General features: G+C 49.2%; 2 protein-coding genes across 2 annotated transcripts; one reads left to right on the top strand and one right to left on the bottom strand.

The window, feature by feature from the left end:
- Window positions 1–43,347: 43,347 nt before the first annotated feature.
- Window positions 43,348–51,913, top strand: PROK2 (prokineticin 2; the record flags this gene model as incomplete). The annotated part of the gene is made up of 3 exons (XM_082487979.1): window positions 43,348–43,452; window positions 47,425–47,550; window positions 50,963–51,913. 3 exons carry the CDS (start codon window positions 43,348–43,350, stop codon window positions 51,086–51,088), a joined length of 357 nt encoding a protein of 118 aa, XP_082344105.1. The 3' UTR covers window positions 51,089–51,913.
- Window positions 51,914–62,914: 11,001 nt separating this feature from the next.
- Window positions 62,915–65,091, bottom strand: GPR27 (G protein-coupled receptor 27; the record flags this gene model as incomplete). The annotated part of the gene is made up of 1 exon (XM_082487787.1): window positions 62,915–65,091. One exon carries the CDS (start codon window positions 65,089–65,091, stop codon window positions 63,949–63,951), a length of 1,143 nt encoding a protein of 380 aa, XP_082343913.1. The 3' UTR covers window positions 62,915–63,948.
- Between the last annotated feature and the right edge of the window lie 5,965 nt (window positions 65,092–71,056).

The following is a 71,056-nucleotide window of genomic DNA, read 5'->3' as shown; positions in this document are numbered from 1 at the left end:
GGGAGAACCGTTTTTTCCACTTGAAAATTTGAATCCATACGTGTTCTGGATTGTGCCCTCAGGGAAACAACATCTAAACTGTAGATCACTGCATATTAGTCTATGACTTCTATAAATATGAATTTAAATCGTCTATTATCTCAAAGCACTGTTAATGTTATTATTCCCACTTGTTAGATGCATGCTCCATACTGAATATGCTCCGAATTCATTAGCTTCCATTTTATGTTGCATAAATTTGTAGTCTGCCCTTTCTAAAGAGAAGATGAAACCTGACTGTAAAATTTACTGAACAATTGTTCCAACGTAGCTTAATTAGTAACTTGCAAGGATTTTGCAAGCCTCTGAGATGGCTTGAAATGCTTGAGTCATTTTATTATAGGATTTGGGGTTATTATTCCAGATTAATAATACATATGAGCATTTATTAAACTCTAGGCAGCATTTATAAACAACAAAAATGGTTTATCATATCTGTAACAGCCCCAAGGAAGAGAAACTTGTGACTCAGACTCTTCTCTCTTTTCCTTCATGCTGAGTCGCGGGTGAAGTTCTGGGGGAGGCTGAGCTCCCTGGGAGGAGGACAGGCTTTATTTCACGGACTGCTCTGTCGCTCCTGAGTTTTCTTCTGAGGACAAATAGATGGCAACCTTTAACTTGGGGTGCTCCGCTTGGGATGTGGAGAAGGGCGCTGCTGTTTGGAAGGCAGCTGCTTTGTACCTTCAAAAATGTAATTTCCCATAAAAGCATTCAAGATGGGAACCAAACTTTCAGGCACCAAGAAACAGCCTTTGCTAAAGGAAACGGTAAGTGTAGTTCGATGTGTTTAGGAGGGATGATGATCTGAGTAGGCTGATTCTTGATTGCTCTGCTATGCCCCAATAGTCCGTAATTTGGTACAGATCTCTGATCCCTCCAGTACTTGCTGAGTTGCACACAGCAGCTGACGTACAAATGAACAAATGTGGGGTTTTATGTCAGTGCACTAAGACTCAAGGGAGCCTGGTTTATAGACCACTGCTGGAAACACCTTATTAACAGGGAGTAGTTCATATGCTGCTAGAAAGAAGCAGAACAAGACTCCCTATAGGGAGATTTAAAACTTTCTTGACTGAGTCTTCTTAGCTTCATGAGATCAAACTTTCTCCAGATATAAGTGAGAGGAACGGCACCAAAAATATAGTGATGCACTCATTTATACCTACAGAGAATCCCAACCAGGCACTGAGATGCACCCCTGCCTGCTGGAGAGAGGCAGAAGGGAGCAAGTAACAGGAGTTACATAAAGAAGGAGACCTCTAGCCTGAAAGCGGAGCTTTAGGAAGCAAATTTTAAACCGGTGCAACATGGCAGTATGCAGGACCATTGGAGAGGTCCAGCATCAGCAAACCTGTGCAAGTGTGATTAATCTACGGGCTGTTCAGGCACCTTCGTCAAAAGTGCAACATGGGGGGGAAGGGCAGGCTTTTCCATACAGACATCACAAGGCGTGCAGTAGTGACGAATGCAAATGTATTGGGAGAGCCAAATCCATCTCTGTGTGTAAAGGCTGCGTATAACTCATCAAATTAGAGTTTGTGAGACACATCAACCTAGTGCTGGCTCTCTCCATGGGACTTAAATTTCCTTTAAACAGCTTTCACGTGGTGTGCAAACTGGAAACAGGCGCGTTAGTGATGCTCACAGCGGGGCCTGCAGTGGAGCAGCAGCAGCGAGGATGACTCAGAATAACAAACCTTGTCATCCCGGGTGAGCGCGAGTGAGCGGCACGCCAGCAGAAGGGAGGGCTGAGGGAACACCTCTCGCGGACCGATGAGGTTGGGGCTGGCGGAGGGTCCCGTGTGCCCCACAGCCCGGCTGGGAGCTGCGGGCAGGCTGGGGCACGGGGAAGGGGATCTGCTGGACATTTTCATTGCCTTTTTCTCCTGCAAGTGAGAGAAGAAGGAGCTGTTTGGAGGAAAGGCTTTTATTCTTTGCTAATTCATCCTCTGAGGCTTGCGCAGGGCATCCAAGAGTCCCTGTCTGAGGGCTCCTCTGGGTCTGGGGGTGGGAGGGGTTGGTGGGAGAGCAGGGCATAGCACCACTGCACAGGCTTCGGCTTGTTTCATTTGTGCTCTCCACAGCCCTTCCAGCCCTGTCTCTCCCCTGCTTCTTGCTCTGTCTCCCATCCAGCCCATCAGAAATGCCCTGGAGGGTTTTCACCAAATGATGCAGGGGGTTCGGACCTGCTGAGCTGGCCAAAGCCGCCTCCTGAGGTTTAAGAGAAGCCAATGCAGAAATTTAGCTGTATCTAGCATGCAGTGAAGGTGGACTGGGGAACAACCACCTTGAACTTTGTCTATCCGATTAGCATTGGTATCGTGAAGGAAACGTAGGTCCCACTGAAGATGGTGCCGGGCTTCTTTTTTTAGCTCAGCTAGGTCAATATCTCCTTTTTTATGTCTGTATTTGTATTCATTATTCAGTTTCTGGGTATTGCTTTTATCCTCTTGTTGTGTTCAGCTACAAGATCAGTGGCTTTGCCTGTGTTGGTTGCCTTTCAATTCTGTTGTTAAAATAAATAAGTCAGGAGATCACAGACCCAACCCAAATGCGATCTCCTCAGGTGGGTTGGTGCTTGGGAAGTTTCCTCCATCTTTCAGGGTTGGCTTTGAGGCTCACTGAAACCTTTGGCATAACCCGATGATTTCAATGTCTGCCTAAATATGTGCAATCAAGTGAAATAATTGTAGCATCCAAGGCATAAAACTCCTGATCACCCACATGCTCCTCTCTGGCATGTCTCTTGTCCAGCCATGACAAGCCCAGTAAGCAAATCTGGTTTAGTTCGAAGGCGAGTCTACGTTGCATGAAGGACGTACCTGTGCTTCTGCCCATTCAGCATCACCCAAGACAAAAATCCTCCTGCAGCCATCCAAATCAATCTAATTGTAAGCAACATAAAATGGTGCTTTAAATAAATCTCATTTGCATACTGAGAAAAACTTCTCAGCTTAGTGAATATGGAAATTACCAGCGGAAAATTATTTATTGCCTCAGTATCAAAATATCAGAGGTTGGCTGGTGCCTTTGGGAAAATCAATTGTGATACAGCAATATTTCTCACTTCCCCATATATAATGTGATCTGCCAAATTTAATCCAGTTTTGCATTTGATGGTCCCCAGTAGGATGAAAAGGTGAAGCTAATGTCATATAAACAATGCCAAGCATCATCCCCCATGAAATTTTATGTGACAGTTGAAAGGTGCCGAATTATCCCCAAATAGTCTGGGGACTTCACAGTTCATGCAACCTGGCAGTTTACAACAATGCAAATATTTTGCTGCTCACTTTGCCTCTGTTCTCTCTTTTTAATCATAAATTCACTGGCAGTATTTTCAACCTAGCAGGTGAGAGAATGGAGGGTTTTCATGCTGTGCCATGCACTATCCTCAGTAACGAAATGCTGTAGAGTGAGAACGTGGAGGCAGATGCAAGTATTTGCCAAGGCCAAGTCCTTCCCTCTTCACTCACTGTTGATCAACCAAAAGTCTCATCTGCTGTCATTACAGGGTAATTTTCCGTAAATGTGGCCAAAATGAGAGATTTGTCGAAGGACGTATCATGAGCCAAATTACAGGGTTTTTTACCATGCAAAAAATAGCCTGGATTTGTGCTCTTCCCTGCCTTCCCAGCTCCTGAGACGCTGTCTCTATTACGTGGGCACATCGTCGCAAAGGGAACTCCCTGTTTTTCATGTCGTTATCTGCAAAAGGACCCTGATGTATATGTAGGATGTTAAAAATGTGTACATTTATTGAAAATTGCCTGAGGAAGATGAACTACTGTTGAGACTATTTGAGTACAGCCTACAAAGTGCTGCTAGTTCCCAGTCCAAGGAAAGGGCTAGATGTGTCATTCTGTTTCCTCCAGCTTCTCTTGGGCAGTATTGCTAACTGCCACTCACCTCTGACATCTGGGATCTGCCTATTTTATTGTGAAAGAGCCCTTTGTGGTTATATCTGTGCTGGGGTTGCCCAGTTTATTTCAGTGAAGGGCAATGGTGTCAGCAGGATGCAATGGAGAGATCATAGAATTGTTCTGGTTGAAAGAGACCTTTAAGATCACCGAGTCCAACCATTAACCCAGCACTGCCAAGTCCATCACTAAACCATGTCCCTCAGCACCACATCTACACGTCTTTTAAATACCTCCAGGGATGGCGACTCAACCACTTCCCTGGGCAGCCTGTTCCAGTGCTTGATAACCCTGTCAGTGAAGAATTTTTTCCTAATATCCAATCTAAACCTCCCCTGGCGCAACCTGAGGATGCTCATTATAGAATGGTTGTGACTGCTGGACTTTTTTTATTCCTTAGCCCGACCTGCATCAGAGATCAGTGTCGTCAATTGGTCCAAATCTGTTGGGTGCTGCATCTCTGCAGCACTGAGTGCATATTTTAGTAGACTGAAGAGCTTCCAATTTGCCTATAATGAGGCCAATTATCAACTAAACACTATGTTGGTCTTCACCACACGTGTCATGGGACCTAGAAGGACTAGGACTCTGCACAACATGCACAAAGATCTCATTAAAGTTAGAGTAATTCGGAGTAGGCACTACATGAACATGGGACAAAACTTTTTTTTTAGCTGATAATCAATGCTTATAAATATTCCCTTAATGTGTTTTTGTAAGGAAGGGTGGAAGATTTTCTTAACATCTCAGTTACCTTCTGATGGGCTCGATGGGAAGGCAGCTTTTCATTGAGCTGCTTTGCAGTCAAAGTAAGAGTAAGGGGTGCATTGCTTTGGGTGCAAAATGAGTGTAAAGGTAAATCTCTGTTACAGACATGAGTAATGTCTGTAATGAGTAATGAGGTTAAAGCAACTAGCCATAAAGAGGGGGGTGAAACTGGTGAGCTTCTAAACCTGTGATGTGCTGGATGCCAGTTCTTCACTGCAAGATTACTGGCATTTAACTCGGGAGATGCCAACGAACTGATGGAAGAGTTTCCTGTGAGTTCGTTGTCCTGGAAAATATTGTCAGTTTATCTTGAAAGCAGTCCCGGACTTTTAGTCCTTTTGCAAACTGTTCATTGACAATGTTTCTACATTTGTGGTTCCTTTGCTTATTTCATAATTAAGAAGTATCTCTTCTAGGCTTTCACAGCTTGCAAAGGGATGGAGGGACACCAGGGAGCACCCTGTGGTGCTCCTCATAGACCCACCCACAGCACCGTGGCCAGGCTCTGTGAGGACTGGCAACAGGAGTTGGGGGCTACAAAAGCAGGAGTCCTCTGTGCTCCAACTGCAGCACAAGACTCGTTTGCTTGCAGGGGCTAGTGAAGGTTGCTTGGAATTGAGGTGGCTAGCAGAAATAGGTACGTGCCCAGCCCAGGATCAGCCTGCCCCTAGGGCCCCCGGGGCTGAAGGTGCAGGTCTAGGAACTAGGAGTGTGAAATGTTTCAATTTCCACAAAACCAAATATGCGTTTGTTATTTAAAATCATTCTCCATAGCTCTGTTTGTTGTTCTGCTGTTGTTCTCAGGAGATAACTCTCATCTTGGACTTAAAGATCTGGTGAGAGAGAGTGATTGCTAATTATAAACTCAACACCCACCCTTTTCTCTCATGGTGGCAGCTGGCCTTGAGCTTTGGTAGCACCAAAAGACCCCTCCAGCAGGGCTTTTGGAAGACGTTTGGTTCGGCTTTTCTCCTCCTGAGGAGGCAGTGGCCTGTCCGCTGCCCGATGCTATGCTCAGTCCCCATATCCCGTAGCCCACATCACAGTGCCACCACACGAAGGGACGTGGCTGAAACCACGGAGCCTGTTGGGCCCAGAGGGTTCATCTTGTTGGGATTTATGCAGCTGTGAACATGGGCAGAGCCAGGCCTCTGGCTATGTGACCATTAAACAATTTTCATTCATCGGTTTTGGTTGGCTCCAGAGCCCTGTTAAGTAGTTTTTTCCATTAGCTTTAATGGGCGCGAGGTTTAGCTTGGTGTTTGAAGTGGGGCTGCAGGGAGGGAGACGGAGGTCCCAGCTGCAGCCGTCACCTCTTGCCGCTGCTGCCCTGCGTCTGCTCAGCCACGCGGGGTGGCTGTTGGTGACCGTCCCCTGGCACCTCAGGCGTTCGGAATGTGGCCTCTGCCGCTGAAACCAGCCAGCTGCAAACAGCCTTCTTGCAGGGGACAGAAACCAGTCACGTCCTCTCCTCGTGCAGGACTGGGAGATCCTGGAGGCACTTGGAGATCTGCTCCTTGCCCTCGGGGAGGTGGCCAAGGGGACCGCCGGGCTGCAGCCTCCTCCCAGCAGGGCTCAGACTAGTATTTTCTCCCATTTTAGTCAGGAAAATCGGACAGAAAATCCTGAAGGCAAAGTTAGCATTAGCCAGTTGTGAGACATCTTCAGCTAACCAAGCCAAATATCTGTTCAAATACCGACATCTTGTATTTTCAATGTGAAATGGGAATAGCTGCGTTATATAAAATATAAGAAGAGAAAGGCATATTATTGTTTTAATGCAACCTTTCCAAACAAATTTGTATTCACACTGTATGTTAACAGAGGGATGCGGGAAGCAGACAGAAATTTATCTTCTCCAGAGAGTGATACATCAGCGCCTGGTTCGCAGGAACATTTTTCAGACATCTCAAGAGCACCATGCGCAAAAATATACATACCATGAATTTCCTGAGCAGACAAGGGCTAGCTGGAATGACGACAATGGTAGGAAGAGCGCAGACCAATAGCAGAAACCTGGCAGGAGAAATCAAGATTATTCTGCTGGAAATGCAGTGAGAAGAGCTAGGAAAAAGTTTGTCTGCTCATTAGGCAAATGATCTGTATTTCCTTTGCCGCCTGTCCCCAATGTGCCTTTCGTGCAAAGTTCAGCTTCCAGGATGCTCAGCGCTCCTGAGGAACCCGCTCCCAGGGAAGCATCTCACTCCCCCCCAGCTTTGAAGAGCCTGGCCTCTGCCTCTGAGGGAAATTTGAGCCAGTGGAAACTTTTGGAGGAAAGTATAGCTGTCAAAAAGAGGCCAGCTGAGGTCTTTTAAAGAGCATTTTCCAAGAAAACACAGCTTCTTTGCAGGACTCGCACTCCTCCAGCCTAATTTTGCCTGACAAGACAGCGGTGGCAGCAGGGTTGTTGGACCACTGGAGCAGTGACTGTTTTCTTTCCCTTCCTGTAGACATTAACAACTGCTCTCTCCCTTTTAAACAAATCCGCACAATGGAAGACAAGTTGTCAAGAAGCATTAAATCACTCTTTCTGTAAAGCATCCAAAGTGCAGACTCAGCTTTTGCACCTGAGAGGGCAAAATCTTCTGCAAGATGGCTTGTGCCATCACCCAGGGTTGCGGGGACACTGTGCCATGGTGGGAGAAGATGGCCTCGCCCTTGGGCACCAGGGCATGGGTGGCCTCAGCACACCTCCGCTGGGATCCCGTGATGTGTTTTGGGGTGTGGTCTCCCAGTGTTTAGTGCAGGTTTCTTCTTTTCCCAGTGATATTGCTGACGCCAGGACTCAGGATGCTCAAGGCACTTGCTGAGTTGCCCCAATGCTGCTTCCAGCAAGTTGTATTGAAGCAAAACCAGTTGATATTTCAGCTTTAGAGGTTACTGAGACCTGCTGGGGCAGGCAGTTGATGCAGGGAGTGCAGTTGTGTCACATCTGGAAAGATCAATGCACTTGAAGGAGAAATGTTATACAAATCTGATGACTTTTAACTTGGACTTTGCTTGTCCAGGAGACTGGGCAGACTGAAGGGGCCTAAGTCTGGAAAGGATGGGTTAGAACCGTTATCCTAGTGAAATATTTACCCCTTTGTGGCATTTTTACTCAGTGGGTGTCAAATGGATTACAAAAGCTTTTGGTGTCACTGTCACATTACAGGTGAACCTAATGAAACCTTTCTCATGGCATTTTTGGGACCAGAGGGTCTGTGCAGGGAAGCCTGCCCCATCACGGTGAGGGCAGCGAGTGGGGTTCCAGCACAGTCCCTGGGTCACAGCCTGAGTCTGTCACCCTTTGCAGCCTCCTGACACACAGGCCCCAGACCAGTGCTTTCCTTTTCTACTCTAGTTTGTTCACTGACCCTTCTGCCAACACGAAGCCATAACTATAAGCATCAGTCTTATTACATTGTGCACATGCTTTACTGGGACGTTTGGTTTTTATTCTTGCAGTGCAATTTTCCTGCTTTTTCCCTTTCTAATAAGAGCCGTGATGGATAGATAAGCATTTTAAATAAACCAGCCAAGTTTGGTTGGCTTTCTCGTAACAAGCCAGAAGGGACCAAGCTTGGTGGCAGGATGTGTGGAGCAGCAAGTGGGAGCTTCTCTGTGAGTGGTTTAGATGTGACAAGAGCCATCAGTGGACAGCATGAACTGGTAGCAAGGTAGGGTGGGAGAAGAGGAGACGCAGTTTATTGAGTCACGTCCCCCAAGGTCACAACAGTCAGCAAAACCATCTGAGTCTCCCAGATTGTTTCTCAGGAGGGTGTTTGAGGGATGGGCAAAATCCCCAGACCCAAGTAGGTGATGCAGAGGAACCTCTTTGTGCCTGAAGAGCTAGGGTGTCTCCACGTGGGGTTAACTTGGGGTGGAAGAGAGCCAGTGAAGCCATTCCCAAAGCCACATTGCGCACATTCACTGCTGCTGAAGAGGACTGGAGGGTATGGCAAACATGCCAGCACGCTGGCTAGCTAGAACCTGGCTTTCTCCCCGGAGAGGCTGCGAGCTGCCTCCTTAGCAAGGAGAGCTGGCCCGGTGCCTGCTCTCTGCCATCCTTCCTCCAAGGGCTCCTGGGCTGCTGTGACAAGGTCCTTCTGAAGAAGGATGCCCATGTGCACGACGCCCCCACACCCCACTCTGTCTCTCCCAAATCGGTGCCCGATTGCCACCGCATGCTGTCTGCTTAGTGCTCATCAGAGCAGCCGTGTCTCTGGGCTGTAGGAAAAGATGATTTTGTAGCACAGCGATGAGTCTGTGGAAAGTGTGGCCCGAACCAGACGGTCAAAAACTAAGCACAGGGAGGACAGTTTTCAGTCCCTTTTGGATCCGCGTGGGCAGCCGGGAGCTTGTCTCACCTCTGGATGTGAGCCCCAGGAGGCAGGGGCTTGCCCCGGCGTGGGAGATGCTTCTTTCCCACATGCCACCTCAACGATTTGGGCTGCACTGGCTGCTGCAGCGTGAGCGAAGGCACAGTTTGAGTTGGCTGGAGCACGCCGAGGCTCCTGCGGGCTTATCTGATTGGCAGCGGCTCAACAGGGATCCTGCGATAACAAGGACGCTGTGATTTGCCGCTCCTGCTGCTGGATGTCAGCGTTATTTTTAATGCTTTGAGGACAGAGTTTGATTAGGGAGAGAATTCCAGAAATGGCAGATTGTACTCAATTGGTGATGCAATTAGTAACGTAATTTTAAACTGCCTAATGCCAGAAGTATATTGTGGCTAACAACAGTCTGTGCTGTGAGAACACATTTGGATCCCGGCTCTGGCCCTGGATCGTGTGCTGGCTGCTTGCATGGCTCCACCAGCAGGTAAAAAAGCCCAAATCCTGGTGGACTCTCCGTTTGAAGGAAACCCCGGCTGGCTGTATGGTTGGTGGTGTAATTTCTGCAGCAGTCCAGCAGCGCAGGCTGGCTTCGCGTTACAACACTCCTTGTTTCTTCCTTTTCCTCTTTGAAATCCCAGCTGCAGAGCACGCTGCCATGGTCCTCCTTCCCCGCCTTCCCCTCCTTTAGATCAAAGGCTCCCTGCAACCAGGCAATATTACCGACTGTGGGTCTGTGTCGTATGGGGTTTTTAAGCCTTGAAACCTGTGCACTTTCCCGTTTCTCCGTGGTACATCGCAGAGATGGCACCAGCTGGCTGGTCTCCACCATTAGTATAATAAGCAGTGGCAAAGGTGTGATTACCTTTCTAGAAGCGCTTGAGGCAGAAGAGGAGGGAGCAAGGAGCCCAATAACCTGATGGTGCACCCTAATCCTGTGATTTGGGCATTTTTCAGCGCAGTGATTTTATGGCAGGAGATTTATGCTTTTACGGGCGCCCATGGAAATGAGTGGGTCTGGCCATGTGCCTCCTGTTAAGCCATTAAGGTGTTGGTTCAAAATTCTGGCATGAAGAATACTCCTATTTTATGTATCTCTAAGAAAGGAAATATTTTTGAGGAGAGATTATGAGAGCAAAGATGGCACTTTCTTGCATAATTATTAAATCATCATTATCTCGTAAGCGCAAGCTTCTAAATAGCTTAATTGGCGTCTTTTTAAAGCAAATGTTTGTTATAACTTACTCCAGAGTTTCCAGCACGTGGCTTTAGATTTTTGTAGCTTCATATTCTTCCGCCAGTCAGCTGAATAATTAAATAGCTAAGCTGGAGATTTTATTATCCAGAAAATCTGCAATTGAGCATTTGTTGCACAGAAAATGGACACATTTCTTTTCCGGATCCATTTGGACACAGTAGGGATCTGAATCTCTAGGGATTTCATTTATAGAAGTTTTCCGAGTGTTAAGTGATATTAAATTAAGTGAAATGAAACACTTTTGAGTCTAAATAGTTCACATCTCTGTATAAACGGCTGCTTCTGTTATTGAAGTATATGAGTTGCAGGCTTACCCCTACATTTCAGCACGGGAGTGAGGATTTAGCCCTGGGACACCTATTAAAGTTGATGAGTGTCAGTGTGCCCATGTACTTCTTTTCCATCTGTGCAAGGTAAAATGCAGGCAAACAGCCTTTTCATTTCTTCACCTTCACAAAACGCCTCGCAGCTTGTTTTCTTCTGGCCTGTCTGGAGCTCTGTGCTGTTTGCACTACAGAATAATTTTTCTTTCAGAAATTATTTGTATTACGGGGCCTGGCACCCTATCTTCAGTAATCCAGGGAGGGACACACTGCAATGGGAGCTGATCTCGCAGAGTGGGTTTGACACAACCCCATCGCCTTTGGCTTCAGAGGTGGACGTGCACTCATGGCAGGGCAGGGAATAAGTGCTGCCCACGTCTGGGATGGGATGAAGGACTTCTGCTCAAGCTTTGGGTTTTATTTTAAAAGCTGCCTTAAGTGAAGCTTATTAAAGGCTGAAATATGGAAATGAACAACTAGACTTTCAGGAGCAATAGGTACACAGCTGTTTCCCCTGAGCTTATGCCTGTATCCAGGAGGAGGTTTACAAAAACTAGCACTTGCTGGTTTCCATGTTAGAGAAGCCTTTAATATTTGGCCCTCAAAGCCTGAACCCCGGCATTAACAGGGGTTTACAGAGGCTGCAGTGAAGTAAATCTCGTTACTTCACAAAGCTGATTAAGTTTGTCTTGGTTTCAAATGGCGTGGTGTGTGGTACTCTATTCAGGCTTGATGCATAGCCGATCAAATTCACTAAAAGGCTTCTGTGGATGTCAGCAGGCTTTGGGTCAGGCGTTCAATGTGAAAACAGTGCCTTTTTAGCCCGCTGTCGTCATTCAGAATGTGTTTGTTGCAAAAACCCAACAGATTTCCAGGATGTATAACTGTCTCTTGCCATTCTGTTAGCTATAAAGCTTAGGGAGTTACCCACACGGCGTTAGGGTGTAACAGATGGGGAACAGTGTACTGAGAACAGTATACCCACAATGTAAGCATTGCTTCAACACACAACGACTGAACATAAAGATATCTGTCTTGATTTGTTTAAACCGTTGTCATTTAAATCACTCTTCATTGACCACAGAGGAGTCGTTTGAGAAGGGCGCTCATTCTTGAGCCCGAGCTGAGCTTTGCTCCATGTTGGCTTATGAAGCAAGCTTCCTTTGCAAGCCTTGCTGGGATGGCTTTTCAACAAACACCGACGAAATCGTGCCAACCAGAGCCCTGGGGGTTTCTTCAGTGGTTGGAGTTTTTGAAGCCACTCATGACGCAGGTTGGTGCTGGTTGCTCTTGGCTGGGAGAGAAAGGCCTGTTGACACTTGACCCTCTCTGGTTTGAGGCAGGTATGCTTGCTGATGGAAGAGGGCATTGCTCAGGACCTGCTGGAGCATTCATCACATGTCCTACCTGCTCTTGGCCTTCCCTGCCTCCAGGGAGGCTGCAGTGGTGGCCTTCCTCAGCCATGTCTGCAGTCTGAGCCGACGCTCTGGGGATCTTGCTCCTTCCCAGAAATGGTCTTCATGACTCAGCCCCTCTTTTGCATTCTCCTTTCACTCACCAAAAGTCACATAACTGCGACATACTCTTCTCAAAACCTTTTTTTCACCCCCATACATAGGAGAGTTGGGGTAAAACCAAGCAGTCTTAAAGTTTCCATAAACCAATTGCTCTGGTCTGCAGTGAGGAGAGGAGACACTGACAGAGCCATGCTGGTGCAAACTTCCGTGAAGTGTTTTTCTGGAGCACTTTTTGAACTTAAGTCCTTGTCCTAGGAGGATCTCCAGTCCCTGGTATATCTTCTCCTCTGAATAATGAACCTCTCCTCCCCTTGTGTACACAGGTTTCTTCAGCTGACCCAGCTGTTAGGCATGGTCTATCTGCTATAAAAGCATACCTCTTTTTCTCTGCTCAGATGTCCGAGTCCCTGGAAATCTCTCATGTATACACCCTTTAAAGTTTGGTGGCTTCCAAACCTCCTCGTTCACCCTGATTTCTGTGTTCTGTGGTTTGGGCACTCCCATCCTGCTTCAAAAGACACATAGGAGAAAATTTGATGCTTCTTAGACAGAAACCACTGGTCTGTGGTTTCCTCCTTTGAATGAGAGCCACCAAGATTTAATAATCATCTGTTATCACTGTTTTGAGAGATAACACGGCACAGCCCCATGAGCAAACACTTACCCTGGACACACTGCCAGTGATGGTGCTGAAAAAAGTCCTCAAAAATTAACTATTTGTATTGAAATACTATTTACTCATCTCAGATGAAAATCAGGAGGGAGAAATCATGGGGTGCTTCTCTGCAAGTGAGATGGGGACAGGGTTTTGATGATCTTAAAGGTCTTTTCCAACCTAAATGGTTCTATGTTCTATGTCTGAGAGCCCAAAGGAAGTCTGGGGTAGCACAGGACCTCAAACTTGGAGTTGACCTCGGTGCCGTGTCTCCCGCCACACTGTCTGCCTGCTTACAGCCTGGCTACCTTACAGAGAGTGCTGGCAACAGCACTTATTTCATCCCAGCACATTTAAGTGACTGAGAAGTCTCCAAAGACAGTTAAACTATTTAATGTGTCTCGCAGGACCTATCGGCGGGTTTTTGCAGTCTTTCCTTGGGAAGCTGTGGCTGCTCAGGGACCGTGGGAAGCAGGTGGGTGCCCGACCAGGGGTTTTGGCAGCCCGGGCTCCTGCCCCGGGAACACCGGCTCCGCTCCCCACTGTGCCACCACCAGCCGCCGCTCTGCTGGTCAGGAGCGAGAGGTGAGTCTGGCTTCATCCCCGTGCTTTTGCCACAGCACCTACTGATGCCCTGTGTTTTGCTTGAAATGATCATAATTTGCATAGAGAATGCTGGCTGCGTGGATATTTTTAGGGTGATAAAATTATAGAGATGAACTGGGACAATGAATTGAATCAGGCGAGTGGCTTTCGGCTCCTGTTCCCTTGCAAACAGCCCCTGCTTTATTTATAGCTGCATGTATGTGCGTGTATTGCTACGTGTTCACCTTTTTCCGAAAATCAGATCAAATCTTCCTGGCACAGATGATTCCCAGTCCATGTTTCCTTATTCATCAAAGGACCATTGCATCATGTTTCATGTCTAAGTCATACCTAGAAACGCATGAAGCGGAGCTTTTTTGAGCTGAATTAAGATCAAATGAGTGGGAGGTGCAGCTACGAGTCTTTGATGTAGACAAACCAGGAAAGCTCTCTCCATGGCGAGGAGCAAGGAGCCACTCTCTCCTTCCCAGCACAACTCAACTCCCTATTCTCATAAATTGCTTAAATAACTAATAGCGTAAAAAGGTGCTCCCATGAGTGCTCATCGGCTTTCTGATCACTTCAGAGCTGCCCGTTCAACTTGCAAAGACATCTTTGTGCTCTGCCTCTGTAATGCTGCTAAAGGAGTCGTAATCATAATTAGTAACATTACAACCAGTCATGTTTTACGACCACTGCTGAGGCTGGCCGGGGAGAAAATTGTGTTTGGATTTTGGCCCACTTGTTTCCATCAGGCTCCGGAAGCACTTTTAACTTGTTTAAATACCCGTGAGCCTTCGTCTAAAGTAATTGTTTCTATTAGTCATGAGGATGTATTGCAGTCAGTGATTGATCTTCAGAGCAAGTTGTACGGCTGGGGAAAAGGGCTGAGCTGTAAATACCCAAAACGCAGTGGTCCTGAAAGGCTGCGCAGGGCAGAGGTTTTGCCGGTGACTCAGGAGTGCCCGTAACGTTTCTGTGTGTTTTACACCGAATCAGGAAAAGAAAAGGGAAGAGAAGCCCACGGTGGCAGGGGTGGGGGGGAGCAGCACAGGTTCGCTTTGCTTTGCAGGATTTCAGGTCAGGGCTGGTCTGCGAGGGAGGTGGGACACAGCGCTGTAAGTTTTGTCAATCACTAATCTCTTTGCCATTGCTACGTAATGCAGACATATTAAAACAAAACAAAACAAAAACACCAAATTCCACCCCAACTCACGCTGTCCTCGTGCCGGCTGAGGAGCTGCTTATAACGTGAGTGTCAGGTTGAAAACCTCCGATGGGCAGATGGAGCAGATAAGCAGAGTCCCTCTTTGGACTCCTTCAGAAGCAAAACAAACAAACAAACAAACCAATGTGCTCTGACCTGCAAAAAGTGGGTGGGTTTGCTGTTTATCTCCTTCCTGGAAAAGGTGTCCTTGCCTGTTTGCAGTCCTTGCTGCCAGGGCTGCATGCTTTCCTCCCCAGCTTTGCTGCCCCTCTTTGCCTCTCTTCTTTTTGCTTCTCTTATAAAGCAACCGGGGCCGGGTAAATGCTAGAAGAAAGGCAAAGCAGCCTTATTTATATGGTTTTTCTCTGTCTCAGTTGCCCAGAGCACTGTGCAATTATAGAACTCAGACACTTAAAATAACATCTGGGTAAAGAAACAAAATAAAGTGTAACTTACTGTTCACAATCAGTTCCCCCCTCAAAGAAAAAAAGATCAGCAGTTAACGGCTTGTCTAAAGAAATCCATCTCTTTAATGGCTTTGAGACTTCAAAAAGGCCAGGCTAGGCAAATGTCCTGAGATGACCACTTCTCCTAGCAATGCTCCAGTTCTGATGTAACTCAAATTTATTATTTTAATTATTTTTTTTTAATCTTGTAATTAAGAGATCTCTATGGTATGTCCTTTTGGTCCAGCGCAACTTTCCCCAAAGAACTGGCACGATCTCTTGCAGGCTGGCTACCACAGCTAGGTTTGGAGAGGAAAAATTCAGGGGAGATTTTGAAGAAGAAAGCGGCAGATCTTTTGCACAATGCTAAAGGCCATTGCCCAGAGTCCGTCCTTTGCCTGCCTGCAAACAACTTCCCTGAGGGCGAGGGGACAACAGCAAGAGAATAAACGTTATGGAGACAGAAAACTTATTTTCTGATCTGACCTATGTGTTTGTCTTTCTGACAAATGCCTGTTTGGTCGAATGGTCCAAAGAAATAGGGGAGATGGAGGTTGGTGGTGGGCACAAAGAGTCTGGACTCTCCCAGCGGCAATTTCTGCTGGAAATCCATGTGCTAGACTCGGTAAATGTTGCCTAAAGGGAACAGTCGAATTTCTGTTCTATCCTCGCCATGCTGCAAGGTGGGGAAAGCATCCCGACCACCCGATGGGGCCGGTGCTGCCCAGAGTCCCTGCGGTTTTGCCTCTCGTGTGTGGGATGTCTGCTCAGGGCGGAGCGGGGAGGCTGCAGTCGGGGAGCGCTGATAGCGCCCGGTTAGCGGGGGAAGCACCAGGCTGTAAGAAAATAGCCCTGGAGAGCAACTGCTAAAGGGTGAGAACCAAGAGTCGAGATGGAGACTGGAAATGGCTCTTTGTGCTCCAGCTGGTGGGCCAGGGGGAACCAGGAAAGAGTTTTAGGCTGAAAATCAGATTAAAAGAGCTGGAAGAGCTTTAGGGAAGATAGCAATGACTGTAAAGAGTGCAGGTCAGTGTTTCTTGTCCAGGAAACTAAAATGAGTACCTTAACTGGAAAGGTGCTCTGCAGGCAACTCACTGTACGGAAAAGATCTCAGCTCCACAGATGTCAAGATCTGGTGGGCAACTTACAGTCTTGAGATTCAATTTCAGGAGTTCAAGATGCGTCAGCTGGTGGAAAGTCAGTGGGGTTTGTGTCTTAAATTTTTAGGATAGAACAAAGCCCATTTAGCTATCTTATCCTGTCATATCTTTTTCCTATTATGAGCATTTTGCAGTAGTTTTATCCACCTGGATAGAAGATATAAAAGAATATTCACTAGATTTAAAAAATGGGCCCCATTTAATTTCCCTTAAAGTGACAAATAATTGTCGTGCCTTACTCAGGTCAGCAGTACAGCAAGCTGAGAAATACCATATTTTCATGTTCTTACTTTGATAAAACAGCTTTTGTACTCTTTAATGGGGAGGATGGATTGCCAAAGCAAGTGTGAAGCTAAATTTGACATAAACCCACGTTGTTTGTCTTTGGGCAGAGAATAAGCCCAAATAACAAAGTTGAAATCTCAGTTTTATCCAACACGGTGTTTCTGATAGTTCTGGTCCAGGATGCTGCAACACTAGTTGAAGCCCACCACAAAACGCGGATCCAGTCCTTTCCTGTAAGGTTTGGGTTCACCTTTATTTCTAAGCTCTGCCTGCTCCAGTCCTACCATAGGCGATAACGATTCAGTCACAGCTGCCTAGCAAAGTGCTCTCTGTACCTTTTTATCAGCAGAAGTTTCCTTGATCACCATGTTCCTGCTATTTTTCAGGCTCTGATATTAACAGCATGAGTTGCCTGTAAAGTAATGTGAGACAGGGCAACAGCACAGCATCTCTCATCTCTTCTGAGCAGCCCTTTCAGGCTCCTCTACTTTGTTTCTCGGAAGATCTGGGTGCAGTGCCACTTCAAATGCCAAATTAAAAAATAAGTCAGTTTTTCCAACTTCAGATGCTGCAACAATTCAGCGCAAACAAATGCAATGAAAATAATTAAAGTTCAAATCGAAACTCGCTATCATTAAAGATCTGCCATCATATCCACGCAGACCCATAGTAATTACGATGCATGCACAGTAATAGAAGCCTAATGGTTGCAAAATGTTCTTTGGATTAATTGGCTTTGGCAGCTTACACACTCACATGATTTTCTACATTTTTGCCCATCCTGACAATCATTCTGCGCTCTAGGCAATCTTTGCCTGAGCTGTCTGTCTTTATAACCATCACATTATTCTGGCTTTTTGAACATCATAGTGCAGTAGTTTGCCTCTCAGCACCCAGTATGGTTTAATCATGTCGTTATTTGTGCACTGTTGTGCAGAGGATAGCTCTTTCTTCCCTTTAGAGAGAAAGCAGTTTGCCCAGGGAGGGCAACGGTGCTCCTGGAGACAGGAAAAGCGAGTGGTGGGGCCTGTGGACAGTGACTCTGGTCTTGCTTCGTGGGGGGACCAACACTCGGGGATCACCACAGAAATAACAGGAGATCTCAGCGTGGGTTAGGGAATGAACGCCGAACCATGGGTATTTCCACGCAAATAATATTCAGTGCAAACAAACCCAGAGCAAGGGCTAAGAGCGCGGACTCCAAACCCACTTCGGTTTGACAGACTCGTTCCAGACTTTGCAGAAACGTGGTTGCAGCTAGGAAGCATCGTTGCTGTTAATTCCCCAGAAAGCCCGTGCGCTCAGCTGGGCAGCTCCGGGTCAGCAAGACCGGGACCCAGAGACAGCACATAGCCCGTGGAAGGGGCACCATGCCACATCCAGTCCAGTCCATGTGGCAGTAGAGGATTTTACAGCATTATAACTCTGACTCGGCGAGTGCTAAAGCTCTGACGTTGAATTAGATGACACTTAAGCATGTACTTAAGTGCCTCGCTGCATCAGGATCTAAATTGCTCGGAATAAGGAAAGATGACTTGCAACAGACAGGCCGTAGTATGGCAGATTAAGCCTGCCTTCAAAACTTAGTTATCTAAGTAAATTGGCGCCAGTGTCGGCACGAAAGTAAGCCTTTAGTAGGCTGAAGTGTTTTGAATGACTGGTGGAAGCGTTGTTGTTTGGAGCTCTTGCCTGCGAGTTTTGCAAATGCTGCGATATGGTCCTACGAGTAAGATGCTGTCGCTTCAGCGAAGAGCAACGGCGTTGCTGGTATCTTACAAAGCATCTTGAGAGAAACGAGGAAAATGTCCCCAAACCCGTGTCCGTGCAAGTGAATGCCAGCTCGGCTCCTGCAGGTGATGCAGTTTTATTTACGTTGCGATTAAGCTCTGCGGTCCGTGGGGTCAGGCGGGGAGCAGCGGGGGCCGAGCACCACGGGAAGCTGCAGGGAAATCCTTCGCCCTGCACGGTCTGCATGCAGAACAAGGCACGCACGCGCTGGTGGAGCCAGCTGAACTTTGAAATCTGGGCTTGTTTGAAGCTGAAACTTGAAAGCAAACCTCCAGGGAGGAAGCAATGAGAACCTTTTTTTTTTTTTTTTTCCTTTCTGGAAAACCCTGCAAACTAAGAGCACCGTCTGCTCACAGCTTCAGATAAAGTCTAGTAGGTGGGTGAGTCTCAGAAAAGTCTCTTGACTAAGCATCAGTTCACATATTTGGGTCCACTCCTGCACCCTAATACAGGGGTATGACCGGAGCTGCACCATCCCTTTCTAGCTTCAGACTCAAACCAAAGCAAGGGCTGGGTGAGAGGACCCTGCAGAGGGTGCTGTTCCTGGGGTGGGGAGAGGAACATGCCTGCGGTGGGGCTGGTAGGACTGGAGGTGCAATGGGGCCAGGTGTCCAGCACACTGTCCTCCAAGTACCAAACCACCTCACCCAGCCCCCCTTTCAGCATTGCTAACGTTTGTAGAAACTTCTTAAACTTTCCTGGTCCAGAATTTTGGCTGGAATACCTCAGAATATCCTGCCCTGTGCCTTTTGGGCTTCTTCCAGCTTTCCCGTCGTCACTAGCACAGCACAGACAGCTTTGGGAAGGTGATGCTGTAGCCCCTGTCAGCGTGCAGACGCGGTGTGTGTATGCTGTAGCGCTAAGGCATCTCCATCTGTAACAGCTCACGGCTGGAACGAGCCACAGAGGGCACTGACACTCTGTCTTTTGAGTGTCAAAGCCCAGCCATGGGCTGATGCTCTCCGATTCAAGCTTTGCACGGCCAGGGGAGCACGGGGGGCTTTAGCCTGCGCTCGCTGTGCTCGTTCGTGCAAAGCCCATCAGCAGGGCTCTGTGTACGGACCAGAGAGCATGTCCAGGCTGTGCCGTGGTGGGGACCGTAATGGCACAGACCACCATGGACCCCAGCACCATCACCAGCCCGAGCCGCTCCTGTGCTGCGGCCCCGCGCTGGGGATCAGCGGTGAGCACCAGAGATAGGGCAGGATGCGCGTTTCGAAGCAGGGGCTATTTTGGGTTGAGAGCAGCAAAAGCCAACCGGGTCCCGCTACCTGGAAGCCTCCGGGCTGCCATCCAAATTACTAATCAACTTGCCTTGTGAAATTCAGACACATGCTAACAAATGCATTCCTTTTCAAAAACCAGTGCTGAAGCCAAGGTCACATTTCTGACGCACCCAGACAGTACGGCGTGCTGTCTTTTTGTGACAGTCCTTTAAAGAATGATTAAACAAACGTAATAGGCAGGCACGGGTACCAAGGTCCCATCTGTCTGAGGAAGAGTCAGAAGTTAATTTAAGTGACTTCTACAACATGTCGCCTAATTCCAGTGGCAGCACAGCTAATTAAGATGGAGTTGGTCCAAGAGCGAGGTGGTGTGTCAGTGGTACGGCGAAAACGCTGCCACAAAGGCACAATCAAATTGCAGTTACGCTAACGAGCCAGTCAGCACCGGGTATTCAGAGCCCGCGAGGAAGTGCTAAGCAACATAATTAACTAGATATCTTGGTGCCATTGATAACTTCATGAATATTTCATACTCTTTTCCCACCAATCTGTACTGACAACTTGTGACACAGAACTAGCTGGAGTAAAATGCACTTAATATGCAGTTGCTGTAGCTGTAAATTTGTCATCAGACGTTATTTTCTTAAGGATGCTCCTGCAGGAGCCTGACCAGCCACTCCGCAACTCAGCCGAGCTCCACAGGCCAAAGAGCAAAAGGAGCCCTTCTCTAATGAGTGTTTTAATGGTCCTGATAACATCGAGCGAGTCAGCAGCACGGGTCTGTAGCCCTCGTAAGGGAATGCTAAATTAGCAGGTCCCGGAGGACGGCAGCTCCAGCTCGAAGGGGTCGTGCCTGGAGAGCAGATGCACCAGCGGCTGCTTTTGCTCTGACAGGAATTAGCAACTCGGTGTAAAAATTTGCTTGCTTTTGTAGGGGGATCATGGGAGGGAGGTCGTGTGTAGGCGTGCAGGGTTTGGGGGGGGGTGTTCTTTTGTTTTCTTAATATTTAGTTCACTAAAACTCCCCTTGGAGCTCTGTGTGGGGAGGGCGAGGTGTGGCAAGCAGGGCAGCAGGGGCTCAGCTCCAACACCTCTCTCTGAGCACTAAAACTGTGGAAGAGATCGCTGCAGCCTCTTCCAGCCAAACCAGCCATGGAAGATGGAAGTATTTGAGGTCCTTGATCCAGAGGCAGCTGCAGGGACCTTCTTCTTACACCAGCCGGAGTTCAATGACCAAACGAAGCCTGTATCTGGGTGTTTTACCGCAACTCCCAACGAAAGTGAAGCAAAGGCTATTTTACTTGGATAAAACATGTAAGAAGACGCTAAAACAGTGAGGAGGGGGGAGACAGGGTATTGTCTGGGTTGCCGGAGGTACAGCAGGAGCCTGTGCACCCTGCTGGGGCAGAAGTAAAGCAGGCTCAGTTTGGGGGAAGAAAGCTGAAAACTTATGGAAAAACTTGCCGCCGCTCCGTAGAGGAGAGCCAAAGGCTGGCTCCGTGCTTGGGCTGCTCCCCCGGTGCCGGGGCGGGCTGGGAGCCAGCGCGGTTACGGTACCTGCTGGTGACGCAGACGGCCCGGCTGGCCACGGGACAGTGGCTGTGGGTGGCAGGGAGCCCGGTGACACGGCTGCTTATACCTGCGGGTGAGTCAGAGCCCGCGGCCCCCGCCTGCGCCTGTCTCGGGATGCTCCGGCTGTGCTGCCGGCGGTCGTGCGAACCAGCACACCCGCGGCGGCGCAGCCTCGCTGCCCTGGCAGTAACAGGATAGCTTTTCCCTTCCTTTTGTTTGTTTTCATAAGTGGAACATGAGACTGAACTTGGCTTTGAAGAGGCTGCGCCGCATCCCCGGGCTCCCTGCCGGCCACAGCTCCCCGGAGCCGCTGCTGCGGGCGGCATCCCTGGGCGTGCAGGACCGCGCTTGCCCAGAGAAACACCAAAGCCACGGGATCCAAGACCCACACGACCGCAGGCACCCACAGGATGGGGTATTTCGGCACCAGTCTCGCAGAGATGGTTTTTGCGCTGTTTCCCCCAATCCCAGCTCGAAGAACTGGCCGTGCCTGCACCTGGCGGGCTCCAGTTCTGGGAGTCGCACGGAAAAAAAAAACCCACAACTTTTTAGTAGAGAAGAAGGAATTGTACGCTTCAAATTGAAAGCAAGCTATATGTTTACATAAACCTCTTGTTTTCAAGCCAAGCGTGTGATGTAAGGGGAGGGTCTGGGTTAGCGGGAGTGAAAGCAGATCCTTTCCTGTCTGGTCTGAGCTCCTGGGTTCATCCGTCCGGTAAACGCGCCACGGGAGGTCGGCGAGTCCCATGCTCACACCTCTTGCAGCCTCCGATGGAATAAGCGGTAGTGATCTCATCCCCATCTGGGAGGGCACTGTCCCCTCTTTTTTTTTTTCCCTCATGGGATTTACACCCGGTGCAAAGGAGCTGGGAGCAGAAAGGATGAAGTGAGGAGTCCCAGGAGCCCTCGGGGCTCTCTGACCGCAAACCCGGGTGGCTCCATCTAACGCCCCTCATTCGTAGTCTTTGCGCTGCTCTCTTCAATGATTAAGGGGGCTCAAAAGTTAGTTATGTTGTTGTTTCCAGCACGCAAAATGGGTTACTAAGGAAGGCAGAGGAAAAAAAAAAAAAATCACAACTGAAGTGTTCTGCGTCGCTGTTTCCCTGTGTGCCTCCATCAAAACTGCTGCCGCAGAGGAACTGGTGCTCCTGAGGCTCGGCTGCGGAGCTGGCGAAGGGCTGGCAGGAGCAGGCGGCAGGGAGGATGAGGAGGGGATGTTGGAAGGAACACTCTCCTGGGAGGAGCAAGTGAGAAAATCCGCTTTCAGGGAGGGTCTGCCGGGGCCTGATCCTGCCTCGGCTGCCTCCTCTCCCAGGTCCCTTCCAGCCCTGCGGCTCTGCGTTTCTGCACTGTAAACGCCGTTGACGCTGCCGTATGGCCGCGGGCAGCAGTGATTACCCCGCGTGAAACCAGCGCAGCCCTTTGGCCAGTGGGCGCTCCCCTCGGCCGGCCCTGGGCCGCGGCTCCCCGCAGCGACGTCCTGCTCTCCCCCCACAGCCGCCTTCGCTCGGACGGGCTGTCTCCACCAGCAGAGTTAGGAAACTGGAAATTCCCACAGATTGTGCATTCCCAGGGATCTGCAACGTGCTCGGATGATGAGCACAGTGGTTTGGGGTAGGGGGGATGCGGGGCTGGTTTCATGCGAAGGGGAGGGATGCCGCCTGCAGGGGGGGTTCTCAGCCCCCACCTTTGCAGCGTAGCCGGGGTCAAGCGGCCTCACAACGAGCCTCTCGCTCCCGCTGGCGGGTTTGGAGGTTTGGGTGAACCACAAACTTGTATTTTACAGCAAAACTGCCCAGGGTCGTGCCCTGGTGTGGCGGGGACCCAGGGGGGCTCCCCGGGGGCTGCCTCGGCGTGGGGAGGCTGAGCCAGCTCCCAGACGGGCAGAGGACCGCGGGGATGGTGTCCGGCCGAGTGTGACCCACAGAGGCGTTGGGGTGGGAGCGGGGGACGTGGCTGGCAAGGCTGCTTGCATTTTTAAGACAAATTTGAACCGCCTCGACTGGCGTGTGCCTTGCCTGTCTGCACAACGCAATCGATTTAAAATTTGACACGTGTTTAAGTAGCGCTTAATCAGAGGGGCCAAATGTTAATACTATATAATTTATTTCATCTTAGTTAACTTTCAAGCAACGCACTGAGAAAGATTAGTTTTGTGTCCCTCTGGATCGCCTGTGCAACAGGAGCAGCAGCAGCAGCATTGCCACCGATACTGCGAGTATCTTCTTACATTTTATTCAATTGAGTTCATTTTTATCTCTTTAATCATAAAACTATAAAAACAAGATGATATCGCCACTGGTAATTACGTAACAAGCCACTGGGCAAGATAGAGCACATTTAAAGTTGTGGTATAAGCAAAGGATATTTTGGGGGTATTAACGACCTTGAGTATCGAAGCTGAGAGAGTGAAACAAATGTATGGGGTTACAATGCATTTAAAATACAGGAGGGAAACAATAAATCAGCTGAATAGTTGTAGGGAAATTGAAAATTGTGGAGAGAGAGTAACAAAACTACGTGGAGATTGAAGGACTTATGCTGGTTGCTAAGAAAGGTAATGAGAATATGCAATTTGAATAGGTCTAAACTGCCCTTGAAATATCATTATAACTTATTTGAAAAGACGTTTACCATTTGTATGATTTTCCCAAATGTAATACATTTCCTTGCATCTTTGTTCATTCAAAGCATCTGAAATATGTCTGAAATAAACCCATATTGTAGTTGAAAAAAACATAATGTTCCAGGAAATCAAATCAAAAGCATTTTATAATTGGTAGGACTTCCACAGGAAAATGTAGAGACACAGTAGCAGCATCCAGGTTAATTTTCTTTTCTTTTCTTCCTCCTATAAATAAATGACCAAAGGGAATGAAAAACATCAGTCGCTTTACAAAGCAAACCGTCGCAGCAGTGCTCTACGGAACATCAAAATGCTGAGTATTAACTTTGTTAGTGCCACTTATTTCTCTCTTTATGGCAGTTAGCTGTGACCAAACGCCTGGACACGCGTGTTGCTGTATCTGCTGCCGTTGCCCGTGACGGGCGTCAGCATGGTAATTGGGAAGACTGGGGAGGCGGCAGGGAAGCCAAAGAGGCGAAGCGATTTAGGACTCAATCCAAAGGTTATCAAGGTCCTTAGGAAACCATCACACGGGATCCCACGGCCCTCGCAAAGACACAGCCCTGTCACCGTAACCGCGTCTGAGCAAGTGCAACAGGCGTTACTTAATAAACTTGAGCAGAGAAACAGAAGAAACTTTCTTTGAAAGTATGTGCCAATCTCCCAAATACTATTTCCAGCAAAAAGGCCACTTAACAGCTGGTACCACTGCGGACAGAAGAGGAAAACGAAGTCTTCCCCACCTCTCAATGCTACAGCGCAACAAGTGCTGGTAAATGGCCCTGAAATAGGGGCTCGGGCTTTCTCCGCGGCTTGCTTCATTTATAAGTAACGTTTACCTTTTGATATACTTTCAACCAATGTTGTAAGCATGTTCCAGACTGGGGTAGCTGTATTGTGGAAAGTGTTGCAAGTCACCCGCGAGAAAGTGGTAGAGTTTATCTTAAAACGTGGGTGCAAGCAACATTTTATTAATGAAAACTTAGTGTTTTCAATGCAGCCTCCCCAACAAGGTCCCGTACGGACTGGGACTGTACGCAAAGATGTTACCTCTTCCAAAGAAGGCACAAATTGCTGCTTTTTAACAATCATTCCCCTTTGTGTGTGCAAAATCCACACTTTTACCTGACTGTGAAGAGGCAGAAGACCAGAAAAGAAAGTGGAAATAAAGGCAGAGAGACACGTTTGCTACCATCCAAATAAGTGGGGTTTTTTTCTTCCCCTTTCGTAAAGATTCAATGCACAAAAGTCAGGAAAATCAAACTTATGGTTCCCCCAACAGCCGTAACTCTGCTCCTGGCAGAGAAAGAGCAAGACATAAATATAACTTCATACCCAGCAGTACATGCGACATATGTGCAAGGAGGTAAGTTATGGGTGCTATGGGAACCATGATTTTGAATGTCCTGACTTGTGAGTTTAAATTCTCAAGTCCAATATTCTGGGTAGTTTCTTTCTTTCCTTTTCGCACCGTGTAGTTATAAAATGTATTACAGCTCTTGCTCTCCTTCATGCTGGCACAGCAATTTGGATCCTGCAAGTGGCTGAAGCCTCTGTTCTTCATGAGAAGGTGATCACAGTTGTTATTCATAGATTTTTCAAGGCCGCATCCGGCTTTCTTTGCTTCACAAACCTTTACGCTGATCTGTGTCGTTCGCCTCTGAGACGAAAGGTGAGACAGGGAAGCGTGTGTCATTAGTAATCTGCACGGGAGCCTTTGATGGCCCTCAGCACACGCTCCCTGGACACGCGTGTGTGCTGCTCCCGAACTGACCCATGCGTGGGCGCGCGTGCGGAGGTGACGGTCCTCCATCAGCCGGATGCTTACCTGTCAGCGCCTGTTTGCTTTCCATTTTAACGCCTGTACCTTTGGCAGGGCAGAGCTGGGTTAACTTATGTCCCGCCAGTTTGCTTTGTCATCTTCACGCCAATAAATTTGCACATCTCTTTTAAACTCCCACTTTATTCTCCCAGATGAGGCTTTCAGACATTTGGAAGATTTTCGCTAAGTGTCATTAAAAGAGAAAGTCTACTGTGCTTTGCATTTCAATTGGACTTGGTATCCTAAGGAGCATGCACTGAAAACTCTCCATAAATTCCGCACATAGCTACCCTGTTGTCTTCCTAGTGATACTGATCTACCATTAAAATAACGTTCACAGAAATTATCATAAAAAAAACTAGTATAAAATAACAACTGTCTGGCTGTCCTTTAAAATAAATTTGTTAAACTATTAGAAAAACTTGTCAGCCCCGGATACAAAATCTGCCATCTCCCTTCCAGCTGTGGGCATCTCACGCCGAGAAGGGGCAATGGGAGGAGAATGAAATCCCAGGAAGAGGCTGCTCAGCCGCTGCAAGGTAAGTAGGATTTTTCAGACCTGTTTTGGCAGCCCCGTGGTTCATAAGCGGTAATCCTGACCTCACAGTGGGTGTATATATATGAAGGCAGAATACAACCCCAAATGCCTCAATCATCTCCTCCTGCTGTCATCCAGATTCCCAGGAGAGGCTCTCCTGTAGGTAACCAGATATATTCCGGTTGTGGAGGTAAAACCCAAGCTCATACTGCATCTAAGGAGACATAGATGATAGGAGAAGGGGTGATGGCTTTCAGCTGAAAGAGGGTAGGTTTAGATTACGTATCAGGAAGAAATTCTTCACCATGAGGGCAGTGAGCCCCTGGCGCAGGTTGCCCAGAGAAGCTGTGGCTGCCCCATCCCTGGAGGTGTTCAAGGCCAGGTTGGACGGGGCTTGGAGCAACCTGGGCTGGGGGGAGGTGGCCCTGCCCATGGCAGGGGGTGGGACTGGATGATCTTCAAGGTCCCTTCCAACCTAAGCCATTCTATGGTTCTATCTGCTCTGTTCTGTCAGGGCAAAGTTTGTCTTTTTGAGCCTGTTTATGGTTCCAGAACTGCTTCAGCCACCTTTCTACTGCGTATCCACTTTTAGCCAGAGCCAAGTAGAGGTTACAAAACTTTTGGATTAATGAGTGTTTTGAAAAGAATTAAGTTTCTGTTGAAGCTGAAAGCTCCTTAATTACATTAAAATTAATTCCCGAGAAGGCCAGTGTCTCAGATCCACACGTGCAAGTGCTTTGCTGACTAGAGACAGGTTCAGATACGCTCTTAAAGGCTCTGTTGATTTGCAAGCAGGGTTTGTAAAGTTGAGCTTGGGCTATATCACCTCATTAAAAATACATCCTAACGGTGGGGTCATCTTCTATATATCCTGCCCGACTGCAAATCTTCAGTGCTGAAGTCCGCAAACATTTAGCTGTACCAGGCTTACTGAAGGCCTACGTAAGAAGGAATAATGCGATGTAAATAAGCTCCGTCTGACTTTTTTTTTGCAATGCTTTGCACAAATTTAACATGCAAGTCAGGTGTCACGGTAGCTGTTGGAAATATGTAATGCTGACAGTATTTGGTAATAAAATAATAATCGCTGCGTGTATCGCTGATGGAAAGAGATTCACATCCTTTTGAATCCCTAATTGTGTGCCACACTACATTAGAGACAGATAGTTCATTGTCTCCACCTTTCAGAGATGGGAAATTCAGAGCAATATGTAAGACGTTCCAGAAATAAGCCGGTTTAATGAAGCAGCAAATTAGACCCTTCTATCTCTTTATTTAACATGTAGTCCCTTGAATTTATCAGAGTTCATTACAGAGGTGCAAAATAGAAGAGAAGCTGCAAAATTCATTTGTGATTAGAGCTAATGTTTTTGAAAATGGCTTTTCATATTTTTCTAGATAATGGCTATTATTTATTATTAAATTTATGTCACGTTTGCTCTAATGAAATTACATTCTCTCTCTTCCCTTGTTTCTATTGTTTATGGTTTGGGTTTTATGAAAGGAAGAGCCATAAAGATGCTATACATTTCTTGCCAACTACAGCGCCTTTGACACGGCTTCTGATAGCTTACTCCTGTGACTCATGTCAGAAGAATGGTTTTAAAATTCCCTTCCCAATTTAATCCTTCTATAACACTTGACAGATAATGAATCCAAGTAAATGCACTGATGCCTTTTTTCCCCCTAATTTCAATTTCAGACATGGACTGAGTAATGGACTCTCGAGGCTGTAAAGTTAAGGGAGGAAAAAAACATGTAAACAGCAAAATAAAAACATTAAGAGGTCCTGCTTCTTTCCAAGGTCTGCCATCCACCCTGCTCCTGGCAGGCAAATAGGTGCAAACTGAGAGAGGTTTACGTCCACCGCGGCTGCACGTCCCTGACTGCACTGATCAGTGCTGAAATGAGGGAATTGGGGGATGGCGACATGAATTTTGCTGTTATTTGTCAAAAGTTATCCCACGTGGGGGTACAGGAGCCATCGTCGAGCGCCCGGCTGCAGCTGGAGATAGAATGGGGACCTCTTTCAGTGCACAAAAAGTTCCTGGTCCTGAGCCTGCCCTGGATGCTCTCCCCAAAGGAACCGGTTGCAGACGCAGCTCCCACCCCTGCTTGAACCCCTCCAGGCTTCCCAGAGCCCTCCTTCCCAGCTCCCGGAGAGCCAAACCAACAGCCGCCCTCCCTTGCTGTGTCCAAAGGAGCCCTTCCCTTCCCTTCCCTTCCCTTCCCTTCCCTTCCCTTCCCTTCCCTTCCCTTCCCTTCCCTTCCCTTCCCTTCCCTTCCCTTCCCTTCCCTTCCCTTCCCTTCCCTTCCCTTCCCTTCCCTTCCCTTCCCTTCCCTTCCCTTCCCTTCCCTTCCCTTCCCTTCCCTTCCCCTTCCCCCTTCCCCCTTCCCCCTTCCCCCTTCCCCCTTCCCCCTTCCCCCTTCCCCCTTCCCCCTTCCCCCTTCCCCCTTCCCCCTTCCCCCTTCCCCCTTCCCCCTTCCCCCTTCCCCCTTCCCCCTTCCCCCTGTCCTACCCCGTAACAACATTCCCAATTTTGTCAGGTTTGTTGTAGGTACCATCACAGCTTCCTGAAGGTGGGTTTGTGTCTTGGTACAAGTTTGATAAAGCGCTTTAAAAATGCTTAATAATAATCAGAGTTGCTTAATATAATGTATTCCCAGCCCGTTAGTTCACCTACCCATGTAACATCTTTTCTCTGCTTTCTTTCATATTTGTGTATATTATTAAGAGTTAATGGTCCTTATTCTGGAATACCAGACATAGACTCGCCGTTTCTGACGTAGGATGTTAAGTGAGCTGCTTGTGTTATTTTTGAAAAGGATCTCCTGTAATGTTATTTATAATGACTAATGCTATTTTGCTCCGCTGTTTCTCTCCAGCCTCTCTCTTGCTGCAGTGTTTCTTCTCTTTCTTCTTACTGTGAGGAAACCCGAGTATGAATGGGGAAAAGTTCATCCGTAATGTGGCCAGTCCTGTGGTGTCAAGCCGAGAAAGTTTGTGGTTATTATTTCCTCCTATGGGGAGTTTGTGGATGACCATTTCAGCTTTGAGAGAAACAGTTTCTTTGGCAGACCACGCGCAATCTCTGGGCAACCGAGCCCAGAATTTCCCCAAGTTTGTCCTCTTAACCAGCAGTGCCCTGGGTCAGACGGCCGCTCCATCCCCGGGAGATGAGGGATTACAGCATTTATTCCGCAGGCTCTTTCTGGCTGGGTTTCCGATGAACTCAGAGATCGGCGCTTGTGCTTTTTTGCTTCTAATTCTCTTTGCACAAAGGACGCATAGGGCTCCCGTACCCGATATGTGACCGAGTGACCTTGCTTGTAAGTTTGTTAAATGCGCGACTAGGAATCAGCTGTAGCAATCGCCCCGCAGAGCTCAAGCAACACAAGGCAAAACTCATTATTCAATACCTTAGTTCGTGCTTTGGAAACCAAAGCAACAACCTTAGCACTTCCTCCTCTTACAGCCATGCGGTTTCCGTCAGTCTTTTCAACTCATAATGAGATTTAGTGTTGGAGAGAGATGATTGTGCCTGAAAGACCAAGGTGGAAACTTTCTGATCAAAAAAAAAAAAAAAAAGTATGGAAGTTTGTAGAAAAGCTCCATTTCTGTATGGAAGAACAAAGCTAACGCCACCTTTGTGTAAAGGTCTTTGGCGTTGTCCCCCAACTCCTGCTACGTCAGGAATACGTTTGTGGAAAGTCTGCGAGATCTCACTGAGATTGCCAGAGATTCGCTTTACGCCAAAAGAAATGTCGTCCCATGGATGCTTGCAGCAGCCTCGCTTAACTAACGGATTAGGTCGGGCCGGAGACGCTGGGAACAGGCAGCTATTCTCCTTCCCTGCGTCACCGGGTAGAATTGCTGCCGCCAACGGGCCGGCAGAGGGGAAAGGCTTTTTTCAGAGTGATCGGTATTGTATCGCAAAGTGAAAAGAGCAAAACAAACCTCTGTGGCTGTGCACGTCCCGCAGCAGATTAAATCTGAAGGCAGGAGTGTAGTAAAAGTATGTTTTCCGTTAATAAACTGAGCAAAAGTGACAGGGAAGTCAGCGCAACATGGAGCACGCACCTCGCTTTTTGCCATTTTCCTGATGATCTTGTCTTACCCAAGGCATTTCACAGCCGAGTGCAGTTATCTATCATCCCTGGTAAGGACGGAACGTGAAATACACATACGTGAAATGTTAGGCTGCTGGAAAGCTGTAATTACTCACGGACTTTGCGACTATGCAGGAGTATAACAGTAATAAATCTTTGAGTATATTGTATAGCAATCTTAAAAATGCCCTGATTTATTTATTTTTTTTAATATTTAGAGAACTTCAAAATATAAATTAGTTTCTCCCAGCTATGGCCAGATACCATGTCGGGATGGGCTGGTACGTGGCTCGGGGTGCAGAGATGGGCACGCACTGTATCCAGGCGTGCAGCATCCTGCAGCCCAGACCTGGACCTACTCCTGCCTGCACGCAGCATGCAGCCCAGCGCCAAAGGCAGCGGCTGTTCCTGCCGCAGTCCACCTTGCAGAAGGACCAGCACCCTCAAGACCTGATCTCTGCAGCTCACCGGGTCAGAGCATCCTACCTGCTGCATCACTGATCCCCTCCCGACCATTACCAACTGAGAACCACCAGCTGTGGGGATTGGGACCAGAAATACCAGCGTGCAAAATTACAGCATCAGTAGCAGTGGTTCAGTGCTCTCCTTTTAATTTAGCTGCTTTGGCCTTTATTAGAACACCGCAAGGGCTTGAGGCAGGAGCGCACAAATACCTCGGGGCTTGCTCACTCCCGGCGCTGCGCTGCCGAGCAGTGGGGCCGAGGACCGCTGCTCTCCCTCCTCCTGCCACAGCAAGCCGAACTTGCGGTTGGGATTGCCAGTGCCCTCGGCTATCGCATTGGCAGCAGAGTGAGCCCCTGCTGCAGGCTGGAGCCGGCCGGGCTGTGCTGAGCACTAGCGCCTTTGTGTCACCCAAGGGCTAGCCGGCGCAGCCTCGTGGGAACCACCATCAAAGCTCAGCCATGTGCTTCAAAATGATTAATTTCCATACTCACACAGCCCTCATGAATACACCCAGGGCTCTAATCTTAATGAATCACATAAAATGTTATGCCCTTTGGAAAGGCAAATACAATCCGAGTAATTATGAGCCGCTTTCTTTTTTTTCCCCTTGACATCCAGCTCTGCCTATTCAATTTGCTGTCTCTACATGCAAATTTTCTTTAGCACACCTTTGCCTTCGGAGCCGCAGCAGACCGCCAAGCGAGCTCTGACGCTAAGGTCACCCCCGACGCCCGGAGCACCAGCGCATGTCTGGAATTGTAGAAGCAGATGCTGGAGGTACAAAGCGGGGAAGGCAATTACTCCCTCATTTCCCAAATGAGCATATGAGAGGTGGCACTGACCCGAACCCAGCGCTGCCGTGAGAGTAACCCCAAAGGGGAGAAATGCCGCCGGGCAGGGCTGGGGAACAACGCCTCCTTCCCTTGGGGGTCTGGGGGTGCGGGTGGGCAGCAGCCTGACCGGGGGAGCTGGACCAGCTTGGGGGTCCCGTGGTGTTGAGCCAAGAGCTGTGGTGTGGCCTCGGCGTGCAAAGGGCTCGAGCGGCAGCCGAGGCGCTGGGGCGGCCCCTCCGGAACCTCCATGGCGTGGCCCAGCCTTTGAAGCTGCAACGGCTGGGGCTGACGCTGGGGGAAAGAACTGAGGATTTGGTTTGTTCTTTTTCAAAGGCTTTATTCCTCTGACAGCTGAGCTGGAGTCAAACCCGACTGTCCGCTGAATCCAGCCCTTTTATTTTCCCCTCTTTAAGTTTCGAGTTTGCACTTCACATAGAGTAAGGGCAGGCTTAAGCTTGACTGTCAGAATAAAAGCCTTTTCTTTTTATATCGCTTCCTCTCCGCAGTTCAAAACACCTCCAACCCAAGCGATGTCAACTTCAAAGGCTTCCCCGCACTGCAGCCACGGCTTTCGCCTGCTGCAGCCTATTTCGGTGTCTCTTGATGGCCTGCGGATCTGAGGACGGTCTGTGGGGTTTTGGTTGTTTAAATGACGGCTGTTAGGGTGCAGCAAAGCGGGGGGCTGTAGATAACAGCTGGCCCTGCTCACCCTGCACCCAGCACGCTGGGAGCTGCGGTGGGGAAGCCGAGATGAAAAGAGACGATGTTTCATGTGCAGAGGAGGTATATTGCTCTGTCCTGCTACCGAGAGAGTCGTGATGAATTTGTCCTTGCGCAGAGAAACCTCAAGAGCTGCTCCGGCTTATGTTGGATTAGAGGAAGGAGCATAAACAACCGTAGCCGTCCCAAGGCCAAAGGAAAGCCCCAGCTCCCAGGGGACGGGGAGTTAATTCCTGGATGCCACTGGTTGAACCCAAGTTAGGGTTTGGTTGTGGCAAAGCTTTCTCTTCCCGTCCTTGTTCCGGGCAGCTTTTCTGGTAGAGGAAGTTGTTTAAGATTATGATAAAGATGATAATGTATGGAGTGATTTCTTTAAGTTCCTGATTTATTGAAACACACACCTTATTTTGTTTTCCCCGAAGTTTGTGTTTAGCATTAAGCAAACAGGACTATTCATCTGCAGAAAATTATGTGCATGATTGAATATGTTGCTCCATTTAGCCTTATTTTCAACAGAATATCCTGTTTATGCAGTTGGGGAAAAGTAAAATCTGTGTCTGTGAAAATTGCTCCTGTTTTTTTTTTTAAAAATCCATGCAAATCGCTGGCCATGTCACACCGAGCTGTAATCAGGAAGGGCAGAACAAGGAGCAGACATGGGGAAGTTGCAGCTAATAACATTTATTCACGCAGGAGAAGGAAACAGCCGGAAAAGGTCAGCATAGGCTAACGGTTATGCATTTTCTTCAATGGAAGATACACTCCTCTCTAACTTTCCTCCTAGGCAATTATCATAATTACGTGAACAAGCCATTTAGCAGATTTCTGACTGAACAAGCCATCAGCATTGGCTACGAGAGGTAAGTTACTTGACATTACGCCAGTTAAACACAAAGCACTTGCTGCTTAAAATGTCATCTCAGACAAGACAGTGAAATGAGCTGGAACTGTCCCAGCTCTGACTATTAACCTTGGCAGGATGAAGCGTGTAAGGACACCACGATGGCAGATGCAAAAGGGAATTGAAATAGGTAGAAGAGAAAAAGTTTTACGGGGGGATTTAAATACCCAAGTGGTCCGTTGAGAACTGCCTCGTTCCTGCTCTTTACCGCATTCATCGATGCAAAACTACGGGATTGCTGGTTACATCACTCGCTGGAATTTAGGGTAAACTGAAGGAAATATTTCATCATCTGTCATGTAACCGTTCTGCCTTGCCGCAGGAAGTTGAGTAACTGGGTTTAGAAAGAGTTGGATTTAGAAAGAGCTGGAGCAGTACCTGCCTGTTCCGCTCTCGATGCCTCCGACAGGTCTGAAGACAGTTGTTCATGCAACCGTGTGTGGAGGGACCTCGAGCAGATGTCTCAATGCTTCTCAGAAAGAGGACTGTTGAACCTCCAGCAATGCAGCACAACCCTGGCTGGGCAATGACAGTCATAAGGAAGCCCATTTCTGACTTATTCATGGAGCTGCTCCATGGAGTGATTGAGGGAGGAGTTGCTTTAGGAAACGGTGCTGTTCCCCGGAGAGCATGTAATGGACTGAGCTTAGGAAACCACGTTTCACTGGTTTCTCACTGCTGCACGCTGCTGTCCTGGCACTGAAATGTATTGGTCACTAAGGAATTCCTAAATTAGATGTGCCGTGATTGGAATTAATAGCAATGTAAAAGAAACAGCGCTCTGCAAAATATGAATTATAGCTCTCTCTAAGCAAGAACCTGCTGGTTATACAGCCCCGAAGCCCGAGGAAGTTGGCTGCGGGTCATCTTCAGACTCAGCAGTTTTTGGATGAGGCTTTCTTTAAAGAACATGAGCATTTTGGACATTTGGGGTTATTTTTGTATTTTCAAGCTCTATTTTCAAAAATTAGCGGTGTACTGGGAAGGGATTTGCTATATAGTACTTGAAAACGCAGTCTTTAGAGCGAGAGACTGCAGCCCGGTCCCGGGCAAACAGCCAGCCCCTCCCCGGGGGCGAAAGCCCACTTATCCTAACGATCCTACCACATGTCTGAAAACTTGGGTTTGCGAGTCCAGTCGTTCGCCTTGTTTCCAGCAGGGTCTCATCAGCTGGTATTACCCCAGCACAGGGTTAAAATAGATCTCTTGAGCTCAAGTGTATTGTCAAGGCAACGAGAAAAAACGTTATGGTCTTATTCAGCCATTTACCACAACAGTGTTACCCTCGGGCAAAGCTGTTTCTGCGGGACCCCGGTCACAGGAGGGTGGCTCCTTCGGCGACAGGAGATGTTGGCTGTCGGGCCAACGGAAAATGTCATTGCCACGTGTCCCTGGGCTGGCTTTGCTGTTTTGGCACGGTCAGCAGAAGAGGAAAATGCACTGCGTGAACCTGGGCAGAGAAATAGGTGGTGCAGGTCCATGTGCTCAGCATGGGGACGTTGGCTAACGAGGCTGGTCTGTGGTAGGGACAGATGAGCCCAACCCGGGTGTGCACGGCCCAAACCGCTGTGCCATGCCCCAAGGCAACCCAGGAGGCAGAATTAAGACAATATGGGGTGTTTTTGAGGTGGCAGAGCTGCTGCCAGGGTGCGTGGCTGAGCACAGACAACCTCTGCCATTCCTTTCGCCTCTCACACCACAACCACGCTCCTTTCCGCTGCTTCCTCTCCCTGTGCCATCCTCGTCCTCCTCTCCCTCCCTTCCTCCCCATCTGTGGTCTAGCGACTTCTACCCAGATAACAAGCTATTTGGGGGATGAAAAGCATCTTCCCAGCACTCGGCCAACCGCTGAGGCAGACAGCCAACACCAGCCCGCATTGCTGGGGGTTTGGTTTTGTTTGATCTTTACCATAAAAGCAACCAATTTGAATTCCTGGAATAATTAGCTGCCCTTTGCACTAGTGGCTCTTGAAAAGTGAGCTGGCAGAAGAACAGAGCAGGGAGTAGGAGGGCGAGGTGGGTAATTCGTCCTTTGTAGCGGCTCGTCTTTAGGAGGTGATGCAGGAGGTCACGCTCTTCCCTCGAAAGCCAGGAAAGCCAAGGCTTGGTGGGCGAGTTGAGCTGCAGAGGCAGCCGGGGCTTCCCTGCCTGCCTCCTGCCCTGACCCGGCGTTCGCGTGAACCTCTCGGTCAGACTAACCCGGCCAAGGCAGCGGTGAAAGCGTTTGCAAGGCTGCAGCCCAAGGCAGCGCCCTCACCTGCGTGTGCAGGACTTGCCCTAGTCACTGCTGTTTGTTCGGCTGAAAGATAAAACCGAGATGCTGACTTCTTGGTGATGATGGAGACTTTTCCTGAGAAAAACCCAAATAGATCGAAGCTCCACATTAGTGCTTTGTTTTCTGCATCCTAAGAAAAAAACCAAAACCACCGCCACCAAGCCAGGGCTGGGGTTCTTTTTCTTATCTAGTCCAGAGTTGTTCTTTAATGTGGGCACGGGAAGTTAAATGGTTGCCAGTTGTCACCCCAGATCTGGTTGTACCCCAGCTGCAGCTAAAGTAATTCAGGAGAATGCAATCTACTAAGTGCTCTGGGATTCTCAGAAGTCTAAGTCACTAGAGGGACGTTACAATTTTCTAAGCTCATCTTTAAGAGAGCAGTAAGTGAAGTTTCCATGTTGGCTCTGGTGAGGGGAAGCATTTTGCAGCCATCCCCACAGGGATTTTAATGCACGCTTTTTGCTAACATGCCATTTCACTGGAATTTTCACCTTTCTGAGCAACCTTGTGTAAAGACGAAAGGGAGAAAAAGGAATTCAGCGGCAGTCCAGGCCCTGGAGGCACCTCAGCTGTGCTCCGCTGGGAATACCCACCTTTGTGTGGCAGTGAAAGATGAAGCAGCCCAAAGTACAGGGGGCGAGGGAAAAAGTCAGAAATGGGAAAAGTAAGAGAGAAAAAAACCTCAGAGTGGACCTGAAAGCTGAGAAAGATTAGAAAGCGGATGAGACCCTTCTGTGTATGTGTCCTCTGTGTTTTTTGCCTTGGATGACCAACGTCCAGAGCATCAGGGAAGGGCGGAGAGCCATGAAGCTGCTAATCCCCCGTTAGCAGTGGTGAATGCCCCATCAGTGGGATGTACAGAAACGTGGTCCCACCTGCACTGCTGCCTCTACTTCCCTCCCTGCAGATCACACCCCCGCACCCCGCCACACACCTCAGACCTCCCATAAATACCCCAAATAAACAGGAGAAAATCTACAGCCATCACGCCCCTCATGAAGACAGCGGGACAGAATGAAGATGCAGGACAAGGGACCTTAGGGGTGAAATTCCCAGTTGATTCTGGGAATTTGCAACACCCGGGATGTAAAAAGCAAACAACTGACTGGTGCTTCTGGGTGTAATTTTTTCCTGACCTAATACGCTAATAGGGGCAGGAGCACAACCTGCCCTGGATCCTCTTGCTGGCCACCACCACGTTCCAGCGAAGGACTGGAAAAGCAAAGCAACAAAACCAAAACAGCAATTAAGCTGCGTGTTAAGGAGAAAAAAAATAAAAATGTCTGCCTGCTTGCTGCAGGCAATCTGAGGAAGCCATGCGGCACGAGTACAGTACAGTAAATAAAAAGGGAACAAGCGACCTCTTCTTGGTCCCCTTGGAGATAGTGGGCAGCCAGGTATTCGCAGCATTCATAGTGGTCCCGCTGGTTTCCATGAGGAAGGGCACAGAGAAGACTTGTGTGGTGCTCGGGGAGGTGCGGGAGGCAGCGGCACGTACACAGGCAGCGCGGCCCGGGACGTGCGGGCACCGGGGTGGGCGGCAGGCATGGACCCGCTGAGGGTACAGGCAGAACTGGCAGGGGCCAGAGGGACCTGTGAGGGCCCCGGCAGGGAGGAAAGGTGGGCTGGTTTGCTTATTAAGAACAAGCTTACAAAACACGCTCGGCATTGGTCTAGCTGGGACACACGATAAATCTCCTGTCTGCGTCGGGAGCAGAGCTACAACGATGCCCTCCTGAATAACCCGCCTGCAACTCTTCCATTTGGGAGATTTCTGTGGCTATGGAAGTGTTTCCATCTGCTTCCACCATGGCCCAGTAAGTCCCATCTCGATGAAAAACTACTTCACTCGGTAGGTTCAAGCGTTCAGGGAAAGAGCGTGGCTCCACCAGCCAGGCCCCTACCCGCAGCTCGCAGCTACTAACCCATTTTGGCACGCAAAGGAAAGATGTTTCCTACCAAAACCAATCAGTAGGAAGAAAAAAAGGTTGAAAGAATGTTTCCCCGAAGTCCAGCTAACTCCCCAAACCAATACTGCATCTTCTTGGCAAGAATTCTACATTTTTCTAAAGACATATCTGAAAATTACAGCAAGGCATTGAGTCCCTGCCCATCACATAAATCCGCAGTTCCCGCTGAATCATTCAGAATTGTGCTGCCCTGGACTTTGCAAACGCAGTCACACGAATGTGTAGAAGTCTAAATAAAATCTGTGTACCAGTCAAAGGAGTAATTCTTCACGAGCAACCAGAGTTAGTTTTGATTGTACGTTGGCAGCTTTTTCTTGTTCTACCCCTGACACTGTTTCACGAGTAGACTCTGTAATATTCCACTTCAGTCCCTCTGAGCTGATGGGATAACGTGTACTTCGCAATCAAAATGATTCATGCGGTTACACGATCCAGTGCAGAGTAAGGGAGTAAGAATCCCTAATCTAGAACATTAGCACCTATCTGTTAAATGCTCTTCTTTAACACACTGCAGAACCATCATCTTCTTCCTTACATAAGGTTCTTCGTGGACTACTATGACAACGGCAGCACTGAAAAGCGGTGTAATGAGACACAAGGAGCAGTAGGAACATGCCGCTAGAACAGCAGCTCATGACGTTTATTCTTATCTGACCTCAGAAATACAAACACTTTGAGACGCTTTTTTGTTGCTAAAGATTTTTGCCAATCTGTTTCATTTCTATCAGTGTATTCGCAAGGCTGTTTCTGTTTGTACGCTGATAGTTGACTCGGTCTGCAAGAATATATAACTAAGAATAGAGCTGTGTGGCTAATCTTAGGGAGTGAGCATATTCCTGAAATCACGCCAGAAACTTCCCAAAGTTTGTTGATCTATCAGAAAGGGCTTGGAGATGAGCAACCAGAATAATTTGGTGGTGACAAAAATGTTGCTTCGTAGCATGCGAGAAAGAGGGCTCAGTGTTAATAAGCAGGTGTCGTGGAATTTGTTCTCAGCTTATAATTACATGCAGAAGGTGAAGATTCCTGATATTAGAGGGCATAAGATCATCTGCTGCTCCAAATCAGTGGAATTCAAACAGGAAATGAGGTTTTAAGAGTTGGAGCAGTTTGCTGAGGGAAGTGGTGAATTCGTTGTAAGTCAACGCTTGATTTCTCTCGAGGCACGTGCCAGTTTAAAACACAACTTATCTCTCTATATTTAGGATTCACTAATGACATTTATGGCTTGCTTTAGTAGGAACTCAGACTACAGTGCCTCTTCTAATCCTAAAATCTGCACGTCTCTGCAGACTGTGTTTTCAATCGGTTAGTTTATTTGATGTCAGAAGAAGCCAGAATGGGCCTGAGGTGCAGTAATCATGACAAAAGCCCGTTGTGGCTCTCTCTGAAGTGTGGATGACAAGGGGTCCCCTTCACGGTAACCAGTTCCTGGTTTCTTGGACAGCTGTGTGGCCGCGGGTGGAGGTGCTGCCTCCTCGCCTGCGTCCCACGCCGGGGCAGAGACGCACCAACCTCTCAGGTTTGCCGACAAGTTCACGCAAGCAGCACCCTCACGGACACCTCCAAAGGCAACTCCAAGTGTGAGACGGGCGTATAGCGGTCTGAATTGCCTTTCCTTTTCTGCGCATTACACAATTAGGCAAAGTGCGGTCTATGTGATCTGGGATCACACCGGTGGGTGCCCGGACTTGCTGAGCAGTTGACGCTTCAGATCCCAGATGGGTTTTACAGTCTCAGTGAGAGGTGCAGGTATGAAGCCTCTGTTTCCCAACCAGCCCGCTGCTGGTAACTTGTGAAGGCGTTGGCCAACTCCAGCCACATCAGAGAGAGAGCTAGAAAACTTGGACGTCATTTACAAAAATCTTTGCAACTTGCAAAAAACGCAAATGGTAATTGGGTAAATGCCGGAGACCCAAATTAATGCTAATACAAGCTTCTGCCTTCTGTACAATCTCCAAGACAGAGGACAAAAGATCAAGAAGGGTCTTGGGCTGGTCACCTGCGAAGAGGATGATTTGGGCCAGCCTTTGCTTTACTGACCGTTAATTACTGACATAGAGCAGAAATATTGGGTGAGAGAAGGACAGCATCCCAACCCAGGTTACAGCTTAGAAATTAAGATATTCTTGTATGAACTGTGTGTTCAGGTTATTCCAGACACTGAAGACAACTGATTTGAGGTCTTCCATACTTTGGGCGAACTTCCATACCTAGACTACAAATCTGTATAAGCATCCGACATAGATGAGTTCTTCCTCTACAAGAGTCAGCAAACTTGCACCACTTTACTGAATTCAGACCATTGTTCGATACATAGTGTGAAAGATTAAACAAATTAGATACTGTCATTATTAACAGAGTTTTTAGGACAAAAAGTTAATTCTCCTGTTTCATATTATATGCTTTTTCTCATTTCTTTTATGAGAAAATTGTCTTTTTAGATAGCTGATGTATTCACATTCTTAGTCTTCAAAAATCTGTAAACTCTGTAGTGCATTATCACTTGAATAGGCCAAATAATTATTTGAATGCCTACTCATAGACAGTTAGCTTTCAGTAAAATTGAGGCTTTGAGAAGAACCAGAGAGCTACCAACCGCACTGAAAGCCAAAAATAGCTTTTTCACTCCGGGTTCTTAAAGCAACTAAGGACTTTTGGGTGATTGTTAACGTACTGCGTCAGATCTAAAGTACCGTGATTAATTTGGAATGGTATTTCCCAATTCTGATATTAGAGGTTTTATGGTAGAAGATTGTGTTTAGTGGATTTGTGACGGTGATCTGAAAATGGGACTTCTTGGGTTCCCTCTTGGGGAGAAGCCTAACCCTACCCAAGCGTAGCCAAAGCTGTAACTCCACCAAAGCGTTGCCTACGGGTTGACCACGCTGGGTCCTACTGCTGGGTGCTTTCATATGGAAGGAAAAACGGTCTTAGGAGGTAGATTCGTGTACACTGGGATAGTATCGCAGATGTCAGTTGGAAAAATATCTAGGTGGAGGAATAGAGAAGATATCTGTATTAATTGCGATAATGTAAGAGAGAGGCTGGAAAGCTGCTTCTGCACTAGGCTGGGTTACACACCACGCTGTCACTCGTGTCCCTGAGTGCGCTCCGGGGCATTTTTGGTATTGTACCAGCAAAGACAGAAAGAAATACTAAGAGAAATGTCACATGTTTCAGAATGAATTGGTTTAGTAAAAATCCAATTATGCAATAAAATTTTAAAACTAAGAAAAGTAATATGAGGCTATCCTTCAAGGTGGATCAAAAGACTAAAAGGACTTCTGAAATTCTGGTGCGTTTGTGAGATGGGCAGTATGAAAATTTACGTTTAAGACACTTTGTGACTTTTCACTACTTTTGTAGCTGAGCAATTATCTAGGAGGCAGTGACACTACAATTCAGAGATTCACCTCCAAAACTAACTTTTTTTAAGAACGGCAATGATTTAACTGGATTTAATTTATTTTGCATTACAATTTTGTAATCACCTAGAGGCCATATAGATATGTAAGTTCTTTTCTAATAGCAAACCAGTTATAGTGCAAGTTGGTAGTAAGAATATTGGTGTTAGAGCGTATGTTAGTAAGTCTATAGCATACTCATCGTAATGTACAACACTGACCTTCAGGCTGATAACTGGCATCCTTTCATAAATGATACCTTTTATGTAAAATGGCTTTCACAAGAAATTACTAAGTCTACATATAACTACATAAAATTCTTACCTTCCTCCTTTTTATTTCCCCTCAGTTTTGTTTTTGAAGGACCGGGAGGTTTAGAGCTGAAAAGGATAATTTGTTTTTAAAAGTTCTGAGCAAGTGGGGATTGTGAAAATAATCATTCATCTTTTATATTCATTTTTAGTTTCTGAGATACAAATAAAAATTAAAACAAGCTAATCCCTTCATCTGGTTTAAACTGGCGACAGTTCAGGCCAGCCGCGTAGGTTTACAACAGCTAAGGATCCATCCCAGTTATTTTTCATACTTTCATGTCAAAATTGGCTTATCCCAATTTGCTTTTAAAGCATCCTTGGATTAAAACTCTATTTACTCAGCCTGTATTTGTCTTGAGCGCGCTTTTACGAAATAGCCATAAGCACCCAAAAAGGCCACATTTGTAATGAAAAAACCTCCAGACAGACTGACCCCCCCTCGAGGGAATGCCGCTAACGAATCGATTCGACAGCTCCTGGCCGGGACTGAACCAAGCCGGAGCGTGCCGAGACACTCGGTGCGTTACACGTTCTCCTTCGCCTGTGCTTAAACTCACCTCAGCCGAAGAATGAGACTGTTTGAGGACTCAGGGAAATGTGGGCTCAGCCCACAAAGGCTCAGCCTTCCTGTCTGGAAAAAAAGAGAATTTGAAAAGTCTGAGAAAACAGGGAGCTACGTGTGAGAACGGGACACACCGGAGGGGGCGGGCAGCACGGAGGCACTGGAGAGTGGGAGTGGGGACGGAGAGGCAGAAAAAGGGACAAAAAGGGAGTTAGGAGGGAGAGGAAAGGAAAAAGAAGTAAGTGTAAAGAGCTGGAAAATAAAAGGAAAATAGAATAGGGATGAAAAACAGTGAGAGAGAGGCAGGGAAGGAAACTCTGCACGTGTTTTACTGACTGTCGCGGGGCTCTGATGTCCTGCCACCACAGGGGACGGAGGTGCCCGAAGGTAGCACCATTAGTCGCTAAACCTTGGCTGGTGTTAAATTTAAGCAGTGTATATCTAAAAGAGGAGCTCACCAGTGTTAGGGCTGGAAGGAGCTAGTGGCGCACTACCTCTGAAACAGGAGTCCCTGCTCCCTCTGCTCCTTCTTCCCACCACCTTCCCTCCCAGATGTTTTGGGGGCAGCCAGCCCTGTGGAAGGAGAGAGCTCTTTTCCTCCCTGTGCCCCCGGATGCTGCAGGAGCCGGGGGGGCTCAGGCAGGGGCAGGGGCTGCCTGCAGCAGAGGGATAATGAATTCAAAGGGGTTTGAGGCTGCAGCGTGCCCTGATGCTCAGATCCACAAAGAGGTAAGGTGAAGAAGTACCACAAGCATTACTTTTTCACTCAGACGGGAGCACTTCTTGGGCTCGGTGCAATAAGCGGGAACCGGGGTTGATTCGATTCTTACAGGGCCTGTGGGGTAAATTTGCTTCGATGCTCCTCTGCCCCAGACGAGGTGAGGTGCAGCCTGCGTGTCCCCCCACCACAGCCATGCCCACAGCACTGCTGGGGCTCAGCAGAGAGCACAGACCGGGTTGGGGGCTGCAGGCAGTTCCCATTCGTAGAGGGGAGTGGGGGGAACATCGAGGCTGGGGGCTGTCAGGAGGACTGCTGGGGCTGCGGCAGACCAGGGAGTTTGAGGAGCACAAACGGAGGGGACATGGGCACTGGAGCTGAGACAGGCCTCCAGGTCGGCTCCAGTGGCTGTGGGCTGCCTCTGACCCACTGCGGGATGTGCTCTGGGATCCCCCCACCTCCACATTCTGCAGGATCCTTCTGGACCTGCTGCGTCCTGCCCATTACCTGGTGTGGGATGTTCCCCAGCCAGGCCTGGGATGTCGCCCTAGACCTGCTGAGGGATGTCCCCAACATGCTGTGGGATGTCTCCCTAGACCTGCTGAGGGATGTCCCCAACATGCTGTGGGATGTCCCCCCAGACCTGCTGAGGGATGTCCCCCTAGACCTGCTGAGGGATGCCCTCTACATTCGCGGGACGTCCCCTGGGCTGCCGCGGGATGTCCCATGGGACCTGCTGTGTGATGTCCCCCCCCACCGCTGCCTCCCAGCCGTCCGCCAGCAGCCTCCCCCGCCCTCCCCCCTCCGTAGCCGCGGAGGCCCGTCCCGCGGCCGCGCACCTGGGCGCGGTGGGGTGCGCGCAGCGGTCCGCGGCCGCGGCGCTGCCAGGGCGGGGGTGACTCACGCTGCCGCCGACGGCAGCCCCCGGCTTTATAACGGCTGGGGCGGCCGCCGCGCCCGGCTCCGCTGCGCCGCGCTGCGCCCGCGGGGAGCGCAGGGGCCGCGGCCGCGGGACGGCACCATGCGGAGCTTGCGCGGCGCTCCGCCGCCGCCGGTGCTGCTGCTGCTGCTGTCGCTGTCGCTGCTGCTACTGCTGGCCGCGGGGCACGGCGCCGTCATCACCGGGGTGAGCGCCGCCGCACGGCACCGCGCCGGCCGGACGGCACCGACGGCACCGACGGGACCCGCCGCGCCGGTGGCGGCAGCCGCAAGGCGGGCGGGGGCTCGGCGGGAAAGCGGGGGGCTGGAAGGGAGGGGGTGGGGGGGTCCGCCGGGGGGAGCGGGGACAGGACTTGGGGGTCTGTCTGCGGTGAGCGAGAGCGGGACGGGGGGGGGTGATGCCGGGATATAGGGGAGGTCTCTCTGCCGTGAGGGGTGACCGGAGAAGAGGGGGGTCTCTCTGCGGTGGGCAGTGCCGGGACTCGGGGGTCTGTCCGGGATGAGTGATGCCAGGGCAGAGGGGTCTCGCGTAGGGTGAGGGATGCCCGGAGCAGGGGGGGTGGAGGGGTGTCTCTCTGGGATAAGTGATAACCAGGACGGGGAAGGGAGGGCTGTGCCAGGGGATGAGACACGCCAGGGTTTGGGGGTCTGTCTGGGATGAGTGATACCAGGACAGAGGGGTCTCTCTAGAGTGAGGGATGCCCCCGGAGCTGGGGGTCTGCCTGGGATGAGTGATACCAGGACGTGGGGGTCTCTGTAGGGTGAGTGATGCCAGGGTATGGGGGGCGGTGTGTCTCTGCGGTGGGTGATACCAGGACTTGCGGGTCTCTGGAGTGAGGGATGCCACGGTGCAGGGTCTGTCCCTCTGGGGTGAGGGATGCCACGGTGCAGGGTCTGTCCCTCTGGGGTGAGGGATGCCATGGTGCGGGGTCTGTCCCTCTGGGGTGAGGGATGCCACGGTGCAGGGTCTGTCCCTCTGGGGTGAGGGATGCCACGGTGCAGGGTCTGTCCCTCTGGGGTGAGGGATGCCATGGTGCGGGGTCTGTCCCTCCGGGGTGAGGGATGCCTGGACTCGGCGGGGGGGGGGGTGTCTCCGGGCTGTGGTCCGGGAGAGTGCAGAGGCTCCCGCTGTTTCTCCAGGGCTGGAGGCTGTCCCCACCACGCAGCCCCCAGCCCCGGGTGTCCCCAAACCTGCCCTGGGAGGGCCAGGCTTGTGCCCGCTTGTGCACACCGAGTTCCTCCAGTGCTACCGCTTACAGAGCAGGCACCGGTATTGCAATCATCGCAAAACGCTGCGCTTTTTTTGCCCCCTTTTTTTTTTTTTTGAGTATGACTGCGCTGCTTTTTTTCTTCACTAGCCACCCATTGCAAATGGGTCCTCTGTTGTTGTTGTTGTTTTCAGGCTTGAGATTTACTTTGGTTGTGAAAACATTTTTTTTTTCCAAAGACGTTATTTAACCCAAAGCGTTGCATCACTCTTAAGTAAAATGATTTTTTTAGTGTTTGCTTTGGATTAATAACCCAGCACTTGCATTCCTTCAAGAGCTTACATGTCTTTTGTAACCATCAGAAGTTGTACTCTCAGCAGCGGATTACTCCGTGGCTGTCCGGGCTCCCCGTCCAGATTTCACCGAAGTCCATGAAACAGCTCGTAGGCATTTCTCTGGAGGTCAGACCAGTTCCCAGGACTGATTAATTTTCAGAGCAAAGAGTGTGAAGGAGTTTTTTAATATTTGAGAATTTCAGGTTCCTTTTAAGTAGAAATATGCCCAGCAATGGAGGACCAGTTTATATAGGTCTGTTATTCAAGTTGTGGCTATACCTTTAAAGCATAATTAACCCATTAAATAAAGTAATTGTGAAGCACTGAATAACAGATCAAGGACAAAGTGGATTCAAAAAGTAAAAATAGATTAGAACTAGAAAATGTTACTTTATTAACTACTGCAGTGCATTTCTGCTTAAACCACTTTGATGCATTTTTGGCTTCTGATGAACAGGCAAATCTCAGACAAGAGCTGACATAGGTGTTCCTGTCCCCATCCTCTGAGCCTGAAAGGTGCTTTTCCTTTGCAATTTAAGGACTTGATGCCAAACCTCGCTCACTTCAGTGGTAGTTCATGTGCTGACTTCAGTTGGCCTTGACCTTGCATTTCACCTGGGACTTTTTCCTCGAGCTGAATTTTCCACAAAACTGTGTTTAAATGGGGTGCTGAAGAGGAATGTTCTTCATGTTGTGTCCTGTGAATATTAGGAGTAGCACTATGAATTACACATTGGAGATAAGGTGTGGGCAGGAGCATTAGGGCTGAATATTTTCGAAACTTGTCATACATTTTTTGGAAAGGGAGCCTTAAAAGCTCTGCCAGATGTATATATGTGTGTGTGAGCTTTAAAAAGAAATTGTTCAACACAGTGTTTTACATCCCCTCGCTGGCTAGGATACACTCTGACCTTTTTTGCAGCTGAGTGGTACTTCACTCCAGGGCCCGTCCCACGGAGGTGGATGGGGTTTGAGATACAACTGGGCTAAAAAGGTGATCAGGAGCTGACTGGTGAGGAATAGCAGAGCCTGTGACTCCAGCTAAGCAGTGGATGCTGGCGTGCTGGCAGCAGCCAAAATCACTGGACCTGCAGTTTTTTTCTGACTAGGGCAAAATGAGACCATTAGAAGGCTATTTTGGGGCTTTTTTTTAAAGACAGGTTAGAAAGTATACCTTATCTACCTGGCAGGCTGTAGTGGTAGTTTTATAGCCATATGAGTCTTATAAGTAAATACTCTGTGTGTTTGGGCTCACCTGTAGTGTGAGAGCTGCCTGCTTCGTTAAATGTGTGTTTAGGAGGAGTGCTGGTCTATTTAATAGCTTGACACTAATGCAACAGCTTTTTCCTAAATTACTGGCTGATCTGTAAACACGTATTTTGATCTGGCTTCTGCTGGTTGAACTAGCATAATATTTACGCAGTAGAGTACAGTGTAATGGTACATGTTCTCATGTAAATCCCAAGGTGAGATCTGTAAGCTTTTTTTCCTCAAGTGAATGTTTGTTCCAATACCCAGTCTTCCCCAGAGCCGTTATCTTCTTTTAGGTACATTTTTTTACAAGTTGCCTGGTTATGTACTGCTGACCAGTGCCTTTGGCCTATCACTTCTGCTGTCAGACATTAGAAGAGTAGTGAGTTCATTAAGCTTACTTTTGGGGTGTAATCAGAACCTTTAACTAATGGAATTTCTCATCTGAGAAAGGAGACTGGTTTTTACGTTAAATTCATATAATAAAAAGTCTGATAAGGTTTTGGTTAAAAAGTAAGCAAAAGATGTGCAGTGACCTGTTTCCAAACCCAAACATGTCAATTGCTCTTCATGGTTTCTGGTTTTTGAAACATACCCGATAGTTTACATTTTGGTTTGTGCTTATCTAAGCTGTATTGGGTAAGTGGCTGAAATATTTTTCCTCCCCTTGCAGGGGGAACGCCACCGCAGTAGCATTTTCTTGGATGTGGAGACTTTACGCAAAGCTTTTTCTATTGCACATTTTAAGACCTCTTTTAGTTACATGTCATTCTAGATAACAACCACAGAATCCATATTTAAACTTCTATTTTAGCTACTTCCACTCGGGCTTCTCTAATAAAACTATCATGCAGTATTGCATTTGCAACACACACTCAACCATAGGATATGATGAGAAACTAGAAGGAATAGTTACTTAAAAGTCTTTGAATTAATGGATAATTCCTATATTGGCTTGTCCATAAGTCAGGATTCCTGCCTGTTTGGGGTGCTTGGTCCTTGCACCTGCCTGAGCTCACTCAGGCTCCGATCTGGGAAAGCAGAGTGGGACGTGCCACGGTCCATCAGCGCTCAGAAGGCGGGATTGGAAATCCCTGACAGTCCTGGATTTGGCCCTGAGCAGCTCCCTATGTGGTCGTGGCTTGAAACATCCTGGGCTCCACTCTGAAACGTGCCAGGAGCCTCTGTGTTCAGCTCCATGGGACCTACTAGTATTGCGAATCAGCCTTAAATCTTGTTATTCAGCCTTAATGAGCCATGATAACTTGTGGGGTGTCCGAGGCAGCTCCTGAGCACCTAAACTGTCCTATTTCGGGAATATATTTATTATTCATTTTGTTTGCCTCCTGCTGTATTGAACTGCAGGCCTGCGACCGAGACCAGCAGTGCGGAGGAGGGATGTGCTGTGCGGTGAGCCTGTGGATCCGCAGCCTGCGGATGTGCACGCCGATGGGAAATTTGGGAGAGGAGTGCCATCCTTTGAGTCACCGAGTGAGTACGTCACCGGGGCGGGGGGGGGGGGGGGGAGGGGGGGGTTGTGGGACCAGAGCTGGCAGGGCAGAAAGAAACAGGAATATACTGCGCTGTACGTCACATTGTATAAAAACTATCCGTAATGAAAAGGCAGAGAAACATCCCGTGCCTTCCAATACCCGGCCATTTGCATCTGTATGGAAATAGCACTGAAGGTACCTACGTAAGGAAATACATTACTGTCAGAATTATGCTGAAGGGAATCCGAGGATGAAAGTAATACACACTTTTCAGTTTGTTTTCTTGTTAGTTTGTTGTTGCTGTTTTGCTTCATTACACGATCCAAAACAGCCTCAGCGGTTCCCCAGCCCAACCCTGCCTCCGTGTGTGAGCAGGAGCGTAGCAAACCCCGCCGACCCCAGTGGAACTGGACAAGAGCCCATCACAAGCATAAAAACGTCCCCAGCCAGTGTTGGGGACACCCGGTGAATCACTGCGGGACAGTCCCCTGCCATCAAACAGCTGTGTCCAGTTGCGGTCCAGAGGCTGAGCGCCACTGGTGCCTTCAAAAGCCACTGAGAAAGTGTTGACACACACTTGTACTTGAGAAAACTCACCGCAGGCTCTCTTCACTCCTATTCTGCCTATTAATTTTGAATATATATGTATGTATACATACACACATATAATGCTAGTTACATATTGGTAGGTTACTGTATGATACACTATACTATTAATATAGTGATATTAACAAATAGGTTTATTTAAGGATATGTAATTATGGATATTATATGTATGAAAAAGGCTGTTTATTTATAAATAATACAGTCTGTATACAAAAGATGGAATGGGACGTTACCAAGGAGCTTGAGAACCTGGTGGCCTTCAGAGCCATCCTCAGGGAAGAGTATGCCCCAGAGTCATCACGCGTGAAAGATACCACAGCAATAAATTTAGATTATAAATGTGCAGCTAGCTACCTGCCTCTCTCACTCTCTCACCCAATGCCTGGCTTCTCAGCTCAGTATCTATGGTTTATTTTCTTGGTTTTAGGAAGTTCAAGGCTCTGTTCTATTACAGTTAAATTTTTCCATCTGCTGTGATATTGGGGACCAAATTCTCATTTTTGCTATCTAATGCAGCAGGTTTTTCTTGCAAGGGCTCTTTACATTAACAGGAGTTACAGGATAAAGGAAATTGTCTTTGAGGGTTTTTTATGAGCTTATTACTATTGGGCAATAACTTATGCTGTCTGATATATTTTAATCTAATTGCCTGCATAATTGCAATCAGAGAAGACACCTGTCCACCTCAGACTTACAGTCATAGTCCCTAGTGTTGATAAGCTTTATGAGGTTAATTTTAGATTAAGATTCCTCACCCCACTGCTCTTCATGACAAACACAAAGCAAATTGATTTACTGTAGTATGTGAAATCAGGTATTTCTAAGGATGGAGAGTTAGCTCAGTGGTTCCTCTCCCCTAAATATTTGGTTAGCGGGCAGCTGAGAGACCGATTGCCCTCAGCACCAAAACCTTTCATTTGCCTGCAGGTCAGGTACAAAGCAGGCACCACCATGGCCGTGCCACCGCCTGGAGATACCCTGGAGGAGGTGGCTGGCCGTTGGGTTTCCACCATCTGATTTCCTTCTCAGCAACTAGATGGCGTTGGCTTGATGCCTTTACCGATCTCCCTTGGCGCTGCAGAGGCAGGGTGTGCAGGCAGGGCCAGGCAGGGTGTGCAGGCAGGGCCAGGCAGGTGAGGGTTGGGGGGGTCAGCAGACAGAGGTGGCAGCACCGGAGGTGGCTTCGTCGCCACTGTGCACCTCGCACATAACCCCCAACATCTCTCCCAGGATCTCCCTTGTTTCCTTTGCACCTCCAAACTCCCATTGCCCCATTCTCATTAAAACCTGGTGCTGGGGACATGGCGTGGCAAAGCACGCATGGGCTCAGCCGGCATCACCGGCTCCAGGCACGTGGGCTCTGCCTGTGGAGGGACAAGCTGCCCACCACGGCCAAGCACCCGTCCTGCAGAGCTGTCACCCCCTGTCCCCAGCCCGGTGCGTTATTAAGCCACATCTTCAGCGTGGGAGTCCTGCTGAAAGGAACGTTTCCTTGCAGCGAATGTAACGTTTTGAATAAATCATTTGAGCTGTCAGAGGGCTGAGAGGTACCTCTGAGTCAGCCTCACCAGCCCGAGGAGCTCAGAGTTTAGGTTTTTTCTGCAGCGCTGTGTGTGGGCATCCGAGAGGTGTGATTCCCGCAGGGAGTCCCCGGCACCCGCGGTCGGTGGCACCTCTGCTCACGCCGGGGCAGAGGGGCCGTGGTGGATGGCACGGGGAAGCCCACAGCATCCCTCGCTCTGGGGCTGCTCTTGAGATGGTGCTGCACAGGGGGCTGGCACCGGCCCAGGGCACCACAGGCGGTGTGAGCCCTCCGCGCCCAGCGGGGTGTCACTGGGGTCGGGCAGGTCCTCGGCATGACACACGGGGGAACATGCGGGACATTCTCCCTTTGGCTTTCCTAAAGAGAAAAATTGCACACTGACACAAAGCAATCTCAGAATATTAAAATCGCAGGTTTGAAACGCCCAGAAATCAGGAAATGAGGGAATTAGGGCTGCCTGCCCAGCTGGCAGCGGCGGCTTTGTATGTCTGTGCTTCTCTCACTGCATCCCAACGGATGCTCAGCGCACGCTGCTGGTTGGCAGCACCACGGCTCCCGGCCGCGCTGTCCTGCTCGGCTCACGTACTGGCGGAGGCACGGCTCCTGTAAAAGACGGAGCTTGTAATCAAGTTGTTAGAGAGTGTCGGTGCATGTGCGCGTCGTGGTGCAATTAAATTTGTTTAATGCAGTCCGTGTGTGCGCTCCCTGCAACACAGCGTGGCTGGAGGAGGGTGGGGTGAAATGAGAAACCTCTGTCCCGTGGCCAGGGGATCCTGCCCAAAGGGAGGTCGGGCGAGATGGCCTCCAGAGATCCCTTCCAGCCTGAATTACCACGGGATCCTGCGGTTCCCGGGTCCGGCTACGCCGCTGACAGGCTGCTCTGCGCTGTAGGGCAATGCAGGGATCAGGGCAAGCAGGAACCCCTGCGCAGTAAACGCCAGGCAAAAGGCCAGTGTAGTTTCACAACAGATGCCTTTATGAAACGGGAGTAAATGCATAACATGTGTCAGAGATGTAGATTTACACAGCAACACGGACCATTTACATTTTGCTCTTAACTGGGGCTTGACTGGGAAAGGCAGTGGGGTTGGCTTTGCCATCTGCTCTCGGGCCCCTCTGCTGCAGCTCGTGGGGATGTCCCGCCGTGGAGGGAGGCGGGCAGCGCTCCCCGTATCCCTGCTGTTCATCCGAATCCATCCATCCTGAGCACTGTCGCCGCTGTGCTCCCTGTCCCTCATGTCTGTGCTCTTTTTTTCCCCAGGTTCCCTTCTCCGGGCGGCGGATGCACCACACCTGCCCGTGTCTCCCCAGCCTGGCCTGCGTACGGACTTCTCCCAGCAAATTCAAATGTTTACCAGACTTCAGAAAAGAAGATGTCTTTTTTTAGCAGGAGCTATTCTGCGCTAGAAAGAGCCGCTCGCTGTATTCTTTTTTTCTTGTTGTTGTGACGAACACGGTACTTGCCAGGGGAAACCCTTTCCCATATTTTCCTGCCTCACCAACATTAAAACTGAAGATGAGATACTGTGCTGTAGTGGCCAAAGTTTTCAGGAGGGAGTCATGGTGGCAGATGCTTTCATTTTGGGGTGAGCAAAATGAGATTTGTTAGGGTGACACTGCTTTCTGAGGGCAGGAGCTCAATGATTTCTGAACCATCTCGTGGTCTTCATGGTTCCAGCTTAGCCCCAGACTGAAAACATCTAAGATTATTGTTAATTTTGGAAAATTTTGGCCACGTTTTTACAGTTTGGATGCCCAAATCGAGCTGAGAGTTGAATAATTGCATAGTGTGAAGCATATGAGGATTGCCAAAAAACTGTATTTACATTACATTTCATATCTTTATTAATATAACTGTATTTGTAAGTTAGGCGCATCTCTAGGGTAAAAGTTTAACCAATAGAAGTAGTTTTTACACTTTTTAAAAAGTGGCAGGTGGAACCAAAGCATTTAAATATTTGAAGCATTAAAAGATTTTGTTATTTTAGTATTCTAAGATAGGAAGAAGTTGTTGTTACTTGACTTGGTGTAAAACTACCTGATCATCTCAAACTATGTATTAAGATGTAGTTTATATTAAAAAAGGAACCCTGAAGTTTATTGTAATGGGCTGCCTGACTTCTTGTATATGTATCAAATTTGCTGTGTAAAAATTCTGTATCAGAATAATGGCAGTATATGATTTGATTTATTTTAATATTATAACATTATTTTGTCATTGTGGTTTTCCATTTTTATTCAGTGTAATCTCTTATCACATACTCGATCCACCCAAGCTAGCGGAGCTCCTTACGGATTGCTTAGCAAAAGATTATATGCCTCTGGCTGCTTTTAGGGAAAAACTCGGCAGTTTACAAAGCATGAGCTTCTCAACCAAGCTGCAGCCTTAGACGATGGAGGTATTTTGCTGTAGCTAATACGAGAGGTTTTTCTTGGCACGTGCCTCAAAGGATCAACTTTAACCAGGCAAATGTATTATTTGTGGGTTTTCTATGAAATACCGCGCAACTTCATATTTACTTGTCAGTCCCTGGAGTTGGAATTCCAATAGTTTGTGTGAGTTTCACACGTTTCTTGCTCTCAGACGTGCAAACATGTGCTGGAACTGGAAAAGTGAAGTCATTCATCGTTCAACAAGCAGTGCTTTGCTGCTGCTGCTGCTGCTGCTGCTGAGGGGTTTGAGAGAAGTTAGCACACTTGTATTAAAGCAAACACCTGCATTAGAGAAGACGAGAAATGTCCCAGCGAATTTACCAGGTACCTTCCACTGGGCTCCACAGCCTCCCTGAGGAGACAGAAAGGAACAACTGGATCTGCTATTTGGCCGCATCCTTGTGGATCTCGCACATGTTAGAAGACTAAGTGAGATAGGACTGCATCCTCCCGACTCTGAACAGCCCAACCCCAGGGCTCCTGCTCCACAGCCTATATATTTTGCTTCACCCTTTGCAGTGGCGATACAACAGCCATGCAAGTGGCAACAGACTCGGGTCCTGCCTGGAGAAAAAAAAAAAAAAAAAAAGGAAGTCTGAGGGGCCACCAAATGGTCATTTTATGTGTGGTTTGCATTAATGTGATCAGGTGCAAAGAGCCTGTATTAGATCTGAAGTCTTGGAGGGGCTCACCGCTATCCCGAAGGGCTGGATTGTGCTGGTGAAAGACCAGCTCATTCCCATGCTAATGCAGTGACCTGTGAGCACTGCAGAAATTCCCACAACCTGGATTTAAAGAAAAGCCCCAAACCTGATCTTAGCACTGTCACTTCATAGTGGGGCTCCCCGAACACCCCGTGCACCCACACAGTGTGAGTCTGCAGAGGAGGAACGCACTGGGAGCCTGGGGGCTGCTCTTCTGTCTATGTCTATCAGTATAAAATTAGCTTAATGACATAGACTTCAATTTACACTCAAAGGGAAAATCAAGAAGGAAAATAGAAGCAGCCTAAATGCGTACGTGTTCCATCTCTTGCTCCGTTCGTTTTTACCAAAGCACATTGTCGTGGTGCTCAAAACGATGAACCACAGCACGAAACACCAGCCCTGCTTCCCATCTCCCACCGGCATAAATCACCAGTGACTCCACTGAAGGTGGTAATCCTGGTTTATATCATTGTGAGTGGACAGTTATATCCGGTGACTGCCTTAGACCTGCCAAACTGAACTCCTTGGAGAGTTTATCAGACAAAAGCAGAGCAACTTTGTAGTTATAATTTGTGCCAATTAACTTGTGGGATTAGGCATTTATCTGGGTAATGAGAACAGCCCCAAGTACATGAGTTCAAAGTTCACACCGTCTACAGGAGATGGAAGCACTCGTGTCCTGCAGATGCTCCCGGAGAGGGCATTAGGAAGGTGCTCCTTTGAGAGAGACGTTATCCTGCACTTGTCCTCGAGGGGCTTCTCCGCAACTTGCCTGCTGCAGCCGCTCTGCCTGCCGCCGGAGCGCAGTTGCCGGCGTAGAAGAGCTAAAGGCAAAACTTCACTGTCCTACATCCCGGCTGTATTCACTCGGCAATCATTATTACCACGATTCCCCTTTTAGTAATTTAATTCTCATTAATTGATGCTCACAATGGAGGTTAGTTGATTTGAGAGATCATTTGGGAAGGAAGATTAAGCTTTCACATCCCAATTCTTTCCTAAACTCTGTCCTAATCAATTATCTTTTCTGCCACCCCAGGGGAGATTTCCTAACCCGAGCACACCTGCAAAGCGCCTTTAATTTCTTTCTGCAGTGGAAGGGGGGTGGGGGGAAGCCCTTTACCTTTGCTTTATGGTGATAATAGGTAGACCCGTGACCACAAGAAGTAGTTCAAAGCATAAACGGCCAGCCATGCCCCTCCGCTTTTCCCTTGAGGCAGCTTTTGATTTGGGCACAGCCAGCTGGACTCAGCGTGAATGCTGGAAAAGGTGGCAGCCCTGGAAACACCTTTGTGAAAGGAGAGGTCTCGGTCACTCCAGTACACGTAGCTTGTTAAGAGAGAGCCTGGTTTAAACACTTCCCTTTCTTCACTCCACTTAGGAGATCTGTGCCAACATTGGTTTAATTTTATTAATATTGAATTAATATTATTAATTATTAATAGAAACTTGCGCATTAATGTTTAATATTATATTAATATTGGTATTACAGATATGCTGTAGAATAATGATGATATCACACCAAACCGGAGGAGTTTCCGTGTTTATTACCAGAATTTGGGTTAGCAGAGAGCCACTTCAGGAAAGGGCACCATCACATCTAATGAGCTGCTGCCTTAATTTGATTACATGCTTATTAGGAAAGGTGAAACAAGGTGTTTTGGGTTTGCGGGCGCCCAGCTGGCCGGGCAAGCACACACCTGTAAGGCCGGGGGGCTGGAGGGAAAGCTCTGCCGCTGAGCTGGAGAAAACCCAGCTGCAGGTCAGCCTCATCTGCAACCTCCTGCCCATAATTCCCCCCTGGGAAATTTTGTCACTTTGGGGAAAAAAAGAAAAAAAAAAAAATGTTACAAAGTCTTTGAGTGAGAGGGTGACACAAAATAGATTGTCCTGGTTGTGTGGGAAGTGGGACTCAGCTCTGCATGAGTGCTTACCTGGGAGACAGGTCACCCTAACCCCAACCTTGGTTTTATAGCAGGAGTAGCTGAAGTGAGGGCAATTTAAGCTCAGCTGAGGATTGGCTTGGTGGTTGGCAGCACAGTATGGAGTACTATGGGACCTTCTAAGGTAAGAAAGAGGATTATGATTGGTTGTACTCTTTGTAGGAGAGCTAGAGACTTTAGACTTATTATCCTAAAACTGTAGCGTGTCATGAATCTTAGAGCGTACCTTGTTGAGGAGTACTTTGCTATTTGCTTCATCAGCCTAATGCACTGTAACGATGTATAACAGCAAGTATAGCCACGGACTGAGGTCTTCACTGATGACTCCCCCGCCCCAGTAGCTCTCTTATTTGTTGTTACTGTGCAGATGGATATTCAAAAGAAACAGAAGGTGCTAGGAATCTCTTGATTTAAACAAGATGTCTCAGGAATTTGATCTTGACAATGTGCAGCATGTTTTCCAGAAGGAATTAGAAAATTGCAGGAAGAGAAAAGACTGTGCAAATACAAGGGGATTTTGATAATAGCAAAATCAATGTGCCTGTCTCTATGACGTATATATAGAGTGCCAACCCAGCGGGGGTACGGCTGTTAGACTAATCAATAATTCTGAGCACAGGAATGGAGATGAGTTTAATGCACATCAAACATGCAGCAAATCACCTGTCATTCCTCAAGGAGAGTCTTGCGCACGGGCAGACCCAGCCCGATGCAGTGGGATACATCTCAATGATTTGGCGGGGTAGGTTCCCCCGTATGATCCAGCTGCCTTGGAGGAGGGTGGCAGCCTTTGGGCCACTCTGCCCCATCGTCAGGGCTGGGGAAGGCTGAATGTGAAAGGCTGAAGCCGAGGAAGCCTGGTGCACTGAAGGGAGGGTGGATGGCAGTACGTTTCACGGCAAGTGCAGCGCAGGGGAACAGCAAAGTGTGCAGGAAAGGAGGAATGAGCAACGTGACCATACAGCACCCTTGTAAGCACTCCCATGGCAGGGCTTTCCCAAAGGTCCAAATGTAAGACAGCTTAGTATTGGGGGGGGGGGGGGGGGAAATGAACGCACACACGATGTAAAAATGACAGAAAATCTCCTCTGCAAAGCCCAGTTTGCCTGGGAAACTGGGTATGTGTTAATTGTCTGCCAGGAGTGCCCAGAGCATCCCAGATCGATGCTCCTTTATACCACGGCACCAAATACCAGTGTGTTACAGGCACGTCCCTGTCCCCAGCAGGTTACGAATCTCATAGACCAGATAAAGCACGTATCTGTGCCGTACACGGCGCGTACCCACACCGCCGCAGCCTCGGCTGTCCCGGGATGCATAACTGTCCCTGCGCTGTGTCCCAGCAGGCGGCATGGGAAGGACAGGCTGTGGCTGTGTCCCTGCCAGCCCCCCGCAGCTGCGAGCGCCGGGACCCCCGCGGGGCTCTGCATTGCAGCATACCCCTGCCCGGGCTGGGAATCCCACCCAGAGCCCCCGAAGCCCAGTGCCGTGCCTCCACCGCAGCATTGCAACACGTGGAAGGGATTAAAGCTGGTTTTAAACGCCACGCGGCTTTGTAAATCCCGAGGCTGTAAGGCAGTTCAGAAGCAGACTGAAAATACATCCCGGCTCCAGCCAAACCAGTAGGGCTGAGCCTTCTTCATTCACTTTTTCTCCTGTACGTGTGAGCGTCCTCATGTCATTTCACGCAGACGTTGGTGGGGTCTTCACAAACCAGCAAAGCTGTTATTAATTTCAGGGGGGGGTGAAGCTGGACCCACCCTTTATGTCCTCCTCCCGGCTCCAGCGGCGCCCAGGCAGTGGGGCGCATCTCCAACTGCTTTCATGGGACCTGCCAGAAAGGCCAGCTCAGGGAGAGGCACTGGCGAGGCTGCTGCGAACATGCTCACTCTTTCCAAAAATTTCACCGCATCCTGTCAAATTAGTAGATTTTTTTTTTTTTCCTCAGTTTCTTCTCTCACGTGGGTGAAACTTTGACAGGAAGGTCCCCCACCCCGTCAAATTCAATGGCAAAACCTCCTGACTGCAGTGGTGTCATAATTTTACCTCCCTCCCCACCCCGGTTTCATTAAACTCCCCGAGGTCACTAAGAAACCTTTCGCACGTTGCAACAGAGCCTTCAGCTATTTGGGTTTGGTTTACATCAGCACTTAGGCTCAGACAGATATTGCATAAACGGGGAGTAAGAAAAAGTCAGCCTGGCTGAGAGTTTAGGATCTACGGGGAGGAAAACCAGCATGGAGACCTCCGTCCCCATCCGCAGCACTTTCGGGCAGGTCCTGCAGAGCCGGACTTCTGCAGCATCCGTCACCGCCCTGCCGGGGAGCACTTTGGGGATGCTCAGCCTCAATGTGTCCCTCCTCGCTGTCACACCACGGCTCCGAGCTTTACCTCTGCCTGCGATGCTGCTGGCTCCTTGGCTCGGGTGCCCACGTTCTCCCCCTTTAGTCACACTGCAGCTTGGCTGAACATATTGCACGTTCATCCGCCTTCCTCCACACCCAGATGTCTCCTGCGGCTCCGCCGGAGCTCGTTCCCCCGGGGGCAGCTCGGCCCCGCGGGCACCCGGAGCTGGTGGTCCCTCTGCCCCGGGGCCACTGCAGCCCCATGGCACCCGGGGGACCGTCCCCTCTCTTCCCTCCTCCCGGGGGACCCGCTGCGTGGTGTGAGTGTGCAAGGCCTAATGAGGGAGGGAAAGAGAAGGAAAAAGCCCAGTTGATTTACTCGACTATCAAGCTACTCAACGGTTTCCTTTCCATCACCCTCCTGCAAGCACTCGGTGACAGATGGGGACAGATTGAGTGGTTCGATGGAGTGAGGTAATATTCCACTAAATCATTCCTCTTTCTCTCCCTGTCAGAAAGCACCCAGACTTCAGCCTTTCCTTCTGAATCTTCCTGTGTTCCCCTCTGTGGATTTTTTTTTTTTTTTTTTTTAATGACAAAGCCATTTTAGCTCTACCTCTGCTAGAATTTCTGAGAGAAGCGAGCACTGGTATTTATAAGGTATGATAAAATGGGTGTTGTAAAACAGTTAGCAAGAGGAAGGAGTGAATCACCGCGTGAGAGAGAGGGTTCTGGTGCTGTTTACTGGTGTTTCTGATTTCTTTTTCTCCCGGCGTGCTCCGGCGGAGCCCCGGACGGCGGCGCAGGGACCGCGGCTGGGCAGGCGGCAGGCGCCCGGGCAGGTGCGCCGTGGGCAGGCGCGCAGGCTCACACTGCACCTCTCACAGATGGAGGATCCTTTTTTTTTTTTTTTCTCTGGATGATTTGTTCCAATGGTTAATCATCCTCACACAAACACAGATATTTTTTTTTTTTTTTTTTTTTTTTAATGACACAACAGTAAATAACATTCAGAAACTTTAGGACGGGCTTTCTCTTCACCGAGCGATCTCTTGATTTCTGCCTACTCTATTAGCGCTGTGATGACTGCCTAAAATTAACTGGGACTTCACAGCTTCCCTGTGCCCTTGCAAGACTAGCTTTGAACTTGAAAGCCTCCTACACAAAATGCTTTGCGCTATCAACCTGGTCACAGTAGAGGTGAAAAATGTGGCACTGAAGAAAGTGGCTTTCCGCTAAATACAGCCCCAGTACAACCACGCGTGACTCACGAGATCAAAGACAGAGTGCAAGTACTGAGGTCATTAAACATGAATAGAAATACAGAAATGCAACAGCTTGCATTAAAGGCTTAGCTTGACTTTAAAGTTAAGTGATGAAAGCTTATGTAGTCAGCGATTGTTCACCCGTGATAATGCTCTGCTCTTGCCATCGGTAGTTCTGTGCTTTACAAAGGTGAGTAAGAATAATTAATCATTTTTCAGATAAAGTACGGAGGTGTGGGGCAGTTAATGACTTTTACCAAGTGAAAATAGGCTCAGAGATGCTCAGCATCATCAGCTTTAGGGAAAGTCGGAGCGCCGCAGACGTCAGACCAGTTGGAAAATCAACTCTTGGTCACCAGTTCTACAACTGATGGATGAGTAAGGATTTACCCCGCACAAGGTCCTTCATGAATGATGTGGCATCAGAGGTCATCAGCATGAAAGGAAGTTTGGGGTAAGACTTCCATCGGCACAAAGCCAGCCCAGCATGGCTCTGCGCCAGCTTTTAAGAGACCAACTTCACTGATGGACTTTCTCTGATAGCTCCATTTCTTCGAGATGTTGTATACTTGATAATATTCTGAAGCTTAAGAACACCATAGCATGGGAGATCCTTCCTGGGTCATATCACAATGGAGTTAATTGTAGCCTGTGCAGTGTTTTGAGCAGCTATAAAGGAAGCTGTGCCAAAATTGAGGATTTTAGGGGACCTCTATTAGAAAACACCCACCCCCCCGCCTTGTTTCTAATATTTTTATTTGCAGCATAACTATCTAAAATGGTTTTTTGAGTTTTCTGATATGTCACAGCATCATCTAATCTGCAGCCTAAGTTAATGAAGCGCCTTGAGATACTTAACATTGTGTTCTGCCAATACGTGGCTGTTACTCTGACTGGAGCCACTTCTCTCAGGGTGCTTTGTTGGCAATTCTGAGCAAGTGCAGGTGCTACACCCAAGCAAGGTGACTGTGCTTAACCATGTGGGGCAAGCGGCAGAGGTCCAGCCAAGCTCCGCGCATCCTTTGCTGGGAAGGGAGGGAAAATGCCAGCTTTGCTGTCCTCTGAGCTCAGCACAACGTGTCCCAGGGCAGTCCCGCAGCATATGGCAGAGCAGCCTTCTGGAGGTGTCGCTGTATCACATCCAGGTAGAGCCCCAGGAAAGAATTGTTGCTATCAGACTAAGCCAAATTCCTGCCCTTTTCCTCAAGGCTACTGGCTTCACACCATTCTGGGAGGCAGCTTTGTCTCCCCTGGTGCAGACCTGGAAAAGCGCATGATGACAGCTTGTGAGCTATGCATCCCCCCTGCTCATCCTCCACCTGTAGCATCGCCACCGAATGAGACCTTTACCCAACGAGCTAATTTGGCTGGTGCCAAATATTTCAGCCCCTTTCCTAGCAAACTCTTTCCAAACCTAACAGCAGAGCTAGAAGTACCCCACAGTGCTCCAGGAGTTGTGTGTTGTAACTCAGAGATCGCCATAGCCACCACTTGTTGAGATTTCAGACCAGTGTCATTTCTCAAGCTGGCCTGACGTTTAAGTTTACGCTAAAAACCTCCACTGACTTCAAGATTTTGACTGGGAATGTTTGCAAGGAACGTGTTAAATACCTGGTGAGTGAGTGAAGATGCTAGCAGCAATCAAGATTTTTTTCCAGAGCGGCTCTCAGTGCAACCACAATTCTTCACCACAGATATGCAAAAGCAAGCGCGTGGTGACCTCTGAGCCGGGCTGTGGAGAATCTCTGGGGGAGATGATGTTGGTATTTCCTGTGATACTCATCACTCGTGTCGCTCAGAATATGGAAAACTATCATACATCTGCCTGGAGGGGTACAGAGAAGACGCAGTCTCTATTCTGGTCAAGCACAGGTAGGGGGATGAGCTGGGAGAGCCCCACAGCAGCTCGCCAAACCCTCTGAGAACTTTGCGTTTTGGCCAGTGCGGATGGGGAGGGGTTCAGACCATCTGAGCTTTCGCAAGTGAGCCCAGGACTTGCACAACGAGCTGCAATAGCTTCTCACGTGGCCACGGGAGGTAATTATTAACACCCAGCGCTCGGGGAGTCTCAGCCGCTAGCGCTTCCGAGTGAGACCAGCAGCACTCTGGTTTTCGGATGGGCAGCTGGGGGCATGGAGGCTTACAGCTGCTCTTCACGTGTCCCAACACCATCAGGGATGGCTCACTCTGCTCAGCCCGTTCCCTCTAACGTTATTTCTCTGATTTTGTTACCCAGAGCAGGTTTTCATCCTCTCTGACACCCCTTCTCCAATCTTGGTCACAGCATTTAATCTCCATGACCCACTTTCCCCATATGCAGACTAAAGGATGCTGTGAGAACATGTTAATGCTGTGCCTTAGAAATGCTTTTTTTTTTCTTTTTATTGCAACTTTCTTATCTTTTCTCAGATTTCAGAAGGAATATTTACCCTCTGCTGTCTCTCCAGCCCTTTCTGGTTTTTCATACTTCCTTGGTGCGCTCTCAGCCAACAGGACAGACTCGCAAAGTGGTGTTTGTTGGTGTGCTGGCACCAAGTTCCATTTTCTGGTGTGTGTCTGTCCTTGATACCGAGTTTCACATTTTCTGGAATGAAGCCCTATTGTACAACACCCATCTAAACCCTGAATTAAAGCTACTGGAGTTCCTTCTCTTTTGTACTAGCGTGGCCAGGATCATAATCTGCCTGACATTACAAGTACCTAAAATATTAAATTAACTTCAAACAGCGCTGATTCTGCCCTCAGAGTACATCAGAAGCCCCGAGACAGCCCTGGAAGCTACATGCAAGCAAAAGGCATATGGTATACAGATATCCTTTTTAAACTTTTTTGTACCCTTTTGCTGTAGCAAGGCCGGGTCTGGTTGCCCCTGATGGGTGACAGCAAAGCATCTGTGGTCTTCAGCGGGCAAGAACCAGACTCGCCCATCTAGCAAGGGCATCACTGAGATGGGGGATGCCTATGCACAGGGACTGGCATTCAATAGAGCAGCTAAGTCTAAATAAAACCATAAGGTCACCCAAAGGTGATTTTTTTTCATCCCCCGCATATATTATTGACTATACAACTCATGCTTAATTTTTCTAGAAGTGAAAAATCTGGTCCTTGCAGCTTTTAAGGAGGTTTTAAAATAACTATTCTCCCATCTCTGTGGTTTAAATAGAATCATAACCATACTACTTATAGCCTGGAAGAGAGATAGGATGCCAAAATATCAGGCATTTTTAATAGACTAAGAGAAAGAAAACATTGGCTTGGGTACCGGCAGGATTAGGAAAAAGAAGGCAAGATTAGAGTTAGAGATCACAGTTCTAGGCTCCTCCATAGGAAGCTGCTTAAATTTTAAGGAAATACGATTCTGCAGAAGTTGGAACCCTGCTGAAAAGACCCGACAGTAAAACAGGCATGTAAGGTATACTTGGAACACAATTCCCAGCAACAGCACTGATGCCTTCCCCCTAAGTCTCTGTAACACAACTCTACCCCATTACTCTTTAAGATTCGCTACGCTATGATCTGATATTCCAGGATGAAGATATAATTAGCACTGATAACCAACTCCTGCTGTGATCTGAAGTTCTTGACAGCTTTCCTTTTGTACCCAGATGCATTTTTCAAACAGCTTTGGAAGTGATCGTTAAGTCTCGCTTTGTTTTCAAGATACTGCATCCATAGTCCTATTTCTTAGCCCAGCCCTGGCAGTATCGGCGCAGCCCCATCCTCCTCCTGCCTGCCTTCTCTGCCGCTAAACCGAGCGCTCAAACTGGCAAACTTCTCCTTATGCACTTCAAGAAGCGTTGCCCCTCTGGTGTTCAAGTCTGAGTTGGGGGTAGAAAGCAAGACAGAAAACCAAACCAGAAGCCCCACCTCACTTCATTCCCTGCCTAAATCTGAAGCTGTCGTTTTAGCCCTCTTCTGATCTAACTGTCACACGTCTCTTCTGTGCTCCCTTCGCAATCAGGACAACTAGTTCTCAGTTGATGTCTAACAACTTTGGACTACTCTCTACAGAAGCGCTCTTAGCACAGACGCAGATTTTTTTTCATGGAAATTGAGCTTAACTCTTGCCATTGCGTGTGCGACTTGCTCCAGCACTGCAATGATCGACGTTTGTTAAAAGTTACGTGATACACCAGAAAGCAAGCACTGGACAGCTTCCCCCGAGATGGCTAAAAAGTTGTGTCGGGATCTTGCCATCAGGCTGCCGGTTAAAAAACTTTCAGAGAAGTTTTTGTAGAACGATAAAGCAGGTTAAAATGCCACGCTTAATAAATGGAAATTACGCTTTAAGACGGTAGTTTACAAATGAGTACAGTATTAACCAAGCCACGTTAAAAACCTGCTTTGCCAACTAAAATTAGCGATCCACAATAACGCACTCTCTTCTATCATTAACAGCGGAGCGATTAGCTAAAACAGAAATTTGCTTTCAGTAGACACAAAGAATTGTGCTATTTAAACCTGTTGCCCATCATTAACTTAAGTCTTCTTAAAAATAGCTTTAGTCACTTTTATTGGTATAAACACCTAAATTGAGATCTAACAGCAAATAAGGATTGTGCTTGTCCATAATAACCTCAGCTGTGAAATCTACTCAGACACAGGACATACAGCCTTCCACATACACAAGTTATTTGTCAGCAAAGCAGAATGCTGCCATTCTGAAACAATTACATACAGTAAAGGTTTTCAATATTTTATTAAAGAAAACAGTCAAAATGTACAAGTATTACCCAGGTTTGTAGATAACTTCCTATAAAGGCAGTAAAATATGAATTTCAATCTAGGTTTTAAAAACTGCTATAGTTGATTATTTTTAAAGTTGATATTTTTAAAATCACGTTTCACAAATAGTTCTGAAATATTACCAAATGAATAGTGCAACAAGAAAATTGAAATTAGTTCTACACTGTTTGCATGTCAAGCAAAAGTTATAAGTAACTGCTTCAAATACTCAAACCATTTGAGAATGAATGAACCCAACAGCTCCCACCAAAAACTGACTTCTGACCACATTAGAAACATCCTCTTCTTGTTCTTCACTTAAAATCAAATAATAATAAAACAACACCTCTTGAGGTCATCAAAAATAACTTTAGTATAAAATCGTCTTGGCCCTTATCAAATATTACATGAGTAAAATTGTTAAGCCTTTATCAAAACAGACAGGAATAGGGAAAGAAAAAAAAAATGTCATGGCCTTAATCCGTATCTGTTGGAATCATGTCTAGAAACGTTAGAAGCAAGACCAGAAACTCGGAGCCCTGTTTTGTTTTTAAAAACCACACAATCACAAAGAAAAACAGCTTCTCACTGCCTAAGGTTTGGGGGTGTTCTGCTCGAGTACCTGTTCCCATAGACAGCAACCTTTTATGTTCTGAAGAGAGCATAAGCAAAATATAGAAAAATAAATAAAACAGCTTCTTACAGCCTAAGGTTTGGGTGCTGGGTGGTGGTTTAGTATGTCCCCCATAGGTCACACTCTCTTGAGATCATATGCAGAAACATGGCAAATGATATCCATCTTTCTCTTTTTAGGAAGAGAAAAGCCCCCCTACATCCCAAAACTCTTGAGATCGCAAAGGATGGTGCCCTGGGTGCTCTGGATGCTTTGGCAGCATGGGAAGTGGGCTCGGAGACAAACCCTGAGCTCCTTGTTGAAGATGAAGCAGAGGATGGGGTTGACCCCTGCCTGGGCAAACGTCATCCAGACGGAGGTGGTCAAGTAGACCTGGGGGATGGAGCTGGCCTTAATGAAGACCCGCAGGTAGCAGGCCACAATGTAGGGGGACCAGAGCAGCAGGAAGAGCAAGGTGATCATGTAGAACATCTTGCAGAGCCTTTTCTCCATCTTAAACTCCTCCAGCACCAGCAGCCTCTTGATCTGGCTGTGGGTGGCCTGCCTTATGCCCACGAGGGTGGGCGGCGTGGGCCCCCTGCCAAAGCCAGCCGTCCAGTTCGCAGCTGCTTGGCCGGTGGCTCCCGGCCCGTGGAAGGTCCAATTCTGGCTGATGGCCGGTACCAGCTGGGCCGGCTTCATCTTGCGGTGGCCGTGGATGAAGAAGAGCAGCTTGATGTAGACCAGGTGGGTGGCGGCGATGACGGCCGCCAGCATGAGCATGAAGCCCAGCGTGTCGTTGGCCTTGACGTAGCGGTGCTCGAAGATGCACTGCTCCTCCTCCCGGATGAACTTGTAGGTGCCCACGTCGAAGACGGGGGGGAAGGCCATGGCCATGGAGAGGGTCCACACCATGCACACCACAGCCAGGCAGGTCCAGCCCGTCATGCGCTTGGCGTAGAAGCGGTGGTGGGCGATGGCCATGTAGCGCGTGACCCCCACGCAGAAGAGCAGGAAGGCGGCGTGGAAGCAGAAGAGCACGGCCAGGAAGGCCAGCACCTTGCAGCTGAGGGGCCCGTGGGGCCAGGCGGCCCCGCTGCGCACCGACAGCATGACGAAGGGGAAGCAGGCCAGCGAGCGGAGCCCGTCGGCCAGGCAGAGGTCCAGCAGCAGGTAGTACGGGGCGCGGTGCAGGTGGCGGTCCTTGAGGATGAGCCAAGCGAAGAGCACGTTGCCCGCCAGGCTCACGCAGAGGATCAAGCCCAGGGTGGCCAGCTTCAGCCCGGAGGCGCTCAGCAGGCCGCCGGCGCTGGGCAGGTGCGGGCTGCTGCTGCTCCCCAGCTCGCTGCTGTTCGCCATCGGGTCCTTCCTCCTCCTCCTCCTCCTCCTCCTCCTCCACCTCCTTCTCCTCCTCGGCGGCGCCGCGCAGGCAGGGCCGGGGGCTCAGCGCCGCGGCAGCGCGCCGGGGCCGAGGGCCGCGCCGCCCGGCGCCCCCATGCCCGCCGCCGCCGTCGTCGTCGTCGTCGTTCTTCCCCCGCCGCCGCCGCCGCCGCCCCGGCGCCGCGGGGCGCTGCCGCCGCCGCCGCCGCGCTGCCCGCGGGCCATGCGGCTCCCCCGCTCCGCGGCCGCGCTAGGGCCGCGCCCGGCGCCGCCGCCGCCCCATGGGGCTGGGGGATGCGCTGGGGGCGAGGCGCGGAGCGGCGCGGAGCCCCCGCCACCCCCACCACCGCCCCCCCACCCCTATCGCCCTTACCGCCGGCGAGCTGCTATCGCCGCTGCCGCTGCTGCTCCTCCGCGCCGGGCGAGGGGCCGGCCGAGCCTGCGCACAGCGGCGGCGGCTCTGCCCAGCTCCCGCCGAGGACAATGGGGTAAATCCCCCTCCCTCCGTCTTCCCTTCCCTCCTCCTCCTCCTTTCCTCCGCCCTCCCCTCTCCGCGCAGCCCGGCCCCTGCGGAGCGCGGGGTTGAGTCAGGCGCGCAGCGGCGCGGAGCGGCGCGGAGGTCCCGCTGCCGCAGCGGGGCTGGGAGCGGAGCGGGGAGGGAGGGGGGATGTAGCGGCGTGCGGAGATGGGGCTCGGAGGCACATGGGGTGAGGGCGGGCATCCCTGCGGCGGTGGGGTGGGACGGGACGGGATGGGGTGCAGTGTCCAGCGGTGTGGCCTCGGAGAGCCCCCGTGTCCCCTTCTGAAGACGGAGGGGTGAAGCCATTTGTAGCTTATGGAGCTGCTGTATGTGTGTGCATGGCACAGGTGTGTATATGCCCACGTACGCACACGTGTTGTTACCTACCGCATATATGTATTGATCCAATATATCCATACATTAGTGGTACACCTGTGTCAGATTGACCAGTGTGCTTTTGCTAGATTTAGCATTACTAAATAGCCATTTAACTCTCTGCGCACAGGGGAGGCAGGTGCAGTAGCGCCTGTTGCAGCAGAGCGTCCGGGCGCAGTGCCGTGCTGGGCAGGGAGGTTTGCAGCGGAAGGAGGTTTGCAGCAAGCTCGCGTGGCAAATGTTGCAGTGTGAACATGAAAGAAAAGCTGCCTCTGCCAGTGGGGAGCTGACATTTGGGGTCTGACTGGGGTTCCTAAGAAGGCAGAATGGGAGGGGAGATGGCAAAATGTCCCTAACCCACATAGGTACTTCCAGTGTTTCTGTGTTGTGCAGGGGCTTACCTGTTCCCAGACTCAGTTATATGGGGCTCATGGAGGACTGGGCAGGTAAAACACCTTTGGCCTGACAGAGCTGCTGCTGCACCCGTACTGTTGGTGCAGGTTTGTAACGGGCAGTTTAATTAATGTAGGCCGGTGAGATGCTGATCCTTGTCCTCTCTCTCCCACTTTGCCATCCTGGTATATGTAGGGCAAGGCCTCGCTGTGTGCCTTGTAAGGCACGCACCACTGCGCGGCCCTGGGCTCGCTGGAGATGCTAATGCAATTATTGTACTATTACTGGGTTTCCTTCATGGCCTCTTGTGAAGGACACGTCTGAAATCCTTTTTAAGCATTCTATTAAAAGCCATCAGTAAATTCAGCGTTATTCCAGCAACGATAGCAATTAAATTGTCTGCATCAGGCCCAAAAGCAGATGTTGGCGGAGCAGCTTTTGAGTGGATCTTTCTGGCTGGTTTCAGAAAGTCTCACTGCGTGTGGTGGGGGCCGGGCACCGACCTCGATCGTGCCACCAGACATCCAGAGCAGCTCTGCTGAGCTCCTGGCATTTAAACGGTGGTGGAACCAAAACCAAGCTTTGGCCCAAAGATGTGTTGAGGGCAATCTGTATCACACACAGGACTTCATTTGCCTATGGATCTGGATTGTATTATTTATTGTTTGTTAGTGTTAGGAGAGCAAAGAAATCCTGAGAGAGGGAAAAAAAAAAGAAGTGGCAGATAATTGAGGCTGCTTTTTGCTTCCTACCAGTACCTCTGAGCTGTTTTCAGTTGTTAGGTTTCTCATTTGCACCGAAGTTCTACTGTGACAGAGAATTGCCCACGGGTTGTTCAGTGCTTTGTGCAATTTTCAAGGCGTTTCTCACATTCGCGCAGTGACTTGAGCGCCGGGTGCGCGGCGTCCCCTCGGCAGCCCCGGCAGCGACGTCAGGAGCGGTGTCTTTCTGGAGGAGCCGGGGACACCGTGTACCTCGCTTGCCCCCGGTGCAACACTGCGCCGCGTTAACAGACTCTCCCAGGTGGGGTGCCAGCAGCCGAAGCGCTTTGCCAAGCACAAGTACAAGGATCGGTTGTCCTTCGGGGCGCGTGGCTTTTCGGAGGAGCGGAGGAGACCTTATGGCCCGTGTTAGCTCTGTGATCTCTGCCATCGAATGAGCAAAAGGGAACAACACACCTGCTTCCCTCCTCCGCGCCTGCGGGTAGGGTTTCTCCTCTCCCTGAACGCTCGCCAGCGCAGCTGAGTTGGCTCAGGAGCTGCCGTAATTCACTGCTATCTTGCCAGGCCAGCAGCAAATTGCTAGCTCATCTTTCTCCCACCTGTAGCGAGGGGAGAGCCGGCAGGGAATGGTGTTTCATCCATCTTCCCAGGCCTGCTCCCATGAAGGGGCTGCTCTCTGGTGCTACAGGCGGTGTGAGCCAGGAATTCGGGGCCAGCTTCCTCGCGGGGCTGGCTGAGAGGTGCAATGCTAAAGGACCAGCCGAAATAAGGGGAAAATAAGGGGTAGGCGGGGGGTTAACAGTCTGCATACGAGCGGGCTCCTCACCTCCCAAAGGGACTGGCATGGGGTTGGACCCGCCGGGATAACTCCGCCTGGTAGTTACACCCCAAACCTTGCTCCCTGCCAGGGGGAGAGCCCTCCCTGCCCCAGCCGGGTGCCCCGTGCAGGCAGGACATGCCCGCACCTCGGGGTGCTTCACCTCCTCATTTCATCAGCCCCATCAGGTTCAACCAAGTTCCTCACCCACGCTCAGTCTCAGTTTGAACATTAGGACAATGCTGCATTTATAGTATTTGACTAAAAAATGAGAAATAGGGTATTTTTTAACCCCTCTTCTGCCGCAGAGCTACTCAAGGAGCTCTTCCAGCCCATGGGACTGTGGTGCCTGGGGAGGTGTCCACCGTTAAGGGTCAAAAGGAGCAGCTTGGACTGCCCCAACATCCCAACAGTGGATCCTTTGCCTTTTGTGTGGTTTGGCTCTGCGGGGTGCTGCCGGGCATCCAGCCCCGGCCAAGCGGGAGCACCTCTGTGTGGACGGGTGTATCCCTGGACATGGCACGGCACAGAAACACCAGGCTCCCACCTCCAGTGCCCAGGCTGAAAACACTGGGTGTATATCGATTTGGGCATAGCCAGATCCATCACAGCAGTCGTGGGGAACAGGTAAGTTCCAGAGATTGTAATGAGCGTGTTAAGCTATTTCCCTTTCTCACTTCAATCACTTTCGCAAAATGAGTTTAATGAAGAGCTTTTCTGTGCTTACGAAATGGTGCTGCACAGGCTAGATGGATTCCTCTGACCTTTCAATGTGCTTTACTTGAATTGGCTGCCTCTTCATGTTCTCCGCTCACTGCCTCGAATGGGAAAGACGGCTGAAATACTGACTCTTACAGAAAATACTGCGGCACGTTGCCTTCTTTCCACCAGTCACTGGTATTCTCCCCGAAGCCTTAGCTATTTATTATCGGCGGTGTTATTTGTGTTCTCGGGTCTGGGAGCTCTGCATAACGTTTCCGGAAAGAGAAGCATCCTGTATCCTTGGTACTACTCTAGTAGAAATCGGTGTTCTCTCTGGTGTGACACGAGGGAAGAAGTAGGAAATGTCTTGACACGCCTGAGGGACAAACCCAGAGCCCCTCCATGGCCGAGGTGCCACTGGGAAGCAGGACAGGTGAGAGCAGTCAGCCAAAACAATTTTGCCGCCACAGAAAATTCAGGCAAGGAAAAGTTTTCAGGCTTAGCAATCGAGGAGATGGAAAGGTGAGTCTGGAGCAGAAAGGGGTAGCAGAGGCTTGAGTTGGATGCTGGCACAAGGAAGATTTGGATCCTCCTTCCCAGCTTCCTGTAATTCCCAGACAGCTCTCCGGATGACAGTCGTTATTTGTGTTATCTTTGCACCTAACGGAGTGAGTCAGGGACCAGCATGCTACATAAGCAAAACAAAAAGCTGTCCCTTTGCCAAGGGAACTTAAAATCCAACAGTGAGATGGGAGGGAGCGCCGGTATGAAGCCTGGAGAAGGGGGAGGACGAGCGACCAGCAAGGCTGCAGCTTAGGGGATGGCATCGGCGTAACCGCAGCCATCACTCATCCCTGCAAAGGGAGGAGAGAGTGCAAGGAGGTAAGGAGGGAGGTTTGTGGGTGTTTACAAGGATCATGATAATTGTGACAACGGCAGAAGAGAAGATGACACATTAAGGTAATGTTTGGGCACGGGCTAACATGAAGACAGTGTGAGAAGTTTCAAGTCTGCAAAATTTACAGTACTACCCAAAATAACTGCTTTGCACAGGAGCTTGGCTTGCCCTCTGTAACCGGGGTGCAGCCACGGTACGTGCCAGGGAAACGAAGACAGATTTAAACCAACGCTGGAAACCTACCGACCACCCCAGCTCTCACTGGCAGGGGGTCCAGGTGTCGGGTCGGGGATGGGGCACTGGGGACCGCCATCGGGCTGGGAAGAGCACGGGCAAGCGGAGGCTGGATCTGTGGCGAGCAAAACACTAACGAAGCATTTTGGGTGTGGTTTTGTTCACAGCAGTGCTAGCACAGGCGTGCGAAATGTGCAGATGACACCGGAGTGGATGAGAGCATTAATGTCACCGCTGAATCCCCATTTCCCGGGTGGCAGCAGAGGATCTGCAGGCGAACAGTCGCATAGCCGCGTCTCCCTGGCGGAGAGGTATCTGACAGCTAGCTATCACATTTTTCAAGGGCTTGTTCCTAGCTGTTTAATACTTCATGTGCTCTCTTGGGGAGGGAGGAGAGAAGAACGGAGGAGTATATTTGGCACAGCAGGGAAGTGGACTCGGGTCTTTTCCATCCCTTAGTGCTGTGCTGTTGCAGAGGGAGAGAAAGCCTCCTTCCACAGCGGTACTAATCCTCCTCCACAGCGAGCTGAACGTTTTGAACTTGAACAACTCCTCTCATTTTTTCCCCCATGTGATTGTGAGTCAGGCTGAGCTTCTCTATTCTTCTCCATAATTGAGTAGGAGATTATTTTGACTGGAAATAACCAGACACAGGTATCATGGCTGTGAATGCCTCCGTGCGTGCCACTTGCTAAAAGTTCTGTAGCCTTCTGCAAAGGGAGCTGGTCTTTAAAGGCTTTGCTCAATGGAGAGGGAAGAAAAGCAGAGGGGAAGAATAGCTCCTTCCTGCTCACTTCTGTCACCGGCTCTGCTTAACTTAACCCGCTGGACTGTTGGTGACACGCTGTTCTTCAGAAGCAGCTCTTTTGTGGAAGAGCTCCCCTGTGACATGGGAAATAGCCGCCATGAGACAGGGAATGTCCCCGACATGATGGCTTTCTGCGGGAGCTACAGCAATTCCAGTCCTACGGACATGCTGAGAAAGTTAGGAAAAAGCCGTTCCTCTCAAATCTCCAGGGGAACCTCCCCAGGCACAGATTTTCCCATTTCTTCCCTCCCTGTCACCATAGCTCTCTCCCACGGGATACAGGCCGGCTGATGGGGTTGCATTCCCACCCCTCTGCCCTGCAGGCAGTGAGGGACCGGAGCAGCTCAGGGCAAAGGAGAAGCGGATGCAACGTGAGGCCATGTCAGGGCGCGTGGCGTCCTCCGCTGCCGTGGTGGTGATGCTGCCAGGCGCCATGTCCTGCCGGTCCCGGCTCTCGGCGGGTACCAGGGAGGCG

This window comes from Vanellus vanellus (assembly GCF_965231255.1).
Source record: "Vanellus vanellus genome assembly, chromosome: 9".
In the NCBI taxonomy this organism is placed as follows: domain Eukaryota; kingdom Metazoa; phylum Chordata; class Aves; order Charadriiformes; family Charadriidae; genus Vanellus; species Vanellus vanellus.
This window is presented reverse-complemented; position numbering and strand designations above follow the sequence as displayed.